We start from the raw sequence: 65,826 nt of genomic DNA, 5'->3' as shown, positions 1-65,826 counted from the left end.
GAGCTTGACAACATTCCTTCTTTAAATTTTTTGAAGAGTTTGAGGAGTACGTGTTAATTCTTTAAATGTTTGGAAGAATTTACTATTGAAGCTATCTGCCAGGGCTTTCCTTTGTTGAGACATTTCTGATTATTGATCCAATGTCCTTAATACTTACAGGTCTATTCCAGTTTCCTATTCTTCCTGATTCAGTCTTGGAAGGCTGTATATTTCTATGATTTCTTCCATTTTGTCTAGGTTATCCAATTTTTTGGTATACAATTTTTCATAGTACTTTCTTATAATCTTTTATTTCTGTAAGATTTTTTGTGATGTCCCGTCTTTCCTTTCTGATTTTAGTTACTTGAGTCTTCTTTATTTTTTAATTTAATCTAGGTAAATGTTTACTAATTTTATTGATCTTTTTGAGGAATGAACATTTTTTAAACTTTATTTTATATTGGAGTATAGTTGTTTAGCAATGTTGTGTTAGTTTCAGATGTACAGCATATTGATTCAGTTATACATATACATGTATCTATTCTTTTTCAAATTCTTTTCCCATTAGGTTTTTTTTTTTTAAAACGTCTTTATTGGAGTATAATTCCTTGACAATGGTGTGTTAGTTTCTGCTTTATAACAAAGTGAATCAGCTATATGGAATCTAAAAAAAAAAATGGTTATGAAGAACCTAGGGGCAGGACAGGAATAAAGTCACAGACGTAGAGAATGGACTTGAGGACATGGGGAGGGGGAAGGGTAAGCTGGGATGAAGTGAGAGAGTGCATGGACTTATATATACTCCCATTAGGTTTTTACATAATATTGAGCAGAGTTCCCTGTGCTATACAGTAGGTCCTTGTTGGTTATCTATTTTAAATATAGCAGTGTGTACATGTCAATCCCAAACTCCCAGTCTATCCCTCCCCCACACCCTTTCCCCCAGTAACCAAAAATTCATTCTCTAAGTCTGAGTCTGCTTCTGTTTTGTAAATAAGTCCATTTGTATCATTTTCTTAAGATTCTGCATATAAGTGATATCTATGGTATTTCTCTTTCTCTGTTTGACTTACTTCACTCAATATGACAATCTCTAGGTCCATCCATGTTGCTGCAAATGGCATTATTTCATTTTTAATGGCTGAGTAATATTCCATTGTATACATGTACCACATCTTCTCTATCCATTCCTCTGTTGATGGACATTTAGGAATAAACATTATGTTTCACTGATTTTCTCTATTATTTTCTATTCCCTATTTACCTCTGCTCTTATCTCTTTATTTCCTTCCTTTTGCTAGATTTGGGTTTAGGTTTTTGTTTCTTTATAGTTCCTTTAGGTGTAATTTTAGGCTGTTGATTTGAGATCTTTTTTAATGTAAACATTTAAAACTATAAAATTTTCTCCTAGCACTGCCTTCACTGCATTCCATAGGTATTGATATGTTGTGTTTTCATTTTCCATTTTCTCAAGATATTTTCTTATTCCCCATGTGATTTCTTCTTTGAACGATTGGTTAAGAGTTGTTTTATTTCCATACATTTGCATACTTTTAAATTTTATTTCTGATATTGATTTCTAATTTTATTCAATTGTGACTGGAAAAGATACTTTGTATGATTTCAATTTCTATAATTTATTAACACTTGGTTTGTGGCCTAACTATGGTCTATCCTGGAGGTTATTCTATGCCCACTTGAGAAAAATGAGTATTCTGCTAATGTTTGCTGAGGTGTACAATATATATATCTGTTATGTCCAATCAGTCTATAGTTTTGTTCAAGTCTTCTATTTCCATATTGATATTTGGTCTGGTTGTTTTATCCATTATTGAAACTGGGATATTGAAGGGTCTCCTGGTGGTATTGTAGATCTATTTCTTTTTTCAGTTCTGTGAATGTTTGCTTCATACATTTAGTAGTTCTGATGTTCAGTGCATATGTGTTTATAATTGTTATAACTTCATGGTGAATTGACCCTTTTTCATTATAAAAAGTCCTACTTGATAAGAAATAGGAATAATTTATCTGGAGAAAGTCACAAATTGTAATTGAATTATAATGAAGCACTTGAAATATCTTCTTTGATAAGAAAAATATTGAAAATATCTCAATTCTTCCTATGTATTTGATAGAAATGAAACTGCTTCTGATTGGTACAATTGTGCAAATGGCCATTGCTCTGAATTTAATTAATCTGAATTTAAGATGGTGTTTGTGATCCTCCTAGAACCACTGCAGGTAGAAGCCTGGTGGAGGGACTTCCCCGGTGGTGCAGTGAATAAGGATCCACCTGCCAATACAGGGGACACGGGTTTGATCCCTGGTCCAGGAAGATCCCACATGTCGCGGAGCAACTAAGCCCGTGCGCCACAACTACTGAGCCTGCGCTCTGGAGCCTGCATGCCACAACTACTAAGCCCGCATGCAGCAACTACTGAAGCCCCTGTGCCTAGAGCCCATGCTCTGCAACAAGAGAAGCCACCACAAGGAGAAACCCGCGCACCATGACGAAGAGTAGCCCCCACTTGCCACAACTAGAGAAAGCCTGCACGCAGCAATGAAAACCCAACACAGCCAAAAATAAATGAAATTAAATCTTTAAAAAAAAAAAAAAAAGAAGGCTGGTGGAAAAAGGATGCTGAAAAAAGTGTCCAAGACAGGAGAATGGACAAAAAGAATGAACATCTATTATCTGTCTGTTCTGAGCAACAGAACTCATCTAGTCCTTCTTTCATTCATTCATTTGTGCAGCCAATATTTACCAAGCGACTGCTTTGACACCAGGCACCAGGAAAGGTTGTCTTGGTGAATAAGACAATGGCACAAGATGGGGTACCTCCCATACAGAGGAGACAGAGTCCTATGCAAATGTGTGCAGTCTGGGCCACACCTTCTGGGCAAACTTTTCAGCAAATCACCCCAGTGGAGAGGAAAAAGCAGGATCTGGAATCAGACAAGAGGGGTTTAAACTGCAGCTCCATTATTTAAAGACAGGAACCTCACCTGAGCAAATTACATTGTCTTTCAGGGCCTCAGCTTTCCTCATCTGCAAAATAGGCTGCTAATAACTCCTCAGAGAACTGTTATAAAAACTGACAGTAAATGTAAAGCATCTAAATCAGTGTCATGTAAATATTAGGCACACAATAAAAACTGTATCCCTTAAGTGTATGGCAAGTACTCTCTGATTTCGTATCTTTCTTTAAGCATTGACATTTTAAACATGCCTAAGAAACACACATACAGTGCCACAGAGGGTCCTGGACACTACCCAGTGTCACTGGAAACAGTGAGAACTCTCTTTGTGAAAACGGAGCTGCCCTGCTCCATCCAGATGCCCTGACAGCAGGTCCTCAAGCTGTAGTCCTCCATGTAAGGTAACTGATCAGAAAGGTGATGGTAACAATGTGGCTTCCTCTTTCTTCTCTATTCCTGTGGGCGCACTTCGTCCTTTCCCTGCTAAATCACTGTAAAGGGTCTGCTATTTGACAACTGTCCCTCTCCTCTACATATTGAACCCAGGACACCGGACCCATGCATTTAGCGTGTTTGGTGCCACCAGCTGAGGACAATAGTCAGACAGCCACCAACCCTGCTCTAACCAGGCTCCTTCCTATAGATTTTCCCTTTTAATAGAGAAGCGTTTCATAACAAGGGTTCTTTTCTCTTTCTTTTTATTTTGTGTCATCAAGTCTGAAATGTACTGTAACAAACTTTCCATAGAGCTTTTTAACGAAGTATTCGTACCTGCATTGTATTATCAAATGTTCACACCTCCTATAGGATAGAGAGCCTAGGACCACCAAATCACACAGTGTCAGAGCCAGCCTTTTCCTCCCAGTGCCAACTGACAAATTATTTTCACTGGAGCCGCCAGTGTCCCACTTCCTCCTTGGCATGAAGAAGAGAGGAGGGACGTGGGCTTGAGAACAGCACAATGGAGTCCTTGGCAACAGCCTACAGATATCAGAGGCCAAACCCAGACATTCCAGGATGAGATGAAGAGCAGAAGAAGATGACGGGAACTTGAGGAGTGGGATGAAGGTTTGGTAACTACTTGGTCCTGACAAACTAGAGAGATGGGACAGTCTAGAGTGACCTGGACATATGTCTCTGAGCCTGATGACCCAAAGTACAGCGTTGCCCAATGTGGATGGTGTCCCTGGATTGTGAAATCAGGGCCCTGTTATCCTCAAAGGACACTCAGAGAGTCATGAAGATAAGATAGGCCAGGCACAGAGCTGGAGGTATAGGGACAGCTGAAAGGGCCTGACCCACGTGGGGAACCCCCCTCTTGGCACATTTGATTTAATGTGCCAATTAGTCTCCAGCAGTTCTGTTTCCCAAGGGCTTTATAGAATCTACAGGGAAGGAAAATCCTGAAGAAAGGCTGAAATGGGTTCCTCCAGCTTGCCTGACTGCAGGAGCAGTAGGGCTGAGACAAGATAACATGAAGCCCTGAGTGTGAAAGTCAGATGACGAAGCTGAAATTACCAGAACATGCAAGGTGGTGATGGGGGAGGTCGGAAGCCTAATGGTTACCTGAATTCAGACCCAGCGATCAATGCCTCTGTGACCTTCATTCTGTCTACTCACCTATTCATTGAGTGTCTGCTCCAGCCAGACACCTGGCTGCAGAGAAGCTAAGATCAAGCCCCTGACCAAGAAGCTTCGCACTGGGACAGAGCTGCAAAGTGACCCTAGGTACAGTGAAACATATCAACTCAGTCAATGAGACTCTTGGGTGGGGGGTGGGGAGGGAGTAGCCGTGTGAGGAGAATGCCAAAGTCAGGGCAGGTTAGTTCAGAGTTTATAAACATGAGGGGCTTTGGCTCTGGAAAGGGGACAGGATCAGGACAGGTCCTGGATTTGGACTCAACCTCACTACCCTGGTCACAGCTGAGGGCACAGCTTATGGGAGTGGTCAGCTCCCACTTCGTCCCCCCAAACTCCTCACCACCACCTTCTGTGCCTGTCCTGGGAAGGACAGGATCCAGAAACAAACCACGTGCCCAGGGTAGCCAGAGGGTTAGTTCTATGTCCAGCCCCCCACCTTCCGGAGGTGTACCTAGAAGACGACGGCCTTCCATTCAGAGCCTCTGTGTCAACACATCACGTGTTTCAACAACGCTGTGCCTATTTGCTTGCTGGCTCCCGTTCTTTGCCCCGCCCAGGTGACTCAACGCCGCCAAGAGTACAGAAGTCAGGACGGTCCACCCTCCCAAGAGTAAAGAGAGAGACAAGAGTGAGCCCCCGCACACCCCACGGGCGGCACGGACGATCCAGCGCCCCACGAAAGACACTGTTGCTTCCTGATGGCTCTGCCGTCTGTCACCCCGCGGCGGCTGGGACAGCGAGCGCCCCGCGACAGCACGGGGCAGCGGGGACAGAGCCCACCGGCCGCCTCGGGCTCCCGAGCAGGGCGCGCCCCCGGTCCCAGGCCTCGGCTCCGGGGGCCCTTGGCTCTCATCTTTGTCGTCCTGGGTGTCCTGCTCTCGGTGAGTCTCCGCCGCGGGTCCTGGCTCGGGGGAAGGATCGCCTGGTGGCCGGGAGGGGGCGGCAGAAGCGGAGGGGGGCGGGGCGGGGGGCAGGCGGACATGGCTGGGTGCCTGGCCGGGTCACCTGCGGCCGCGGGTGTCCTAGCAGGATCAAAAGTGGGCAGAAGCGGGGGAAGGAGCAGAGTCATGGCCCGGCAGGACCGACCCGGGCCCAGAGGGAGAAGAGCTCGCGCTCCCCTTCCCGGTCCGCGGCCCGGCTGGCCTCCTGAGCGGTCCCAGCAGTGTATTCCAGGCACTGGAGGGGGCAGTGTCACGCTGGAAACTCCCTGGCAAGCTGCCTGGAGCGACAGAGAGATGGGCTGTCTTTTCTTTCTTTCTTTTTACTATTTTACACTTACGCCTAAATTCTAAAACATACTCATGGCAAATTGGTTAAACAGCAGCCCACGAAGAAGGCTGCCTTCCACACGTTTTGTTCTGACCCTTGAGTTTCAGCAGGAAGCAGGTTCCCAGTTTCTTCTAGTCACATTGCCTGCGAGGCTGCGCTTAGATGACCATCGGGCAGCCAGGAACTGGAGCCGCCCCCTCCTTCCTTAGAGGTGGGAGAGGCAAACAGGAAAACCCATGGTGATGCACATCCTAAAGACACTCCAAGTGGAAAGGCTCCGCCCCTGCATGTTCCAGTTTCCTTATATGTTAAAAAAAAAAAAAAAAAATTAAATGTGAAACCAACATTACAGGAGTCATGAAGTTTTAAATATTTTCATTTAACAAATTAATTCAGAGACGCAATAACATATTTATAATCACAAAATGATTACAGAATTAATTTTTTTAAAAATTAGTCTATACTAGATGAGACCCATGTTTAAGGCTGCTGCATGAATGACTCACTTTAGTACGGCGGGTGTGTTTCCAGGTGAATGTGAGAATACCTGTGTAGACAAGGTCAAAACATGATCTTGATGGTTTGGGGAATGTGAGACCTAGGCCTCTGACATCCCAAACTCCGGTTCTCATCCCTCCTCATGGCTTTTTTAAAAATGCATTTACAGTCATGATCACTTTTCTTATATTCTGAGTTAATAACCAATTCCATTAGATGTCTTAGGTCAGTACATGCAGATTTATCCTATTCTTTTCAACAGCATAATATTTTATTGTATAGGTAAAGCAGATGTGGGTGAACCAGTTTATTTCGTTCTTGTCTTTCACGAATATCTTTTTAGATTATATCCTTGTCTGGTTTTTTTGTTTTGTGTTTTTTGCTAATTCCAACTGTACTGTAGTATATACCTTTGTATGTGTCATACATGCATGTGTACCATCTACTGGGTAACTCCTTGGAAGTGAAATTGTTGTGTCACTGGGTTAGGTAATTTTATACTTTCATTATATATAATGGCAAACTGTCCTCAAAAAAAAGGCCGGACCATTTTTACTCACACCAGGAGTCCACAAGTATGCCTGTTTCCCTGCATCCTTGCCACACTGAACTTTAATTCTTTGCTAGTCTAAGAAGTAAATATGGGGCACCACAGTGCTGTGGTTTTGATTCCTCGGTGCCAGTAGAGATTTTCAAGGATCCATGAGGTTTCTGAGACGGGGAGTGGATGACCAGGAGACCCCAGATTAGGCAGCAGGGGAGGGGGCAGGGGGACAGCAGTCCCAGCTCTGCACTTGAATGGTGTCACCCAGGGCCAGTTACTGCCCCCAGCCCTGCCTTCATGAGCTGAGGCCCATGTCTTAGGGCTCTTGGAAGGATGACATGAGATGAGCTGCAGAGCTAAGCTTGGTCCTCACCCAGGTCCCCGTTCTGCACATGTGATGGGGCCCCATTTCTGTTGTAGGTCTTCTACCCCCGGTTTCTCTCTCTTTCAAAGTGGCAACTGTGAGGTTCAGAGGCTCGGAAGCTCAGTCAGGCCGTAGGAGTCTCGGGACTGCAGCTGGAGACTGCAGGCCTGCTCTGCTCCTCCCAGCTCTGGGACCCTGCGTACCCCTGCTTCCTGCTGTAAAACGGCAGGAAGTGAACGTCTGCAGGGCCCTCTGGAAGCTGCTGAGAGCCGTGTGGGCGCTATGTGAGGCTGCGTGGGAGGACGAATCCCATCCTCAGGGCTGGTGTCGGTCACGCTGGTGCTGGGAGGGCCACGGGGCACGTGGTCTCCCACCCCCCGGCCCCGCATGTATCGGCACCGTGGTGTGGGCTCCCTGGGGTGGGGCAGGAGCTTCTGAAGCACAGGGTGGAGTGCTGTGCTGGGGGGGGGGTCATGGAGGAACTCAGAGGAGCCCAGCGTCAGGTGGCGTCAGGGATGGCAGTGCAGGGCCTCAGGCCTGGTGAGCCCAAATGCTCTCAACTTGGCATCTGTTTTTTTCCATTATTTCTCTCTCATTTTGAATAGTTTCTATTGCTTTCTCTCCAAATTCATTGATTTTCTACACATCCTAATCTGCTGTTAATCCCATCCAGCATATTTTTTTCCTTTGTGTGTGTGTGTGTGTGTGTGTATTATCATGCTGTTTGTTTTGTTTGTTTGTTTTGTTTTTAAGACTTTATTCTTTTAGAGCAGTTTTAGATTCAAAATAAAATCGAGAGGAAGGTACATAGATTTCCCGTATACCCCCTGTCCCCACACATACATGGTCTCCTCCATTATCAACATACCCACCAGAGTGGTACATGTGTTATAATTGGTGAACCTACACTGACACATTCTAATCACCCAAAGTTCATAGTTTACATTACGGTTCACTCTTGGCGTTGTAAGTTCCATGAGCTTGGACGGATGTATACCACTGTTACGGTATCATACAGAGTATTTTCACTGCCCTAAAAATCCTCTGTGCTTTGCCTATTCATTCCTCCCTGGCCCCCAACCGCTGGAAACCACTGATCTTTTTACTGCCTCCATAGTTTTGCCTTTTCCAGAATGTCATGTCATTGGAATCATACAGTATGTAGCTTTTTCAGGTTGGCTTCTTTCACTTAGTGATATGCATTTGAGTTTCCTCCATGTCTTTTCATGGCTTGATAGCTTATTTCTTTTCTGGCCTGAATAACATTCCATTGTCTGGATGTACCACAGTTTATTTATCAATTCACCTACTGAAGGAAATCTTGGTTGTTTCCAAGTTTGGGCAATTGTGAAAAAAGCTGCTATAAACATCTGTGCTCATGTTTTTGTGTGGACATACATTTTCAAGTCATTTGGGTAAATACAAAGGAGCACAATTGCTGGATTATATGGTAAGAGTATGTTTAGTTTTGCAAGAAACCACACAACTATCTTCAAAGTGGCTCTGTCATTTGCATTTCTACCAGCAGTGATTGAGAGTTCCTGTTGCTCCACCTCTTCATCAGCATTTGGTGTTGTCAGTGTCCAGGTTTTGGCCATTCTTATAGGTGTGTACAGCATCTCATTAGTGTTTTACTTTGTATTTCCGTGATGACATATGATGTGGATCAACTATCTGTATGCTTACTGGCCATCTGTATGTTTTTTTTGGTGAGGTATCTGTTAAGGTCTTTTGTCCATTTTTTAACAGAGTTGTTTGTTTTCTTATTGTTGAGTTTTTTTTAAGTTCTTTGTATATTTTGGAAAACAGTCCTTTTTAGATGTATCTTTTGCAAATACTTTCTCCCAGTCTGTTCCTTGACTTCTCATTCTTTTGATATTGTCTTCCTCAAAGCAGAATTTAATTTTAATGAAATCCAGCTTATCGGTTATTTCTTTCATGGATCATGCCTTTTGTAGTTGTATCTAGAAAGTCATCACCAGGGACTTCCCTGGTGGTCCAGTGGTTAAAAATCCGCCTTCCAATGTAGGGGACACATGTTCAATCCCTGGTCTGGGAACTAAGATCCCACTTGCCACAGGGCAACTAAGCCCATGCGCTCTAGAGCCCACGCACCACAACTACTGAGTATGCGTGCTCTAGAGCCCGTGCGCCAAAATTAGAGGGAAGCCCGCATGCTGCAACAAAGAGCCTGTGCACCACAACAAAACATCCCACGTGCCGCAACTAAGACCCAATGCAGCCAAATAAATAAATAAATATTTTTTTTAAAAAAAGTCATCACCAGAGCTAAGTTCATTTAGGTTTTTTCCTAGGTTGTCTTCTAGGAGTTTTATAGTTTTGTGTTTTACATTTAGTTTTGCTAAGTTTGAGTTAGTTGTGTAAAGGGTGTAAGTTCTGTCGACTTAAAAAATATTCACAATCTGAAAGTTGAGAGTTATGTTTTATTCAGTGGGAATTTTTATTTATTTTATTTATTTATTTATTTTTGGCCGTGCCGCATGGCATGCAGGATCTTAGTTCCCTGACCAGGTATCAAACCCGCGCCCCCTGCAGTGAAAGCATGGAGTCTTAACCACTGGACCGCCAGGGAAGTCCCTCGGTGGGAATTTTTAGGACTTCAAGCCCGGGAGGCAGCATCTCAAGTAACCCTGAGAGAACTGCTCCGAGGAGCGAAGGAGGAGCTAGGATATATAGGAGTTTGCAACAAAGGGCAGGTAGTCGGGAACATCAAAAGATTATTGTTGGCGCAGTGGTTGAGAATCTGCCTGCTAATGCAGGGGACACGGGTTCGAGCCCTGGTCTGGGAAGATCCCACGTGCCGCGGAGCAACTAGGCCCGTGAGCCACAACTACTGAGCCTGCGTGTCTGGAGCCTGTGCTCCGCAACAAGAGAGGCCACGATAGTGAGAGGCCCGCGCACCGCGATGAAGAGTGGCCCCCGCTTGCCACAACTAGAGAAAGCCCTTGCACAGAAACGAAGACCCAACACAGCCAAAAATAAATAAATTAATTAATTTATAAAAAAAAAAGAAAAAAGAATTGTTCTCCCTTTAAAAAAAAAAATTATTGTTAATGAAAGGAAACCAGATATCCCAAGTTAAGGAATTTAACACCTTTCTACATATGGGAAGATGCAAGAGTCAGGTCTCACAGAAATCATTCCTTTAGTATGCACCTAACCTATCTGGGGCCAGAATCCTGTGTTTTCAAATCCTGAGTTTCCTCAGGGTTTTCACATCCTGAGCTTCCTCAGGCCGCAGTTGGCCACAGGTGAAGGCTGCTAGATGGCAGGTATTCTCTCCTTCCTGAGGTCTGTATCTAGCTTTGTTTTTTGCATGTGGACATCTAGTTGTTCCAGTCCCAATCACTATATCTGTTATTACAGATTTGGTATTTCTAAAATTTCTAGAGGTTCCATTTGGTTTTTTGGGGTTTTTTTTTTTTTGTATATATATATCATCCATCTCTCTCCTGATTGTGTTCATTTTCTTCTTTTATGTCCCTGAGTATATTTATAAGATTCAGATAGCTGTTTTATAGTCTTTGCGTATTAATTCAATGGTCTCTGTCACTTTCTACAATTTCTATTGATTGAATTTTTCCTACTTATGGTGATGTTTTCCTGCTTCATGCCTTGTCATTTTTTATTAAGTGATACAGATTGTGAATTTTGTTTTCTTATGTATTCATTTTTGTTGTGTTCTTTTAAAGAGGGCTGGGTATTGTTCCAGTCATAGTAAAGAAAATTGAATATCAGTTTGATCTTCCAATATTTGCTTTTAAGTTCGATGCCTGGGCTACACTTGCCTTATTGGGGCATTAAATTCATTAACTACAAAGGACTTAGTAGTTAACCTCTGATATCTTGGCAGCACCCCTATTATGCAGTCTGCCCACTCTGGTTAATGGGAGCATGAACAATGCCAGCCCCGGGCGAGCCTCGATGCTTGTCAGCCTGCTGATTTCCAGTGGTCTCTTCTCAGCCGGGGGTGGGTCCCTCCCGCACGTGCACAGATCAGCGCTCACCCACACACTGGATGGGCCCCTCTGCACGTCTCCACAGCTCTCTCTGGGCAGCTTTTCTTCTCCAGTTCTCGCCCTGCATTCAGCCTCCTGGAACTCCTCTCTGTCCCCTCAACAGAGGCCACGGGGCCCCTGTCGGATCCCTTCCTGAACTTCAGCCTGGAAACTGTCCTTAGGCAGGATGCTGAGGCCAACCCTAGGCTCACCTCCTTTGTGTCCTGGGGACGGTGCTGTATTTTTATTCTGACATATTTTCTTAATTTAACCCTTTATTTTAAAACACTCAAAATTACAGAAAATTTGCATATATTGTACAAAACCCTTTATCCTGACCATCTGAAAACTAGATGCTAACGTGATGAACGTCATTCCTGAACACTTCGGTGTGTACTCCCTACAAACAGGAACATTCTCCCCCACAGCCACAATACAACCTTCAAATCAGAACATTAACATCGACACATTATTACTGTCTAATTCGCGGACCTCATTCAAATTTCTCCAATTGCTCTTATGTCATTTATAGCTCAGAGATTGTGACACAAATTGTCACTTTTCTGTGACTCACTGGTATTTAGTAGATCATTGACAGGTTCCACTAGGGACAGCTTGTCAGGCACCTTAAAATTTTTTTAAAAATTGTGGTAAAATATACATCACATAAAATTCACCATCTTAACCATTTTTCAGTGTATAGTTCACTAGCATTAACTATATTCTCATTGTGCAACCAATCTCTAGAGCTATTTTCATTTTGCAAAACTGAAACTCTCTACTCGTTAAACAACAACGTCCAAATTCTCCCCTCTACCCAGACCCCGGCAATGGCTATTCTACTTTCTCTGTGAATTTGACTACTCTAGGGACCTCACGTAAGTGGAATCATACGGTATTTTTGTGATTGGCTTATTTCAGTTAGCATAGTGTCCTCAGGTTCATCCGTGTTGTAGCATGTGCCAGAATTTCCTTATTTTTTAAGGTGAATACTATTCCATTTTATGTATATACCACATTGTTTATCCATTCATCCACTGATGGACATTTGGATTACTTCCATCTTTTGGCTATTGTGAATAATGGTGCTATGAACATGGATGTACAAATATCCCTTTGAGACCTTGCTTTCAATTCTTTTGGGTATATACCCAGAGATGAAATTGCTAGATCATATAGTAATTTTATTTTTAATTTTTTGAGAAACCCCCAAATTTTATGGAAACTGTTTTCCATAGGGGCTGCATCATTTTACATTCCCACCAACAGTGCACAAGACTTCCAATTTCTCCACATCTTTGCCAACACTTGTAGTTTATGGGTTTCTTTTTTTCTTTCTTTCTTTTTTTTTTTAAGAGTGGCCATCCTAATGGATGTGCAGTGGTACCTCATTGTGGTTTTGATTTGCATTTCCCTAATGATTCGTGATGTTGAGCATCTTTTCATGTGCTTATTGGCCACTTGTATATCTTCTTTGGAAAAACGTCTATTCAAATCTTTTACTTATATTTTAAAATGGTTGTTTATTATTATTATTGTTGTTGTTGTGTTGTAGGAGTTCTTTATATATTCTGGATATTAACCCCTTATCAGATATATGATTTTCAAACATTTCTCCCATTCTGTGGTTTGCCCTTTCACTCTGTTAATTGTGTTTTTTTGATGCACAGAAGTTTTAATTTTGATGTTAGCACAATTTATCTATTTTTTTCATGTTGCCTATGCTTTTGGTGTCATATCCAAGAAGTCATTTCCAAATCCCAGTTCATGAAGAACTGCCCCTATATTTTCTCCTAAGTGTTTTATAGCTTTAACTCTTATGTTTCTATCTTTGATCCATTTTGAGTTAATTTTTGTATATGGTGTAAAGTAAGGGTCCAAGTTCATATTTTTGCATATGGATATCCAGTTTTCCCAAGATTGTCCTTTCTCCGTTAAATGATTTTGGTACTCCTTGTCAAGTCATTTGACCATATATGCAACAGTCTATTTCTGGGCTATCTGTTCTATTCTATTGGTCTAGATGTCTGAGGCACCTTTTTAACCCAGAAATTCATTATTTAATCAACATTTGGTGAACAAAAAATTATTTAATGTTTGATTCTGTATCCTGATTTTTTTAAGTTTGCATATTATATAACCCTCATTCATAAATGTGTGTGTGTACATAAGAGAAAGAGAATATTCACACATATGGTGAAATAGTGGAACTAAATGAGACAAAACATTAATGGATGCTATTTCTAAGATGAGGGGATCATATATAGTTTTTGCATTCTTATAAAAATTTTACCTGCTAATATTTTCTAGAATAAACTATAAGAGAAAAGGATAAAGAAGAGTTTTTCAAGTGTATGTTACTTGGCTAGCCCCAAATCATGAAAGTTCAAACATAAATACTGAAGAATATTTAAGAGTTTGGAGCTGGGAGAAAGGTGTAAGTTCTGCTTAGTTTTGGAGGTGAGGTGAAAGGAATGTGGAATGGATTCTGGGAGGGGTGAGAGTCTGGAAGCCACTCATGCCTGTCCCTGTTTTGTCCCTATAGGTCACAGCTGCCTCAACCATGCCCACAGGGAAGGACGGAGTTCACCAGCAATTAACTGCCCCACAGGGATGGAGGCGCAGCTTCTGGGAGTTGTGTCCACCAGGTACATTCTAAGACTGATCTCCAACCCTTACCCGACCCTTGTCTCCCTTATCTTCATGTCCTTCTGGTCTTCTGATTCTTGCAGTTCCTGGTTCTTATTCTGCAGGCATTTACTGGAAGTCTTCCATGTGCCAGGCGCTGTGCCAGTGGAGGGCACGAGGCCCCCGCCCTCCTGGAACCCTCCTCCTAGGATGGTACCCAGACAGATGGACAAACATGACAGTCAGAGAGATGAGCTAGGAACTGTGAGGATAATTGAATGATGGGTGGGACAGAGTCGGGGTTGGTGAGGCCTCCTGGGGTTGGTGACTTTGGTGCAGAGAGCCAGGTAGAGTGCTCCTGAGGGGGCCCCCGGGAACTGTCACCCCAGAGGGCAGGGCTGGGCTTGTTTGAGCAAAGCTAGGGGGCAGCTGGGGTGAGTGGAGGGTGGAGAGGTCAACAGGACAGGTGGGAGGAGATCACACGGGGTCCTGGACACCGTGGAGGGAGCATGGGTTTTATTTTGTTAGTAAGGGACATCTCCAAAAAGTTTTAAGCAAAAGACTGAAGGAATCAGGTTTGTTTTAGGCAGAGGACCAATGGGATAAGAGCACACTCTTGGATTGAAAGGGGGCAAGACCAGAAACAGGTGGAGAGCCTTCCAGGGCATGTCTGTGAAGTGCACCCCTGGTTCTTCTACCTGGTGTGATATCTGTGTTCCATGTGGTTCTATGAGCCACAGGAAAACAGCAGGAACCATGCCTGGCAGGGTGGTTGACTGGGGTTTTTGTTTTGCACGTGTTTCCTTTACCCCAAGAAGGAAAGTGAGTTAGAAATTGATTTTCTGCACAAGGGCTTCCAGAGTTGGCAAGAGTAGCACTGAGGGGTGCTTAAAAACCCTTTAAGACTGTGCATTTCCATGAGCATCATAAGAAAGACTCTTGTGCCTTTCCATTCGATGTTCAGTGTGGGCTTGTCAAAGTGTCAGGATGTGGAGAGGGAAGAGCTTAGCCCCAACCAAACACACAAACGAAACTAAATGCACAAGGGCTTCCAGCACCTGTTGCTGTGGTCCGGGGTCAAGATGGGTGGGCTTGAATATGGTGGTGAACAGAGCCATGGGCAGATTAGGAAGGATGAGGGCTATACTGAGATAATTCTTTCTCTTTATAAAATTGTAAGAGAAATTTCTCATATATATTTGCAGTAGTTTTGTGATTTTCTATTTTATAATTAAGTCATTGATTCACCCAGATTTTATTTTCTTATAAGAAGAGAGTAAGAAAGACATTTCATTGTTTTCCAGTAGTCTTCTTAGTTGCCCCAGCACCATTATTAAATAATCACATTTTTATCATTGATATAAATTGTCATCATGACAATACATTATTAAGTTTTCTGTAAGGTAGGGTTTTTAGAGTATATTCAATATTGATAAAAATAAATCAGGGGACTCACGGACAACATGTAGGAGAATTATGGTTTTGGTTTTCCTGTCCCCATTCTGACCATCTCTACCTTTTAATTGGAGAGTTTAAATTATTTACATTTAACACTATTACTGATAAGGTAAAACTTACTTCTGCTCTTAGGTATAGAATTCTTTATGTCTTATGTATTTTGTTCCTCAATTTCTCCATGACTGCCTTTTTAAAAATTTGGTTGATTTTTTTAGTACTATTTCAATTCCCTTCTTCTTTCCTTTTCTGTGTATTTTTTAGTTATTTTCTTAGTGGTTACCATGGAGATTAGAATTACCATCTTAAACTGATAAAAATCTAGTTTTTATAATGCTGATAACATTTCAATGGAATCCAAACACTGTGCTCCTATACATCTCCATCTCTGCTCTTATATATTGTCTTCAGAGATCACATCTTTGTACATTGTGCGCCCATTAACAGGGATCTTCTGGAGATGTGTATGGGTGTCAAGTTGACAAGGGGTGGGCTTGTGATGGTTAATTTGATGTGTCAACTTATTTAGGTCACGGTACCCAGATAATTGGTCAAATGCTTTCTAATGTTTCTGTGAAGGTAGTTTTTTAGATAAGATAACATTTAAATCAGTAGACTTTGAGTGAAGCATATTACCCTCCTTAATGTGGATGAGCTTCATCCAATCCGTTGAAAGTCTTAATAGAAAAAGATTCACCTTTCTGGAGGAAGAGGGAATTCTGACAGTAGAGTGCCTTCAGAATCAAACTGCAACGCTTCCCTGTCTGCCTACCCTGTGTGAACCAGTTCCTTAAAATATCTTTTCCTTTCTATACACACATGAACACACACACACACACACACACACATACACACACACACACACTCCGTTTCTCTCTATTGGTTCTATTTCTCTGGAAAACAAATAGAAAAATTTTAAAGATTTAAAATCTTTTTGACCATACTCAATCTTCAAATAAAGACAACAACAAGGTCATAGTTCTAACATGATCCAACACTGCTGCATACATCTGAAAACACACCTATATTTTCTTTAGAAGAGGATGCAATGTCCTTGGGTGACTTTTACTCTTCTCCGTGATATCTCATAACTTAAATACTATGATGTAAGTTAACAATACTTAAATACTATGATATAAAGTCAATATATCTTATGTTATATGATAAGGGGATAAGAGAGGAAAGAAAGCAAAGATATTTGCTTAACATATATAAATACAAGAGCACAAGCATAACATAATAAAGAAGACATTTGTAACAATTACAGCCCTTGTTTCCATAACTGGTCATGCAGTCATAGCTGGTATTTAAACCATCTTCTACTACCCATTCCATTTTCCCTGCCCTCAGCAAGCATCTGAGCTGATCATGGCTCTGTGCATGTTAGAGTGAGCCAAGCCTTCATTCCTGAGGGATCTAAGGCATTAGTCCTGCCTGAATCGAATTGTTATAGATTTCCATTGACTTTAATCACAACGCACGGTAATTCTAAGAAACACCCTAAGGGATCTTTTGGATTCTAGACATGATCTTCCTTACCTTCATTGTGTAGTAGTAGTTCAATTTCCCCTTGGCAGTCAGGGTCAGCACAATAACTTCTTTGCCTGCTAATTCAGAGACATGAAAAGCCCTACGTGGCTGGGTGGCATTCTTAACTGCCAGTTCAATTGAATCATCATTGTGTCTTCTGGTGGAAACATTCCTCCCTTTAGAACTAAACCTCTAGGCCAGCAGAGCATAAATTCATGGGAACAAGAAGCAAAATTTTGGCGAGTGTATAGTTAGAGGTAATAGTGAGTAGTAACACTCCCATTTCCACTCCTTGGTTCCTGGATCCATAAATGCTGGCCATGGAAGAAAATATTATACATTGGATGCTGATTCAGAACGTATATGGCCTTATGGAAAACCTTCTCCCAATCTTACAAGATATTGCCATCTAGCTGGCATTGTAACTGAGTCTTCGAAAGGTCATTCCACCATTCTATCAAGCCAGATGATTCAAGATGGTGGAGAGCATGATAAGACCATGGAATTCCTTGAGAATGGAAGGAATTCCATTCCATTCCATGGTAATTACCATTCCATTACCATTCCATGGTAATTCCATTCCATTGCTGCACTTCACTTACTGTCAAGTGAGTTCCTTGGTCAGATCAATGGTGCGAGGCATACCACAGCGGTGGATAGGTATTCTGTAAGTCCATGGATGGTAGTTTTGGCAGAAGCATTGCATGTAGGAAAGGTAAATTCATCTTCAGAGTGTCTATTCCAGTAGGAACAAAATGTTGCCCCTTTTCATGATGGAAGTAGTCCAGTGTAATCAACCTGCACAGCATTCTCTTGTTCTGGGCACCGCTCAAAATTAGCAGCTTTTTGGGTCACTCAGTAATAGGCTGGAATAACACAACAAAATGAGGAATATGTCACCTCTGAAACCGAAAGAGGCCCATTAAATGTTGTACCTCTTTCTCGGTTGTAGGGGGAGCCAGAGGGAACAGCTTATCCTTTACCTTAGAAAGGATATCTCAACATGCCCCACACCACAGGACCCCTAGACATTTCAGTGAGGCAGGAGGCCCCTGAATCTTTGTTGGATTTATTTCCCACTCTTTAATATACAAATATCTTAACAGAGTACTTACTACTCCTTGCTCACTAGGTCCAATCAGCATAACATTATCGATGTAATGAACCAGTGTGATGTTGTGTATAAGGGAAAGGACGTCAAGACCTTGTGAACTATATTATGACACAGGACTGGAGGGCTGATGTACCTCTGAGGCAGGACAGTGTAGGTATATTGCTGGACTTGCTGGTTGGTGGTCTTTACTAACAAATATGAAGAAAAAAGCATTTGTCAGATCAATGGCTGCATACCAGGTACCAGAGGATGTGTTAATTTGCTTTCACAATGAAACCACATCTGGTGCTGCAGTTGCGATGGTTGAGCTTACAATAATCCACTGTCATTCTCCAAGATCCATCTGTCTTCTGCACAGGCCAGATAGACAAAATGGATGGGGATGCATCCTTCAAGTCCTGGATGGTGGCACTGATTTCTGCAGTCTCTCCAGAAATGCAGTATTGCTTTTGGTTTACTATTTTTCTAGGTAGAGGCAGTTCTAGTGGCTTCCACTTGGTCTTTCCCACCTAATAGCCCTCATTCTACATCTCAGGAAACTAATATAAGGATTCTGCCAGTTGCTGAGTATGTCTCTTCCAATTATGCATTTCAGAACTGGAGAAATCATGGCATGATGTATTTGGGGGCCCACTGGACCCACTGTGAGATGGACCTGAGCTAAAACTCCATTGTTCACCAGACCTTCATAAGCCCCTATTCTGACTTGTGGACCATGGTGATGGTTTGGGTCTTCTGGAATTGTTGTCAGTTCAAAGCCTGTGTCCAGTGATCTCTGAAAGGTCTGATTATTTCCTTTTCCCCAAAGCACAGTCAGTCTGGTAAAAGACTGTAGGTCCCTTTGGGGAAAGCTCAGAGAAAGATTAACAATATAAACTTTTGGCAGTATACCAGGGTTTTTCCTCAAGGGTACCCAGATTCTCCTTCATTTGAAGAGTTCTAGGTCTGTAAAGAGGATGGGAATTGATTGAGGGGACATGACTCTGTTTTCATGATTCAAGTTAGACTTTTGATCACTTGACCTAGAATTTTTCTACTTATACATATCATGTACAAATTTAGTAGACTTTTCTATATATTTCAGTTTTAGGAACGCCATAATCAACTTGCCAATGTCATAGGTTTCTGTGAGTAAGACTATTCTGAGCAGTACTTTGACTCTGCTGTCCATTAAATAACCACACCCACCTTACGTTTGGCCATTGAGTGCCACCACTTGGCCCCTGCCACCTTGGCATCCAATTACCCTCATTATATTTAGATTTCCCAGTTCAGTAGCCGCAGTTCCCACAGTACTTTCTGGTCTACAGAGAAGAGCAATCACAGAGCTCTTCAAGGATGCTAGGGATCCTTCACAAATTTATTTCCCAGAGTACTAGTGAAAGACGTGTCCTCTGGACCATCCCAGAGTGTGTGAGCAGGTCTTAAATGTCAAACCCACTCTAACATTCCAATCTCTTTGAGTCTTTCCCTTCCTCTGTAGTATAGGAAGGCAGGTCTGGCATTTCAACTTCATTTACTGTGAGCTACTTTTTAGTCAATGTTTCAGCCAGCCAACAAACTGACCAAACAAACAAACAATTAGAGCCCTTTGTAACTCCCAAATTGCAACATTAGTTGACCCATATCAATAAATGTGGCCTAATCCAACTTTATGTTCTTTCTACCATTATTCCACAACCTTAATATCCATCCCACACATATTCCCGAGATTCTGTTTAAATTGGAAAAATCAAGCAGCTCTTTTGGCGTGTACTGAACAATTTGTACTGTGATTCAGCCACTAGATACTGGGTTTGGTTTTCAGCACACTCACCTCTGCAGTTACAGGAAACAAGTGTCTCTTTCAGGGCAGACATAGAAGCTGTCATGTCATTTATGCAGTGCTTAAGCTGGGAATTAAAATCCTTGAGCTCATTGTTTTCTACCCCCATTGTGTCCAGCAAAATTAAAAGCAGGCAGCCAATCTCATTTTGTTCATTAGTTTTATAACAATGTTCAAAGGAATCAGCAACAAAAACAAAAAAAAAGACAAATGGAACTACATAAAACTCTAAAACTGTGCATCATAAGAAACAATCAACAGAGTGAAAAGACAGCCTACTGAATGGGAGAAAATATTTGCAAGTTGTATATCTGATAAGGGGTTAATATCCAGGGTATATAAGGAACTTTTACCACTCAACAACAACAACAAAGATAACCTAATTTAAAAATGGGCAAAGTTCTTGGATAGACAATTCTCCAAAGAAGACAAAAAAAATGGTTAATGAACATATGAAAAGATGCTCAACTTCACTAATCATAAGAGAAATGCAAATCAAAACCACAATGAGATATCACTTTACATCCATTAGGATAGCCACTATCAAAAGAACAGAAAATGACAAGTGTTGGTGAGGACGTGGAAGGACTGGAGCCCTTGTGCACTATTGGTAGGAATGTAAAATGATGCAGTCATTATGGAAAACAGTATGAAGACTCCTAAAGAAAGATTAAAATAGAATCACCATATGATCCACCATTTCCACTTCTGGGAATACGCCCAAAGGAATTGAAAGCAAGATCTCAAACAGATATTTGCATACTCCTTCATATATGAGCTGCATTATTCACAATAGCCAAGAGGTGAGAGCAACCCAAATGTTCACCAACAGTTGAATGGATAAAGAAAATGTGTTATATACACACAATGGAATATTATGCAGCCTTGAAAAGGAGGGAAATCCTGTCACATGCTACAACAAATAGCCAGTCACAAAAGGACAAATACTGTACGGTTCCACTCATAGAAAGTATTTAAAGTACTCAAAATCATAGAAACAGAAAGTAGGAAGATGATTGCCAAGGGCTGGGGAGAGTGGGGGGGGGGGAATTACCGTTTTTTAGTTATAAAGGTAGTACACATAAGAGAAGGTCATAAAAGGGTATTCATCAAAAACTCTTTATAGTGTTAACCTCTAAGACTTTGTAAAGGGGAGAAATTGCAATTTTACTTCTGAATTTTAATTTTTGTTTTACAGTAGGTTCTTGTTGGTTGTCTATTTTAAATATAGCAGTGTGTACATGTCAATCCCAAATTCCCAGTCTATCCCTCCCCCCCTGCACCCTTCCCCCCAGTAACCATAAGTTCATTTTCTAAGTCTGTGAGTCTATTTCTGTTTTGTAAATAAGTTCATTTGTATCACTTTTTTTTTTAAGATTCTGCATATAAGCAATATCATATGATATTTGTCTTTCTCTGTCTGACTTACTTCACTTAGTATGATAATCTCCAGGTCCATCCACATTGCTGCAGATGTCACTATTTTGTTCCTTTTCATGGCTGGGTAATACTCCATTGTATATATTTACCACATCTTCTTTACCCATTCAGGTGTTTTTGGACATTTAGGTTGCTTCCGTGTCTTGGCTATTGTAAACAGTGCTGCAATGAACATTGGAGTGAATGTATCCTTTCAAACCATGTTTTTCTCCAGATATATGCCCAGGAGTGGGATCGCTGGATCATACAGTAGCTCTATTTTTAGTTTTTTTAAGGAACCTCCATACTGTTCTCCATAGTGTCTGTACCAATTTACATTCCCACCAACAGTACAGGATTCCTTTTTCTCCACACCCTCTCCAGCATTTATTGTTTGTAGATTTTTTAATGATGGCCATTCTTACTGGTGTGAGGTGATATCTCATTGTTTTTATTTGCATGTCTCTAATAATTAGCTATGTTGAGCATCTTTTCATGTGCCTTTAAGAGACCTTGTCTCTTATTTGATTAGAAGATCCAGGGGTGATATTTTGCATATCTCTATTGTGACATCAATCCATGGACTATCCGTGCACTCCTTTTTCTTAATTTAAATTTTATTGAAGTATAGTTGAATTATAATGTGTTAATTACAGCTGTATGGCAAGTGACTCAGTTATACATATATATACATTCTTTTTCATATTGTTTTCCATTATATTTTATCACCGGATATTGAATATACTTCCCTGTGCCATACAATAGGACATTATTGTTTATCCATTCTATATATACCAGTTTGTATCTGCTATTCCCAAACTCCCAATCCAACCCTCTCCCACTCCCCTCCCCCTTGGCCATGCACTCTTTATTATAGGAAATAAAGGCATCAGTGTGTTTAAGTCTAAGCAGATTAGAGAACCAATTCTAACCCATCATCCTTAAGATTCTGTTCTGCTAGAATCGCTCTCAGTACCAAAAATTTGTTTTAGTAAGAATTATCCAGAGAAAAAGAACCAATAGAGATTGTATGTATAGATAGAGAACTATTTTCAAGAATTGCTCATGCAGTTGTGGAAGCTGGCAAGTCCAAAATCCAGAAATCGGCTAGCAGTCTGCTGAATATAGAACTTCATGGTTGACAAGTTTTTTTTTTGTTTTTGTTTTTTTTTCCTTCAGCACTTTATATTTGTCCCTCCACTGCCTTCTGGCCTCCATTATTTCTAATGAGAAATCAGCTAATAACCTTATTGAGAATCCCTTGTCCTTGTATGTGATGAATCATGTCTTAAGTGCTGGGTTTGTGTTTTTTTTACTTTTTTCGATACTACTTCCCCAGGTTGGGAGTGGGGAATTTGCATGCCTGCTGCTTTCCTTGGCTCCCTCTCTGGATTCAAACCCTGATCCCCCATCACCCATGGTCACCACTGTCCAGGCAGCTACTACCATCCAAAGTTGATAGGGCAGACATTTGAATGGGTCATGGCCCCCATGGGGCCTGCAATGGGCTGATGTTACCTAGAATCACCGAAGCCGGCAGCACCGCCCTCACTGGGGCTAGTGGGGAGGCTGACCAGGTTGCTTTTGAGCTGATAAACGCATGCACCACCCCCAAGGGGGTCAGCACTCATTGGTATGTATTAGCTTTAGAATTACCACAGTTATCCAAGTAGGAGAGGAACGAGGGACCAAAGGAAAAATATATACATTTATATATATTATATCAAAAAATATATCCTAGTTTGATATAGTCCCATTTGTTTATGCTTTTGTTTCCCTTGCCTGAGGAGATGTATCCAAAAAAATATTGCTAAGACTGATGTCAAAGAGTGAACTCCTGATGCTTTCTTCTGAAGGTTTTGTGGTTTCAGGTGTTACATTAAAGTCTTTAAACCATTTTGAATTTAAATTTTTATATGGTGTGAGAAGGTAGTCCAGTTTATATGTAGCCTTACAGTTTTCCCAACACCATTTATTGAAGAGGCGTGTTTGTTCCTATTGTATATTCTTGCCTCTTTTGTCATAGATTAATTGTCTATATAAGTGTGGGTTTATTTTTGGACTCTCTGTTTTATTCCATTGATCTATGTGTCTGTTTTTGTGCCAGTACCATACTGTTTTGATGGCTGTAGCTTTGTAGTGTAGTTTGAAATCAGGGAGTGTGATACCTCCAGCTTTGTTCTTTCTCAAAATTGTTTTGGCTATTTAGGGACTTTTGTGTTTCATTAAAAATTTTAGAATTATTTTTTCTATTTCTGTGAAAAATGTCACTGGTGTTTTGATAGGAATTGCATTGAATCTGTAGATTTCCTCAGGTAGTGTTGTCATTTTAACAATATTAATTCTTCCAACATATGACCATGGTATACCTTTCCATCTCTTTGTGTTGACTTCAGTTTCTTTCATCAGTGTCTTAGTTTTCCAAGTACATTTCATTTACCTCCTTACTTAGATTTATTCCTAGTTATTTTATTCTTTTTGATGCAATAGTAAATGGGATTGTTTTTGTAATTTCTATTTCTGATAGTTCATTGATAGTGTATAGAAACAACAGATTTCTCTATATTAATTGTGTATCCTGCAACTTTACAGAATTCATTGATGAGCTCTAGTAGTTTTTTGGTGATGTCTTCAGAATTTTCTATGTATAATATCATGTCATCGGCAAACAGTGACAGTTTTGCTTCTTCTCTTCCAATTTGGATGCCTTTTATTTCTTTTTCTTGTCTGATTGCTATGGCTAGAACTTCCAGTAGTACGTTGAATAAAAGGGGCAAGAGTGGGCATCTTTTTCTTGTTCCTGATCTTAGAGGAAATGCTTTCAGCTTTTCACCATTGAGTATGATGGTAGTTGTGGGCTTGTCGTATATGGCCTTTATAATATTGAGGTGTGTACCCTCTATATCCACTTTGTTGAGAGTTTTTATCATATATGGATGTTGAATTGTGTCAAAAGCTTTTTCTGCCTCGATTGAGATGGTTTTTATTCTTCAGTTTGCCAATGTGGTGTATTACGTCATGTATTGAACCATCTTTGCATCCTTGGGATAAATCTCAATTGATCATGGTGTATGATCCTTTGAATGTATTGTTGGATTTGGTTTGCTTATATTTTACCGAGGATTTTTGCATCTATGTTCATCAGTGATATTGGACTGTAATTTTTCCCATACATTTGTCTGGTTTTTGTATCAGGGTGATGCTGGCCTCACAGTACGAGTTCAGAAGTATTTCTTCCTCTGCAATTTTTTGGAATAGTTTGAGAAGGATGAGTGTTAACTCTTCTCTAAATGTTTGGTAGAATTCCCCTGTGAAGCTATCTGGTCCTGGAATTTTGTTTGTTGGAATTTTAAAATTATTGATTTAATTTCATTACTGGTAATTGGTCTCTTCAAAATTTCTATTTCTGTCTGATTCAGTCTTGAGAGATTGGACATTTCTAGGATTTTTTCTATTTTTTTAAAGGTTTTTCTATTTTATTGCTGTATAATTGTTTGTTGTAATCTCTTACGATCTTTTGTATTTCTGTGGTGTCAGTTGTACCTTTTCCTTTTTCATTCCTGATTTTATAGATTTGGGCCCTTTCTCTTTTTTTCTTAATGCGTTTGGCTAAAGGTTTATCAATTTTGTTTATCTTTTCAAAGAAACAGCTCTTAGTTTCATTGATTTTTTTCTATTGTTTTTAAAATCTCTATTACATTTATTTCTGATCTGATCTTCATGATTTCTTTCCTTCTACTAACTTTGGGTTTTGTTTGTTCTTTTTCTACCTCCTTTAGGTGTAAGGTTAGATTATTTGAGATTTTTCTTGTTTCCTGAGGTGAGATTGAAATGCTGTAAACTTCCCTCTTAGAACTGCTTTTGCTGCATCCCATACATTTTGGGTCATTGTGTTTTCATTTTCATTTGTCTCCAGGTATTTTTTAATTTCCTCTTTGATTTCTTCAGTGATCTGTTGCTTGCTTAGTATTGTATTATTTATCCTCCCTTTGTGTTTTTTGCAGTTTTTTTTCTTGTAGCTGATTTCTGGTCTCATAGCATTGTGATAGGAAAGGGTGATTGAAAAATGTCAATTTTCGTAAATTTACCAAGACTTGTTTTGTGGCCTAGCATGTGATCTATCCTGGAGAATGTTCCATGTGCACTTGAAAAGAATGTGTATTCTGTTGCTTTTGGATGGAATGTTCTATATATATATATATATATTAGATGGGATCTAATGTATCATTTAAGGTCAGTGTTTCCTTATTGATTTTGTGTCTGGATGATCTGTCCATTGATGTAAGTGGGGTGTTAAAATCCCCTACTAAATTTGTTACTGCCATTTTCTCCTTTTGTGTCTGTTAATATTTGCCTTATATATTTAGATGCTCCTATGTTGAGTGCATATATATTTATAATTGTTATATCATCCTCTTGGATTGATCCTTTGATCATTATATAATGTCCTTCTTTGTCTCTTATAACAGTCTTTGTTTTAAAGCCTATTTTGTCTGATATTAATATTGCTACCCTGGCTTTCTTTTCTTTTCCATTTGCATGGAATACCTTTTCTCAGCCCCTCACTTTCAGTGTGAATGTCTTTAGTGCTGAAGTGAGTCTCTTGTAAGCAGCAGATTGGAGCATTTAGTCCATTTACATTTAAAGTACTTACCAATAGATATGTATGCATTGACATTTTGTTAATTGTTTTGGGGTTGTTTTGTAGTTTTTTGTTCCTTTTTTCTTCTTTTCCTCTCTTCCCTGTGATTTGATGACTACCTTCAGTGTTTTGTTTGGATTACTTTCCCTTTGTGTGTGTATCTAACACAAATTTTTGAAATATGGTTACCATGAGGCTTATATATAGCAATCTGTGTGTGTGTGTGTGTGTGTGTGTGTGTGTGTGTGTGTGTATGATTAAGTTGCTGCTCTCTTAAATTTGAACACAGTTTAACAACAGTGCAACTGTATTTTTACTCCCCAACCCCCAATCTTTACTTTTTTTGACATCATATTTTACATCTTTTTGTTTTGTGTATCTCTTAACTACTTATGGTGGATATAGATGATTTTACTTCTTTTGTCTTTTAGCCTTCCTACTGGTTTTATAAGTAGATTTACAACCTTTACTGTATATTTGCCTTTACCAAATAGCTTTTTACTTTCATAACTTTCCTGTTTCTAGTTGTGGTCTTTTCTATTATGCTGAGAGAAGTCCCATTAACATTTCTTGTAAAACTGGTTTGGAGGTGCTGAAGTCATTTAGCTTTTGCTTGTCTGTAAAACTTTTGATATCTCCTTCAAATCTGAATGATAGCCTTGACAAGTAGAGTTTTCTTCATTGTAGTTTTTTCCCTTTTATCACTTTAAATGTATTGTGCCACTCCTTTCTGCCCTACAGAGTTTCTGCTGAAGAATCAGTTGATGGTCTTATGGGAGTTCCCTTGTGTGTAACTTGTTGCTTTTCCCTTGCTGCTTTTAATATTCTCTATCTTTAATTTTTGCCATTTTAATTTCAGTGTGTCTTGATGTGGTTCACTTTGCATTTATCCTGTTTGGGACCCTCTGTGCTTCCTGAACCAGGATGTCTGTTTCCTTTCCCAGGTTAGGGAAATTTTCAGCTTTTATGGCTTCAAATATGTTCTCTGTACCTTTTCCTCTTTCTATTCTCCTTCTGAGACCCCTATAATGTGAATTTAGTATACTTGATGTTGTCCAAGGTTTCTTAAAATGTCCTGTATTTTTAAATTCTTTTTTATTTTTTGTGCAACTTGAGTGATTTCTACTACTCTGTCTTCCAGTTCACTGATCCATTCCTCTGTATCATCTAATCTATTGTTGATTCCTTCTAATATATTTTTTATTTCAGTTATTATATTCTTCAGCTCTGTTTGGTTCTTCTTTATATTTTCTAACTCTTTGTTAAATCTACTGTGTCCATTCATTCTTCTCCCGAGTTCTTTTATCATCTTTGTGATCATTACCTTGAACTCTTTATTGGGTAGGTTGCTTATCTCTATTTTCACTTAATTATTCTGGGGTTTTATCTTGGTCCTTCACTTGGAACATATTCCTCAGTCACCTCATTTTACTAATTTGCTGTTTTTATTTCTATATATTTGTATGTTGGTTACATTTTCCAATCTTGGAGAAGATTTTGTAGGAGATGTCCTATGTCCCAGCAGCACACTCCCCTTTCATCACTGGAGCTACGTGCTCTAGGGGTGCCCCCATGTGTGCTGTGTGGGCCCTTCTGTTGTGGCAGGCTGCCTACTATGGTTGGGCTGCTAGTCCCTGCCTAATGTGGTGTCTACTTGCCACTGGTGGGCAGGGCTGGGACACAAGGTGGCTGGCTGTGGAGCCCCAGGAAGTCCAGGGCTAGTTCTGGCCCACTGGTGGTTGGAGCAAGGTCCCAGGGTGGCTGGTTGTGGGACCAGGGGTCCCAGAGTTAGTGTCACCTGCTGAGAAGTGGGACCAGTTCCTGACATGGCTAGCTACAGGGTCTGGGGTGTCCCAAAGCTGGTGTCAGCCCACTGGTGAGTGGGGCTGGATCCCAGAGAGTGTGGCTGAGGGGCTTAAGATGTCTCAGAGCTGATGTCAGCCTGCTGGTGGGCAGGGCTGGGGCCCAGGTGTTCACAGGGCTAGTGCCAGCCCACTGATGGGCAGAGGTCATTCCTGGGGCCTTTGGCTGCAGGTTCTCATTCCTTGCTAGACTCAATTCTAGCTACCCTCTTGAAAAACTGATCCAGTGATGTCTGGGTAGTAGCTCTTTTTTTTCTCATCAGAGATGACACAGTAGTGCTGGATTGCACTCTGAATGGCTGCTGCAGCCTTTGTGTACCAATCTACGTTCAGATCCTGTGCCTCAAAAACTAACAGTGAATCCTCAAATAAAGAAAATCCCCTTGCCATTTCCTGCATCATGAAACTCTTTGGTTCTTCAGTTACTTTTTCTTCCTCTTGTTGCTCCACTCTCTCAATTATTTTCACTTTTCTTTCCATCATTATCGCTTGGCACTTCTTATTACCAGATACATCACTGCTGCTTTTACGCTTGCTTCCGGACATCCTGGGCTTGAAATAAAGATACTGTACTACTGTATTCTATACAGCACTGTACAATAAAGTACACAAAAGCACAACCACTTGTAGAGGATGCACGCACATGACAATGTATGCCAAACACGTGAACTTACTATGTGATTGGACATGCAAAAGCATGTTCATATCTTTGAAATTTCGCAACTTGAATGTTCGTATGTAGGGGACTTTCTGTACATCAAAATTTAAAACTGTGCATCAAAGGAAACAATCAATAGAATGTGAGAAGATATTTGTGAATCAAATAAATGATAACGGTTTAATACCTACAATATATAAATCAATCCTACAACTCAAGAACAAAAAGACAAACATCCCAATTTAAAGATGGGCAAAGGACTTAACTAGACATTTCTCCACAGATGATATACAAATGGCCAACAAGCATATGGGAAGATGCTCAACATCATTAATCATAAGAGAAATGCAAATTAAAACCACAGTGAGTTATCACCTCACACCAATTTGATGGTTACTATCACAAAACAGAAAATAATGTGTTGGTGAGGATGTGGACAATTGCAATCCTTGTATACTGTTGGTGAGATTGTGAAAATGGTGCATCTGTTGTGGAAAACAGTATGGTGGCTCCTCAAAATATTAAAAAATAGAAATACCATATGATCCAGCAATCCTGCTCCTGGGTATATATCTAAAAAAATAAAAAACGAGGTCTCAAAGAGATATTAGTACACCCAAGTTCATAGCAATATTCATCATAGCCAAGAAGTGGAAGAAGCCCAAGTGTCCATTCATGGATGAATAGGTAAACTAAATGTTTTATATACATGCAATGGAATATTATTCAGCCTGAAAAAAGGATGAAATTCTGGCACATGTTACAACATGGATGAACCTCAGAAACGTTGTGCTATGTGAAATAAGCCAAAAACAATTTTTGTATGATTCGGGACATACGTTCCCTGGCAGCAACAGCTCCTGCAAGGTCTCATCTCAGTGCCTGGAGAATGCCTCTGTATTCCAAGGCACAAAGACACACTTTCTTTGGATCTTTCTTTGACTCTTTACATACAGGACCCATTTTTCCTTCCATTTTGTTGGAGGATGGCATGAACTTTAACTGAAGGCTTGTCTGTGATTGTCATATTACTTCTGATCTTGTTTGTGTCTTCCACTGACCTGGAACTCATTGAGGACAGGGATTAAGACTTTCTTCTGTGACTCTCTAGGGACCTGATGGTGCTGTCCAATTTAGTAGTCACTAGGTCCATGTGACTATTGAGCACTTGAAATATGGCTACTCCAAATAGTGAGTGATGTAAGGGAGAAATAATCCCTGGATTCTAAGACATACTTTGAAAAACTAATGTAAAATATTTGAATGTTTTATGTTTATTACATCTTTAAGTGATATTATTTTGAATATATTGATTAAAATGCATTATTAAAATTAATTTGAGCTGTTTCCTTCTGCTCTTTTAACGTGGCTCCTGTAATATTTGAATTTTATATTGACTTGTAATAAATTTATGTTGCAATGTTAGTCAAGGGTATATAGTAGATGCAGAATTGATGAACTGGCTGATGCCAGGTAAAATGAATTTCCCCATTTGGATTCTGGCGATGGCCAAAAGAGGAGTCCCCCAGTCACCACTGCCAGCCCCTGGGAATCCTGTCGGGATTCATTCACCAGATTTTCTCTCCCTTCCTAGGATACCATGTATCAGAAGGTGGAAAAAACTGTGTATCCTGTACAAATGGAGTGGACTTTACTAATCACTGGAATATGCTCCCTTCCTGCTTACCATGTACAATCTGTAAATCAGGTACAGAACATGCGGGCCCATAACAAGTGCAGGCATGATGAGGTGGGAATTGTATCCAACATGGTATCAGGACACCTGGATTCCAATTCCAGTCCTTCTTGGTCTTCATCATACCCTGTTTTATGACTATGTCTTAGGTCAATACAAAAAATAGAAATTATTTTTATAATGCATGCCACATAGTATGTAAATCTTTTAAATCATCAGATGAAAGTGGTGGGAAAGTAATCTGTCCTTTCATGGGGGAGAGGGATGGGATCTGTATAGTTACAGCATAAGAAAAGGCCTGGCCAAGTGGAAAAGTGCTAGGTTTGAGCTTTGACGTGGGTCTAGTCCTGGGCCAGGCCCCTCTTAGCCTGTGCTCTGTGCTCCTGGCAGAGACTTGGCCTCTTTCAGCCTTTACAACTTAGGGCCCCTCCATCTCTCCAGCAGGGCTAGGTTTTGGGAAGTCACCCAAGGGTTCCTCTCCATCCAGGGTCTCTCAGATTATACCCGGCCCTTCCTACTGACCCTGTGAGCTAAAAGATTTCCCTCCTTGTCCTAATGCATTAAATAATGAATCATGGTCCTTTTCTCATACCTCTGAGTATCGGTGACAGGTGAACAGGGGCTGTCCTTTATGTGCCCCACATGTGTTGCTGCAGAATTTGACCCCCAAAGCTACAATGAACTGAGGAGAGCTGAGTGGGTGGGTTTTTGGTTGGTGAAGAAGGGTTGAAGGTCATGCGAGGGAAACATATCCCCAAACCTTATCCTTTGTCTTCAGGTGAAGAAGAGAGGACCCCTTGCACGGTGACTAAGGACACACAGTGTCAGTGCAAACCTGGAACATTCCATGAAGAAGACTCACCTGAGTTCTGCCAGAAGTGCAGCACTGGGTGAGACGTGGGAGCCTAGGTGGTTCCCAACAGCTCATCCATGATGCAGTCAATAGAAGTTTTCATTTCTTTTAAAAAGATATCAGAGGGGAAAAAATGAGTAGAATGCAGCCGGGCTTATATTCATCTTTATAACAATTCAGTCATAAAATGGAATTTTTAATATTTTTTTATGCAGGAAAGGGCCCATGAACACAAAAGTGCCCACAGCCACGTCATAATAAGATTGAGCATTTAGCTCCTTCAAGGTTCCCATGAAACCCGAGCCAACTCAGCTGGCCTCACATCCAGCCCTTGTTCCCCAATAAGATCTGAATCTTTCCTATTTGGGGATTTAGGGGCCAATAGTAATTAGCTCTTCTCTGATGCTCCAGTGCTGGCTGCGATTGGTCGGAAGAGTCAACAGGTGGAGGACAAGAGGGTCCTTGTATTAAAGCTTGACTGGAGGATGAGGCTTGGCTTGTGCCCAAACCCTTCTGACCCTTGACTTGGATGAGATGCCCCTTCACTCAGGCTTCCCCTGCAGCCCAGGGAGGCCAGTGTAGGCCTTGCAGAGAAGGCCCAGCTCCTTAAGGGGCAGCTCTGAACACTCAGCAGGAGCCCTGGGGGCTGGAGTGCACAAGCCCAGATCCTTCTCCCACCCGACAAGGGGTAGTGAGGGGACCCAGCCCTGCAGACAGGACAAGCCTGTCCCTCCTGCACCGTCTTGTCAGGGTACCCCAGGTGGGAGTTTTCTCCCTCTTTCTCCTCATCCGGCCAGCTTTCCCTGACGGATCCCCTCCATGTCCTCCCTGTGTCTGTACCCAGGTGCCCTGATGGGATGGTCGTGGCCACGCCCTGTAGCCCCTTCAGTGACCTCAAATGTGTGGACCGAAAATCAGGTACCCAGGCCAGTGGGGAGGCCCTGGTTCCTGGAAAGACAGTGACCATGAGCCGGAGACTGCCCACCACTCCCTCTCCCTCCTCAGGCGCTTCACAGCTGGTGATCGGAAGTGTAGCTGCCGGTGTCCTCCTGCTGCTGGTGCCGATCACATATGTTTTCTGGCGGGTCTTCATTCGAAGTGAGGTTCTGGGAGGGAAGGGGGAGGCGCTGGCCCCCCTCCGTCTCCCCACTCCTCCGGTTCCTCCTGGCCCGGCTCTGATCTTGTTCCCCGGGATCCCCCTCCACCTCCCACCTCACCTGCTCCTACGAAGCCGGGATCACATCAGTCTCCCATCTCAGCTGACGGTCCTCTCTTCCCCCTGGCCAAGTCTGGTGTAGCGGGGGGCAGGGTCAGTTCTTAATGTCTTCAGGACCCCCAGCCGGGGCAGAGAGGTGGTCAGCACCTTGACTGGGTGACAAGAGTCAGGAGGAGAGGGTCGTTCAGCAGAACCCCACAGAGATTTTACATGGGTTTCATTTTATTTCATTTTCCCCCTTCTCTTCTCCCTCCCCGAGGGTTCTCCAGACTTGGAATGGCCCGCTCCCTGTCACCAGGCCCGGGGCTCCTTGTTCAGTGTCTGAGCCCCGAGCCCACACCCTGTCCCTGGCACTGTCCCTGGGGAGGGAGGTGCTGCAAGAGGGCCCTCCACACTGCTCAGGTGGATGCCTCTTCTCTTCTAGGTCGTGGTGTGGACCCTAAGTGCATGGACAAAGTGAGTTGGTTTCTCCAGGACCTGGTGGCATCAGGCCCTCAGTAACTGCTTGGCCCTGGGTGGACACGGTCCCCAGTTTGTCCTATACTGTTGTCCCTGGCTCTCTCAAGTGGCCTAGGAGCTCTGGGCTGACTGTAGGAGAGCAACTGGCCTGTTGAGAGCAGCGCTAAGGCTGGTTGGCAGTGCTAACCTTGTCCCTCTTACTGCTTGTGAGGCGCCCTCACCCCATAACGCTGATGCACCCTGGGGCATGGAGGGTGTCAGGAAGGGGTGCTGAACCCCCCTTAGCACAGCACTAGGGTCCTGGTGCCATCAGCAGAGCCATGGATGTGCTGAGTCTGTGCCTACCTTGTGGGGGGACAAATGGGAGTAGGTGGGGAGGCAGAACCCACCGTGTTCCCCCAGACGCTGCAGGGATCTGTGGGTATGGACTCCTGAGTCAGCTCCTTGCCTTCCCAAGGTCTTTTTCTGGTGCTCATGTCCCCCAAGAGGTCCTGGGGCTCTGGACAATGCCCACAACAACATGCTGATCAACAGAGATTCGCTGTCCATTCTGGTGGCCAAGAAGGACCTAGAAGACCAGGAGCAGGACAAGCTGACAGGTGTCATGGTACAGTCTACGGAGGAAGCAAAACATTTACTGGTGAGTCTGTGGTGGTCTTTCTTCTTGCCCAGGACTGCAGTAGAAACAGGGAAAGACCAATGTTGGTCAGGTCTCCTGTCCCATGGGGAAGTGGTGATAGAGGGAAATCAGGGTCCTGAAGGGGAAAGGAACCTGCTACCCTGATATGGTAGACTGTCAGCTCTATGCAATGTTACGCTATTTATTATCTGTCCAGTTCTCACTGTTTCCTCAGTCTAGAACAAGGAGGCATAGAGTGGGCACTCCCATATTTGTTGAATGATTGAATGAGGGCTGCATAATATTCCACTGCATAGTTGTAAAATAATATAGTAAGCCATTCCTCGTAATAATAGGAATATCAAATTCATTACAAAATTATTATTACACTGAACATACATGAAAATAAATCTTCGTCCAGATAGCTGATCATATTTGTATAGTGGCTTCTTAGAAGAAGTAGAATTTTGGGGTCAACTTGTAGAAGTGCTTTTCTACTGTCTACACACACATGCACATCTGGTTTGGGTTCATATCTGTTCATCAGTTTTGACATTGAGTAGTCAACCTGTGCAAACATTTCTCATTCTTTGTAAGGTTGGAAAGTCATTCCCCACAACATAAGATGAAATTCTTTAATTTCTTAGGGTTTTAAATTTTAATGATGATTTTTAGCATATAACAATTTTACCTAACTGGAATTTATTTTGTGACATGATATGATGTGAGGAGCTCCCTGAATTCTGAGTCACTGTCTCCTTCCTATAACCCTATTTAGCAACTGCTTCTCCCATTTCCCTCTGCTTTTGGCCTCTCCTTTATCACATGCGAAATATTTACATGGACAATGATCTCTTTCCATCTAGAGTGTTCTTTTTGGGGTTTTTTCCTGCATTGACAGTTGACCCTTGAACAAAGCTGGGGATAGGGACACAGACCCTCCAAAATCCACATGTCCGTGGCTCTGCATCCTCAGATTCAACCAACTATGTATCATATAGTACTGTAGTGCATATATAGTGAAAAAAATCCACATGTAAATGGACTTGTGCAGTTCAAACCCATGTTGTTCAAGGGTCAACTATATACTGCATTCTTTTTAAAGAGAAAGTATAAAAGGAAGCAAACAAACAAAAAAGACAAATAATCCCCCATCCTGATTAATCACTTTACACATTTTTTTCACAGTAGTTAACATATCTCCACAGTGAGAAAATTTAAACAGTATAGAAAGTTTCTCAGTGACTCATGAAAGCCTCATCCTGTAATCTTTCTCCAGCCACTTAGTTCTTTTTAATTCAGGTAACTGTGAGGGATAATTTTCTGTGATTCTTTGCTGAAATCGTTATGCATATGTCATCTGTATATTATACCAATGAAACTGTTTAATATGTTTTAATATCTGAGAGAGCAATACCTCTTACTTTTTCAAAATGTATTGTTTACCCAGATAAAATTTAGAATTATTTTATAAGATATCTTCCACGCCTAAAAAAATTATTGATATATTTTGTATTACCTTAAATTCATAAATTAATCTAGGAAGAATTAAGATCTGGTTAATATTCAATATTGTTCTTATCAAAGAAGATAACATTGAGAGATTAAACATAATGGTGGAGTAGAAAGACCCTGAGCTCACCTCCTCTCACAGGCACACCAAAATTATAACTATTTACAGAGGAACTCTTGGTAAGAAATACCAGAATCTACAAGAAAATATCTTCTACAACTAATGATATAAAGAAGGAACCACAAGATGGCTGAGACATAGTACAGTAAAAACCCATATCGCTGGGTGATCAACCCACAATTGGGAGGCTAATTACATTTGCAGAGGTTCTCCCCAAGGAGCAAGGAATCTGAGCCCCACATCAGGCTCCCCAGACCAGGAGTTCTGCACCAGGAAGACAAGCCCCTAGAACATTTGGCTTTAAGGCCAGTGGGGCTTACTTTCAGGAGACCCAGAGGGCTGTGGGATATAGAAACTGCATCTTAAAGGGTGCACATAAAATCTCACAACCACTGGGACCCAGGGAAGAGCAGAAAGAAGTCTGGGTCAGACCTACCTGCTGATTTTGGAGAGTCCCGGGGAGGCAAGAGGCACCTGGATCTCATCCTGGGGACACTGACACTGCTGGTAGCAATTTGGGGGAGTTCATTCTACCACGTGGACACTGGTGCTGGCAAGCACCATTTTGGAATTCTCCCTCTAGCTTATTAGCCTTGGGATCCAGCCCTACCTCCACCCACCAGCCTATAGGCACCAGCACTTGGATGCCTCAGGCCAAGCACCTAGGCAAGCAGGGACACAGCCCCACCCACCAGCAGGCAGCCTGACTTAAGACCACCTGAGCCCACAGCTGCCCCTGGACATCCTTGTCCACCAGTGGGCCCAGGACCCAGCCCCGCACACCAGTGTGCAGGCACTAGTCCCAGGAAATCATACGGCCCTGCAGCCAGAGACCCAGCTCCACCCACCAGTGGGCAGACACAAGCCCCAGGATCTACTGGGCACCAGCCCCAGGAACACTGCAGCCCCTCAGCTGCCTTGTCAGGACCCAGCCAATACATCAGCCGGCTGGCATCAGCTCTGGGACCCCACTGGGCTCCAGCCATGCACAACAGCAGGTCAACTATAGGCCAAGGGGACACCTTGAGCCCCTCAGTCAGTGGCCCCAGGATCCAATCCCATCCACTAGTGGGCTGACACCAGCTTCGGGACACCCATAGCCCTGCATCCAGAGATCTCAGGATCTGGTTCTGCATACCAGTGACTGGCAGTAGCCCTGATAACCCCTGAGGGGGACCACATCAACATACATTGTAATTAAAATAGCAAAAATTAAAGATAAAGAGAGAATATTAAAAGCAACAAGGGAAAAACAACAAGAAACATACAAGGGAACTCCCATAAAGCCATGAGCTGACTTTTCAGCAGAAACTGCAGGCCAGAGGGAGTGGCACAATATATTTAAACTGTTGACAGGGAAAAACCTACAACCAAGAATACTCTAACCGGCAAGTCTCTCATTCATACTTTTTTTTTAACATCTTTATTGGAGTATAATTGCTTTACGATGGTGTGTTAGTTCCTGCTTTATAACAAAGCTAATCAGTTATACATATACATATGTTCCCATATCTCTTCCCTCTTGCATCTCCCTCCCTACCACCCTCCCTATCCCACCCCTCTAGGTGGTCACAAAGCACCGAGCTGATCTCCCTGTGCTATGCGGCTGCTTCCCACTAGCTATCTATTTTACATTTGGTAGTGTATATATGTCCATGCCACTCTCTCACTTTGTCACAGCTTACCCTTCCCCCTCCCCGTATCCTCAAGTCCATTCTCTAGTAGGTCTGTGTCTTTATTCCCGTCTTACCACTAGGTTCTTCATGACCTTTTTTTTTTTTCCCCTTAGATTCCATATATATGTGTTAGCATACTGTATTTGTTTTTCTCTTTCTGACTTCACTCTGTATGACAGACTCTAATCTCATTCATATTTGAAGAACATATCAGAAGTTTTACAGACCTAATGAAGCTAAAAGGGTTCAGCACCACCAAACCAGCTTTACAAGAAATGTTAATGGGACCTCTCTCAGTGGAAAAGAAAAACCCACAACTAGAAACATGAAACTTACAAAAATAAAAAGCTAATTGGTAAAGGAAAATACACAGTAAAGGTAGTAAATCAATCACATACAAAGGTAGTAGGAAGGTAAAAAACAGAAGTAGTAAAATTATCTATATACACAATAAGTAGTAATGAAATATAGAAAACAAAATGATATAAAATATGATGTCAAAAACAGAAATTGAGGCACAAGAGGAATAAAAAAACAGGGTTTATAAAATTCTTTTGAAATTAAGAGATCAGCAAATAAATCACACAAATACATGTAGATAGTTTGATTATATAAACTTCACAGTAACCAGAAATCAAAAATCTATATTACATACACACACAGAAGAGAAAGGAATACAAACATAACAATAAAGATAGTCGTCAGTCACAGGGAAGAGAACAAAAGAAGAAAAAAGGAAAACTAAAAAGAATTACCCAAAAAAATCTGAAAACAATTAACAAAATGAGAATAAGTACATACTTATCAATAACTACTTTAAATGAATAAAGACTAAATGCTCCAATCAAAAGACATAGAGTGGTTGAATGGACACAAAACAAGACCCATATATATGCTACTTCCAAGAGACCCACTAGCTCTAAAGACACACACAGACTAAAAGTGAGGGGATGGAAAAAGGTATTCCATGCAAATAGAAATTAAAAAAAATCCAGGGTAGCAATACTTACATCAGGCAAAACAGACTTTAAAACGAAGACTGTAACAAGAGAGAAAGAAAGACATGACCTAATGATCGAGGGATCAATCCAAGAAGAAGATATAACAATTGTAAATATATATACACTCAATATAGTAGCACCTAAATACATAAAGCAAATATGAACAGACATAAAGGGAGAAATTTACAGTAACACAATAATAGTAGGGGATTTTAACACTCCACTTACATCAATGGACAAATCATCCAGACAGAAAATCAATAAGGAAACACTGGCCCTAAAAGACACTTTAGACCAGATTTACTTAATTGACATATATAGAACATTCCATCCAAAAGCAGCAGAATATACATTGTGCTGTACAGAAGTGCTCATGGAACATTTCTCTAAGATAGATCATATACTAGGCTACAAAACAAACCCAATAAATTTAAGAAATTTGAAATCATATCAAGCATCTTTTCTGACCACAACACTATGAGACTAGAAATCAACTACTAGAAAAAAAAAAACTGCAAAAAAAAAACACAAACATGTGGAGTCTAAACAGTATACTACTAAGCAACCAATGGAGCACTGAAAAAATCATAGGAGAATTTAAAAAATACCTGGAGACAAATGAAAATGAAAACACCACGATCCAAAAATCTATAGGACACAGCAAAAGCAGTTCTAAAAGGGAAGTTTATAGTGATATAAGCTTACCTTAGGAAACAAAAAAAAAAAATCTAAAATAAACATCCTAACCTTACACCTAAAGGAACAAAAAAAAAGAAGAATAAACAAAACCCAAAATAAGTAGAAGGAAAAAAATCCTAAAGATCAGAGAATAAATAACTGAAATAGAGACTAAACAACAAAATAGAAAAGATCAATGAAATTAAGAGCTGGTTCTTGGAAAAGAAAAAGAAAATTGAGGAACCTTTCACCAGACTAATCAAGAAAAAAAGTGAGAGGACCCAAGCCAATAAAAATCATAAGTAAAAAAAGGAGAAACCAACACCGCAGAAATATAAAGGATCATAAGAGATTAATACAAAGAACTATATGCCAATAAATTGGAAAACATATAAGAAATGGACAAATTCCTACAAATGTACAAGCTCCAAAGACTGAACTAGGAAGAAATAGGAAATAGGAACAGACCAACTACCCATAATGAAATCAAATCAGTAATCAAAAAACTCCCCAAAAACAAAAGTCCAGGACCTGATGGCTTCAAAGGGGAATTCTACCAAACGTTTAGAGAAGAGTTAACACCTATCCTTCTCAAACCATTCCAACTAATTGCAGAGAAAGGAATGCTTCCAAACTCATTCTATGAGGCCAACATCACCCTAATACTAAAAGCTGACAAAGATATCACAAAAAAGAAAACTACAGTCCAATGTCACTGATGAACATAGATGGAAAAATCCTCAACAAAATTCTAGCAAAGAGAATCCAGCAACACACTGAAAGGATCATACACCATGACAATTGGGATTTATCCCAGGAATGCAAGGATTCTTCAATATATGCAAATCAATAAATGTTATACACCATATTAACAAATTGAGGAATAAAAACCATATGATCATCTCAATAGATGCAGAAAAAGCTTTTGACAAAATTCAACACCCATTTATGATAAAAACTCTCCAGAAAATGGGCATAGAGGGAACCTGCCTCAACATAATAAAGGCCATATATGACAAACCCACAGCAAACATCATACTCAATGGTGAAAAACTGAAAGCATTTCCACTAAGATCAGGAACAAGACAAGAATGTCCACTCTCACCATTGTTTTTTTTTTTTCACACACACACAGTGTATTTTATTTTTACAAGAGATAAATAGACTGACACGAAGCATTGTACATGGATGACCACAACAAAAGCAACAATGATTGCAATTACCAAACCTGAAACACACTCATACTATGTCATAATATTGACATTCAGTCCAGTAATCCTCCACTGTAACAGCTCCTTTACTTTGCAGTGAAAATTGATTTGTATATTCTTTGCCTCTGAGTCCTTGTGGGATTTTTTTTTTTTTAATTCAGACAGAAAGTCACAAAAATTATACTCATCCTCATCAGTTCACTCAGTCCCATGTAATTAAATTTTTTTTTTCATCTTGATCTTTTGTTAGCACTTTTTTGAGTTCATCAGTTTTTCATTAGAGTTCTGAAAATGCTTATTCATTCAGTTCAGCAGTACAGTCAGTTACCAGAAACCTGTACTTGTCAGAGTCTTTTCCATGAATTTCTTGAAGATGAAACCCTTTAATAGGAACATATTTGCAAAAGCATCAGAGTACACCCAGAACTGTCTGTAAATGAGAAAAGACTTAAAAATGACCACAGTTAAAGATTTGATGAAAGTTCATAATAATGCAGTTGACAAGAAAATTAGTTATTTCTGAGATATACATTTTAAAGTAATAACTAGGATTATTACTTATAACATTATACCAGAACAGATAAGATTTTTAGAAATTTCATGTAATGTCTGAAACATTTATATTAACATATTTCCATACATATTTCCATACAAATACAAATATAAGATTTTTAGAAATTTCATGTAATGTCTGAAACATTTATATTAACATATTTCCATACAAATAACCCAATGAAAGTTTAGTATTAGTTGTTTTGTTTGTTTGTTTTTTTATACTGCAGGTTCTTATTAGGCATCAATTTTATACACATCAGTGTATACATGTCAATCCCAATCGCCCAATTCAGCACACCACCATCCCCACCCCACCGCAGTTTTCCCCCCTTGGTGTCCATATGTCCATCCTCTACATCTGTGTCTCAACTTCTGCCCTGCCACTCTCACCATTCTTATTCAACATAATTTTGGAAGTCGCAGCCATGGCAATCAGAGAAGAAAAAGAAATAAAAGGAAGCCAAATTGGAAAAGAAGAAGTAAAACTGTCACTGTTTGCAGATGACATGATACTATATATAGAAAATCCTAAATATGCCACCAGAAAACTACTAGAACTAATCAATGAATTTGGTAATGTTGCAGGATACAAAATTAATGCACAGAAATCTCTGGCATTCCTATACACTAACAATGAAAAATCAGTAAGAGAAATTAAGGAAACAATCCCATTTACCATCATAACAAAAAAAATAAAATACCTAGGAATAAACCTACCTAAGGAGGTGAAAGACTTGTACTCAGAAAACTATAAAACACTGATGAAAGAAATCAAAGATGACATAAACAGATGGAGAAATATACCACGTTCTTGGATTGGAAGAATCAATATTGTGAAAATGACTATACTACCCAAAGCAATCTACAGATTCAATGCAATCCCTGTCAAATTACCAATGGCATTTTTCACATAATTGGAACAAATAATTTTACAATTCATATGGAAACACAAAAGACCCCAAATAGCCAAAGAAATCTCGAGAAAGAAAAATGGAGCTGGAGGAATCAGGCTCCCTGACTTCAAACTACACTACAAAGCTACAGTAATCAAGACAGTATGGTACTGGCACACACACAAAAAAGAGAAATATAGATCAATGGTACAGGATAGAAAGCCCAGAGATAAGCCCACACACATATAGTCACCTAATTTACAACAAAGGAGGCAAGAACATACAATGAAGAAAAGACAGCCTCTTCAATAAGTGGTTCTGGGAAAACTGGACAGCTACATGTAAAAGATTGAAATTAGAACACTACCTAGCACCATACACAAAAATAAACTCCAAATGAATTAAAGACCTCAATGTAAGACGAGACACTATAAAACTCTTAGAGGAAAACATAGGAAAAACACTCTTTGACATAAACCACAGCAAAATCTTTTTTGACCCACCCTCTAGAGTAATGAAAATAAAAACAAAAATAAACAAATGGGACCTAATTAAACTTAAACTCTTGCACAGCAAAGGAAACAATAAACAAGACGAAAAGACAACCCTCAGTTCTCACTATGGAGAACAGTATGGAGGTTCCTTAAAAAACTAAAAATAGAACTACTATATGACCCAGCAATCTCACCACTGGGTATATACCCTGAGAAAACCATAATTCAAAAAGAGTCATGTACCACAATGTTCATTACAGCACTATTTACAATAGCCAGGACATGGAGCAACCTAAATGTCCATCGACAGATGAATGGATAAAGAAAACGTGGTACATATATACAATGGAATATTACTCAGCCATAAAAAGAAACGAAATTGAGTTATTTGTAGTGAGGTGGATGGACCTAGAATCTGTCATACAGAGTGCAGTAAGTCAGAAAGAGAAAAACAAATACCATATGCTAACGCATATATATGGAATCTAAAAAAAAACCAATGGTACTGATGAACATAGTGACAGGGCAGGAATAAAGACGTAGACATAGAGGAGGGACTTGAGGATACTGCGGGGAGGGGGAAGCTGGGGTGAAGTGAGAGTAGCATCAACATATATACACTACCAAAAGTAAAGTAGATACCTAGTGGGAAGCAGCAGCATAGCACAGGGACATCAGCTTGGTGCTTTGTGACGACTTAGGGGGGTTGGATAGGGATGGTGGGAGGGAGGCTCAAGAGGGAGGGGATATGGGGATATATGTATGCACATGGCTGATTCACTTTATTGTACAACAGAACCTAACACAGTATTGTGAAGCAATTATATTCCAATAAAGATGTATTTTTTAAAAAAAAAGAAAATGTGGTATATACATACAATGGAATATTGTTCAGCCTTAAAAAATAAGGAAATCCCGCAATACGCTACAACACGGATGTGCCTTGAGGACATTATGCTAAGTGAAATAGGCCAGTCACAAAAGGACAAATACTGCATGATTTCACTTATATGAGATATCCAAAATAGTCATACTCACAGAAGCAAGAAATAGAATGATGCTTGCCAGGGGCTGGGGAGAGGGGCAAATGGGGAGTTGCTAATCGACTTGTATAAAATTTCAGTTGTGGAAGATGAATGAATTCTAGAGATCTGCATTACCACAATGTGCCTATAGATAACAATAAATGTATTGTACTCTTAAAAATCTGTTAAGAGGGTAGATCTCATGGTAAGTGTTCTTACCACAATAAATACAAAAAAGAAAGAAAAAAACCCAGATGAATGGATATGAAGATGTGAGATATATATATATATATATATACATATATATATATATACACATACACACACACACACATATATATATAATGGAATACTACTCAGCCATAAAAAAGAATGAAATTTTGCCATTTGCAGCAACATGGATGGACCTGGAGGGTATTATGCTTAATGAAATAAGTCAGACAGAGAAAAACAAATACTGTATGTTATCACCTAATGTGGCATTTAAGAAATAAAAAAACAAATGAATATAACAAGAAAGAAGCAGACTCACAGACATAGAGAACAAATTAGTGGTTACCAGGGGGAAAGGGAAGGTGGGAGGCCAAAATAGGGGTAGGGGATTACGAGGTACAAATTATTATATACAAAACAAATATCTACAAAAATAGATTGTACAGCACAGGGAATTAGCCAATATTTTATAATAACTTTAAATGGAGTATAATCTCTAAAAATTTTGAATCTACATTGTACATCTGATACTAATATAATATTGTAAATCAACTATAACTCAAAAAAATATATTTTAAAAAGGAGATAGCATTTCAAGTCAAGGGTTTTTATTATGACTCAATAAGATTTGAGTTTTTCAGATAAATTATGCCTATTTCTTGTCAAAGCTGTTTCTTTATTACTCTTAATGGTTGGTCCTCTTATAATCTCATTTTCTAATATGTTGTTTCTGCTATGTTTGTAACATTCATCAAGACATGCACTCATTTTTAAGTACTGTAGCTTAAACCTTAGGGTTTTTAAAATATACAGCCATATTAAAATAATAATAATTTTTTCTGCCCCCTTCCCCTAGCCTTGCCTCATTTTTGCTTCACATCTTGATTGCTGCATAGTCCAGAACTTATGTTCAAAGATGCTTAGAGAAGACAGATATTTTGGTCTTGATTTGATTTCATTGGGAATGCCTCCAATATTTCACCATTAGGAATGATGTTGACTCTTGTGTCCATATAGAAAATTTTATCATTGTGGATGCAGCCTCCTATTTTTAGGTATTTTTAAAAAGTCACAATTCATGTTTACTTCTACCAAATGCCTTTCCAGTCTCCATGGAGGCTATCAGATGCTTTCATTCCCTTATTTAGGCTATTGATATGGTACATTATTACTGATCAAAGCACCTTCATGTACATGGAATAGACACTTACTTTAGATTTTCCAAAATGCCCTTGTAAATACTCTTCATTTGAGTCCCAGGAAGGCTGGGATGGAGCGCTTGTCTCCTGATGAGGTGGGTGGGAAAAGACTAGAAGGGGCAGAAGGGACTGTGTGGGGATGGGAATGTTCCCTGTCTTGATTGGGTGATGGCTACTCCACTGCATACAGTTGTCAAAGTTGGAGCAGATACTTAAGAAGTGAGCATTACTGCAGGAAACATGTCCCTCCATGAGTACATGAGCCTGTGAACTGCTCAGGGTGGGAGGTTCCGCTCCATCTCCATAGAGACCCGGGAGGGAAGGTGACTGCCCATGTCACACAGCGGGCTGGTTGCCGGGCTCAGTTCTGGAACCCAGGACCCCTGATTAAGACCAAAGCTGTTCTCCACTGTGTTTTACAGGAACCAGCAGGAGCTGAAGGGTCTCAGACGAGGAGAAGGCTGCTGGTTCCAGCAAACGGTGCAGACCCCACTGAAAGTGAGTGTTTTCCCCGGGCAGTGGAGCACGAGTGGAGGGAGGAGGGACAGTGTCCTAACTGCTGTCCCCATAGCTGTTAGGGCAACTCAGAGCAGGCGATGGCTTGTCACTGGACCATCGGGACTCTAATTCCCTCTCAGCCCCCCTCTTCTTCTCCCCACCCTGCACCCCTCTGTCCCCTAACAGTGTCCACTAACACCTCCCGGTCCTTCCCTCCCCCCCCCCCATCCTCCCTCCTCCCTTGCTGCTCAGGGCCAGGTTGGCCCACCCTGAGGCATGTAAGGGGCTGTGCCGTCCAGCAGGGCACCCACTGGCCGCAGGAGGCTGTGGAGCACCCGACCTGTGGCCAGATCTGAAGAGCTGTAGTATCACTCGATACTGTACTGCAAAGACTTGGTAGGAAAAAGGACTGTAATATGTCTCATTAACAGTTTGTTGGATATTGATTACATGTTGAAATGAAAATTTTTAGAATATATTGAGTTAGTACCATATTTTATGAAAATTAGTTATTACTTGTTACTTTTTACGTTTTTCAGTGTAGCTGTTAGAAAATACAAGTTTGTGTTCGGTGCCCACCTTATGTACCTATGGACGGTGGTGTGCACTGCATTTCACACACATCTCCTTCAATCCCCAGTACAGTCCCGGAGGTGGGTGGTGTTTGCTCCATTTTATGGGTTAAATTCTTGCTCCGAGTCTGTCCCCATCCAGCTCTGCCACAGCGTCAGTCAGCAAGGCCGAGCTGGGCGTGAGGCCAGAGACCTTCCTCCCTCCAGGCCCTTGCTCTGTCCCCAGTGCAGAGGTGGCAGACGGGGGACCTCACTGTCGTGAGAACGGCAGGTGCCCTCCTCTGAAGTCTGTTGCACCACTGTGTCCCGCCCTCTCTCTCCTACCACAGACTGCCTTCTCCCTCCATGACGTCCATCTCCCCTCCCTGGTGGGCCCTCATCCCCCCCTTAGGGCAGGACTCTCTGGTGACCTGGACTCCCTGCAGTGCCTTGGGCACAGGTGAGGCCCATGCAGTGTGGCCTGATTCTCTGCTGATGGGAAGCATGTCAGGGACGCAGAGCAGCAGGTTCACCAGCAGGGGGAGCTCCTGAGGTCCCACCCTGGGGTCTAGGCCTGATTGAGGGTCCTCTGCCCTTTCTGAAGCCTGTCCCAACTCTGTCTCTGTGACTTTCCCCCAACCTAGGTCTGAGACTATTCTTCGATTACTTTGCAACCGCCGTGTCCCCTAACTCCTGGAACTCACTCATGAGGCAGTTGGGCCTCACACGAAATGAGATCCTTCTGGTCAGAGAAGGGGTCCGGGTCCCTCAGGATGCCTTGTATGAAATGCTAGAGACCTGGGTCAGCAACAAGGGACGGGAGGCCTCAGTCAACACCCTGCTGGACGCCTTGGAAACGCTGGGGGAAAGACTGGCAAAGGAGACGATTCGGAACCACCTGGTGGGCTCGGGAAAGTATGTCTATGAAGATGGTGAAGCAGGCTCTGCTGTGTCCTGAGTCTAAAAGAATCTCTTTAGGAAACTACAGCTTCCCTACTTTACCTTTTCTTCTGGAAAGGGACACATGATTGGACACCAGCCTGGATGAAACAGCCGGTACTTGACCAATACTTGAAGGAACACTCTCATCCGATATATGTTGTAGAGTTCTAGAACTTTTAAGTAAAACTGGAGTAATATTTATGAAATGTCATTGATAAATGATGGTGGAAGTATTTATAAATATTTATGCTTGTGTATGTACTGAGAGTTGATTTAGGATGTCATTTAGTTCAGAGCACTTTGTCATCCTACCAGAATTGCACGTTTTACGTGTATTTTTTAAATTGTGAGATCCACCCATGTTATGTGTGTACTTAATTATGTCTAATGATGACTTAATATTTTATGATAAGCATCTTTCCATTTTAATGTTTTTGTATAGATTTATATGAACGTGGGAAACCTTTTGGAAAGGTTACTTACTAGGTTGACTACGTGGTTTCCCTGGATGGGAGCAGGCAACCATAAAATCAGTAAAAATACAGAGCGGGGAGGAGTACGAGGCCCATTGCCGTGGGAGGCATTGGTGGGATCAATTCTCCCTCATATGGGAGTTTGACTTTGTCTAGGATTAGATGACCAGCAACTTTTAAAGTGTCCATCATTTCCAACTGACAATTTTATAGGTGTGGGATTATTTATATTATTTATTGGTAGATGTTTACAATTGAGGAGAGAGTGAGGAGAAGTGGCATCCACATGCAGCCCTGTGTCTGGTATCCGTGAATTGGGCTGTCATGCGTGGGCCTCCTCCTGTTCATCTATGGACCTGAGTGGGAAGGGTGGGACATGGGTGGGACACGTGAGTGTCAAATAGCTTCTATGTCATGTGCCACGTCTGGTTTTGTTAGTGAACCTTCAGTTCTATCTGGGCTCCAGGGAGAGAGGACAGGGATCTGCTCCTAGTGTCTGCCATGGTCTCTGGGAGGAAGAGTGGACGGTGCTCATGGATTGTGTTCAATGTTGGCTGACTCAGTACTAGATGAGCCCTCTCACTGACGGTGGTCTGTGAATCTGAGTCCCAGAACAGCCTTTTTAGGGTACAGATCCCAAATATGAGGAGCTTAGTGCCTCTGTAAGCATCCCACTTCTGCATGAAAGGGAACACATAAACACGAATTCTTTTTTTCTTTTTACCATTAGAATGTATACTTTTTTTTTCTTAATTTTCCATTTTAAAAAATTGAAGTATAGTTGGTTTACAATATTGTGTTACTTTCAGGTACCAATTCTTAAAACCTGTGAGAATTGGGCCTAAAATGGCTGGAACTTTAGAGTTTTGTTCTTGTATCACTTTCTCTTACTTTTTTATTTGTATAATATTATATAATTTGCAGGGATATAATATAGTGATTCACAATTTTTAAAGGTTATACTCCATCTATAATAACCATAAAGTATTGACTGTATTTCCTATGTTGTATCCTTGTCGCTTATTTTATACATAATATTTTGTACATCTTAATTCCCTACCCCTATATTGTCCCTTCCCTCTTCCCTCTCACCACTGGTAACCACTGGTTTGTTCGCTGTATCTGTGAGTCTGCTTCTTTCTTGTTATGTTCACTGGTTTGTTTTATTTTTTAGATTTCACATATACGTGATATCATACAATATTTGTCCTTCTCCATCTGACTTATTCCACTTAGCATAATACCTTCCAAGTCCATCCATGTTGCTGCAAAAGGCAAAATTCATTCTTTGTCTATGGCTGAGTAGTATTCCATTGTCTCAAGACAGTATGGTACTGGCACAAAAACAGAAATATATATCAACGGTACGGAACAGAAAGGCCAGAAATAAACCCATGCACCTATGGTCACCTAATCTATGAAAAAGGAGGCAATAATATACAATGGAGAAAAGACAGTCTCTTCAATAAGTGGTGCTGGGGGGGCTTCCCTGGTGGCACAGTGGTTAAGATTCAGCACTCCCAATGCAGGGGGACTGGGTTCAATCTCTGACCAGGGAACTAGATCCCACATGCATGCCGCAACTAAGAGTTCACACGCCACAGCTAAGGAGCTTGAATGCCTTAACTAAGGAGCTGGCAAGCCACAACTAAGGAGCCCTCAAGCCACAACTAAGACCTGGTGCAACCAAATAAATAAATAAAATTATTAAAAAATAAGTGGTGCTGGGAAAACTGGACAGCTACATGTAAAAGGATGAAATTAGACACTACCTAACTCCATACACAAAAATAAACTCAAAGTGGATTAAAGACCTAAATTCTAGACCAGACACTATAAAACTCTTAAGAGGAAAACAAGAAAAACACTCTTTGACATAAATCACAACAAGATCTTTTCTGACCCACAACCTAGAGTAATGGAAATAAAAACAAAGATAAACAAATGGGACCTAATGAAACTTAAAAGCTTTTGTGAAGCAAAGGAAACTACAAACAATATGAAAAGACCACCCTCAGAATGGGAGAAAATATTTGCAAATGAAGCAATTGACAAAGGATTAATCTCCAAAATACACAAACAGCTCATGGAGCGCAATATCAAAAAAACAAACAACCCAATCCAAAAATGGGCAGAAGACCTAAATAGACATTTCTCACAAGAAGACATACAGATGGCCAAGAGGCACATGAAAAGCTGCTCAACATCACTAGTTATTAGAGAAATGCAAATCAAAACTACAGTGAGGTATCACCTCACACCAGTCAGAATGGCCATCATCAAAAAAATCTACAAACGATAAATGCTGGAGAGGGTGTGGAGAAAAGGGAATACTCTTGCACTGTTGGTGGGAATGTAAATTGATACAGCCACTATGGAGAACATTATGGATGTTCATTAAAAAACTAAAAACAGAACTACCATATGACCCAGCAATCCCACTCCTCGGCATATACCCTAAGAAAACCATAATTCAAAAAGACATATGGGGGCTTCCCTGGTGGCGCAGTGGTTGAGAATCTGCCTGCCAATGCAGGGGACACGGGTTCGAGCCCTGGCCTGGGAAGATCCCACATGCCGCGGAGCGACTAGGCCCGTGAGCCACAACTACTGAGCCTGCGCGTCTGGAGCCTGTGCTCCGCAACAAGAGAGGCCACGACAGTGAGAGCCCCGCGCACCGCGATGAAGAGTGGCCCCCACTTGCCGCAACTAGAGAAAGCCCTCGCACAGAAACGAAGACCCAACACAGCCATAAATAAATTAAAAATAAATAATAAAATTAAAAAATAATTTAAAAAAAATTCTGGAAAAAAAAAAAAAAAAGACATATGTACCCCAATGTTCATTGCAGCACTATTTACAATAGCCCCGACGTGGAAGCAATCTAAATGTCCATTAACAGAGGAATGGATAAAGAAGATGTGGTATTGGTTCTGAAGAACATAGGGGCAGGACAGGAATAAAGACGCAGATGTAGAGAATGGACTTGAGGACACGGGGAGGGGGAAGCGTAGCTGGGACAAAGTGAGAGAGCGGCATGGACATATATACACTACCAAATGTAAAATAGATAGCTAGTGGGAAGCAGCTGCATAGCACAGGGAGATCAGCTTGGTGCTTTGTGACCACCTAGAGGGGTGGGATAGGGAAGGTGGGAGGGAGGGAGACGCAAGAGGGAAGAGATATGGGGATATATGTATATGTATATGTATAGCTGATTCACTTTGTTATAAAGCAGGAACTAACACACCATTTTAAAGCAACTATACTCCAATAAAAAGAAAAAGAAAGAAAAGAAGGGCAAATAAAAAAAGAATTTATCTATGAAGGGTTGCAAACCTTTTCTTTGCTTCCAACTTTATGGGGTACTGTCTCTCGTTAGGATAAGCAACTTCTGGCTTAAGGCTAATTTTTATAGGTTGGGCATTTATAGCCTTCCCAGGGGTTTCTTTGTCCCAGTCTGCAAGGTTTACTGCATGTAGAATACGGCTGGGAATAGGACCTTGTTCTTCCGGCTGGTCTGTCTTACTCGTAATACGGCTCCGAGTGAACCCAGAATCTCTCTTCCCAGTAGTGGGGTAGGACACTCAGGCACAACTAAAAAGCCATGTGAGATCAAACGCTGTTCAAATTGACAAGTGAGAGGCTCAGTGAAGTAATAACGGGTGTGAGGCTTTCTGTCGACACCAGTCACTGTACAGCTTTTGGAGGAAAGATACCCAGTGTGAGAGATCAGGACAGAAAATGTGGTTCTGTATCAATTAAAAAACTGATTTTCTTACCTGCCACATCAAGGACCACCCTGAGCTCCTCAGTGGAGATAGACATCACACTGGGGGGAGCCACCAGAATCCCTGGGCCACCTCAGTCATCCAGCATGGCCATCTCGGGAACGGGAGCCCCCCTTCCCCTTTGGAAGTGAGGACAGTTCCACTTCCATGACCTGTTTGTTTGCAGACTGGGCATGGAGCAGGGGGTTCTTTTTGGCACTTTTGGGCCCAGTGGTCAGTTGACTTACATTTGAAGTATTCCCCCTTGCTGGTTTTACCTCCAGGTGGATGGTTAAACTTCCTTGGCCACCTTGCGTTGTTCTGAGGTTGCAAGGCATGGCTGATAGCTATGGCTATCAGTTTAGCTTGAGCCCTGGCCTGCCTGTTTTCACATTGGGTTCTCTCCTCTGCCTCAGCTTGATCTCGATTATTAAATACCCCAAAGGCCACCTCTAAGAGTTGGGACACCAGGGTTTGTGAGCCTAATTGTAACTTTTGGGGTTTCTGCCTAATATCAGGGGCATACTGGCTGACAAAATGTTGTCCCAGCAGGGACTGACCCTTGGGAGTGGATGGATCGATGTTAGTAAGTTTTCTAAAAGCCTTCACAAGCCATCCATGAAAGAGGGCTGAATTTTCTTTTTCTTCTTGGGTCACTCCTTTAACCTTTTCAGTTAACTGGCTTTTTTCATACACTTTCTCATCCCTTCTAATACACATTGGATCATGAGCTTCCTGTCTTCTGTTCCCTCCCAGGAATTATAATTCCAGCAGGGCTCCTGGTTTGGGACTGCATCTCCACCCATAACAAAATGTTCATGTTGGTCCCTGGCAAGATGGTCAGTGTGGCCCTGGGCTGCTCCCCAAATTCTCTGTTTTTCCTCAGGGGTACAGCAAGTAGACAGGACTATTTGGACATCCTTCCAAGTTAAATCAAAGGCCAGATTTAGGGCTGAAACCCTTCAGCAAACTTACTAGGGTCTTCAGAAAAATGGCCCAGTCTCTGTCTGCATTGGGCTAAATCAGTTAAAGAGAAGGGCCCATGTACTCTGATTGTCTCTCCACCATTTGCCACTTCCATAAGAGGGCACACTTTTCCCGAACCTGGGTGATAGGAAGTTCCATTACAAGTTACCCTGGAGAGACTAGTCTCTCCTTCCTGGGGTAACAGTTGGTATAAAGAACACAGGGAAATGGAGTATGGGACCGGTCAGAGGAATCTGGAGAAGTAGGTGCTTCTGGGGAAGTAGGTGGCTCTGGAGAAGCAGGGGAAACTTGATTTCCTCCCTGAGAATCGGGGAAGGTTAGAAGGAGATCATCTAAAATGTCGGGAGTGCTTTCTGATTCCCCAGGCCTTTGATTACAGGAGCCACTTAGAGCTGGGTTTTGGTAAAGGACCATGAAGGCTTGAACATAGGGAACCTCAATCCATTTTCCCATCTTGTGACAGTAAAGATCCAATTGCAAGATGGTATTGTAATTTAGAGACCCATTTTTCAGACCATTTTTCTCCATCCCCCCAACTCATATAAAGGCCAGGTAGTGTTGCAGTAGTTTTTTTTTTTTTTTTAACAATTTAATTTTAATTTTATTTGTGTATTTATTTAGGCCTTGCAGCATGGCACGCGGAACTTCCCCGACCAGGGATTGAACCCATGCCCCCTGCATTGCAAGTGCGGAGTCTTAACCACTGGACCAACAGGGAAGTCCCTACAGTAGAGTTTAAGTTTTTCCCTTTTCAGCCCATCTATTTTAAAAATTTTCCAATTTTTAAGGATACATTCCAGAGGTGTTTCTTCTGGCTTAGAAGAGGCCCCTCCCATGCTGAGTAACCTGCGACAGAGAGCGCTCCTAGAAGTGAAGTCCGGCATCACGACGACATTTTACCAGGAGGCTTTTGTCGGAAGGGGGTCAGAGTGTCTCCCGAATTCCCTTCTTACCTAATGGGGTTTTGAGCATCCTCTACTCTCCCATTGATTCCTAACCAGACATTTCTGGTCTCCAGTCCCTCGCGTGAGGGGTCCCTGATAAGGGAAGTTTGAACCGGTGCCAGTATGTTGCCAGGGCTCTCCTTGAGGAGGGTCTGTTTTCTATGAAGCTTATGTCCTATAACAGGTTTCCCTATGTTAGGGTGTATTCCTTGAGATTGAGCATCTATAAGGCCTAGGATGTGGGCAGCTTGGAAGTGGCCAGCCCAACAGGTAGTCTGTAACAGTGCAGGGGCTGCCAAGGCCCTGGAGTGAAGGGGGTCCTAGAGGTACAAGAAGGAACTCCTGGGGGAATTGGAGTCAGGTGCAATGGAAAATGCCACGGGAGTCAGGACCTGAGGGCCTAGAGGTGGGAGTATTCCCAAAGGGGATTTTTTTTTTTTTTTGGACATAGAGTAAAGTGAGAGACTAGACAGCAGAAGAACCCAAAACCCATTCCCCTCTCTGTCTGGCGGCTGCAGTAAAACTGGGGAGAGCCTGATGATTCCATCTGACACAGGCAACTGCGAGTTTGGACAATGTTCCCCATGTAATTTAACATACCAAGTGTTGGGAAAATTAAGAGTCTTGTTCAGACTTCAGAGGCAACAATAGGCCTTTGACTAAACAAAGACCGAAAGAGCTACATACCAAACTGCTGGACTACATGCAGGTCAGCAGAAACGTGCTAGCAAGTCTTGGGAGCCAACAGATAAGGAAGGGAGTAAGTCATGAAGCTTCCTGGGCCTTGGGAATCTGGCCAGTTCCTGGGAATCAGCAAACATTCTGAGACTTACGACTAAAGTATCAAAGCATTTATGATAATAGCCAGAGCTGCATATTTTCACGTAAGCTAATGACTATCAGCTTGGGGCTTGGCATTAAATGCAGGACTCCTTTGAGCGGCACTCTGAAGTCTCACCATAGGGTGGACGCACCGCCCAGGACCTTCCCAACTGGGGCTCCAGATTGCTGTTACAGGGACTTCCCAGCATTGCTTAGATCTGGATGTAGGTGTTTCCCCAACTGGTAACGTATGTGCTTTTATCTCTCTCTATATATTGCTCGTTCTCCCAGCTTGGTGGTGCAAACTCTCCCAGGTTGGTGATGTTGCTTGTTTTTCCCAATTAGGTAATGTATGTACATTTATTTCTCTCTCTCTCTCTCTCTATATATATATATTACTTGTCCTTACACTGTAACTTACTACTCATATAATAAGTAGTAAGAGGTACCCTGCATATAATAAATTTCCTTATCTCTTGCTTATTAAAGTGTGGGGTGGTTATTTTGCCAGTGAATCCTCTGAACCTCAAGCTGAAAGCAGGTCTTTCAGCAAAACACCAAGTGAGCCCAATTTTTATTTCATTGATTGTATTCTTCAACTCTCTTTGGTTGTTCTTTATATTTTCTAACTCTTTGTGAAAAACTTCTAACTTCTCACTCTGTGCATTCATTCTTCTCCCAAGTCCTTTGATCATCTTTACCCTGAACTCTTTTTTCAGGTAGATTGCCTATCTCCACTTTACTTATTTCTTCTTCTGGTGGTTTATTTTTTCCTTTATCTGGAACATGTTACTCTGCCACCTCCTTCTGTCTAAGTTGCTATTTGTATTTTTATGTATTTGGTAGGCTTGCTGTTTCCGAACCTTGGCAAAGTGGCCTTTTGTAGGACACATCCTCTGCAATGCCCTCCCAGCAGTGCACTCCCTTCTCATCACCCAATCTATAGGCTCTAGGGGTTCCCCCATGAGAGCTGCATGGGTCCTTCTGTTGTGGCAGGCTATCTAGGCAGTGTGGTAGGCTTGGTTGCCAGGGCCTACCTTGTGCAGAGGCTGCCAGTTGCTCATTAGTGGTGCCTGGTCACGAGGAAGCTGGTTACAGAACCCCATGGGGCCGCAGGGCTAGTGCTGACTCACTGGTGGGCGTGGTCAGGGTCCAGAAGACTCCGGGGTTGTTGCCCACGCACTGGTGACTGAAGCCAGGTCCTGGGGTTAGTGCCAGACTACTGGCATGCAGAGCTGTGTCCTGGGGTCTGGCTGCAGGGCCCAGGAATTCCAGAGCTGGTGTCATATCACTGGTGCAGGGGATCTAGTTCCTGACACAGTTGGGTATGGGGTCTGGGGTGTCCTGAAGCTTGTGTTGGCCAGCTAGTGGGCAGGACTGGGTCCCAGCTGGTCCCAGAACAGGGTCTTGCCTGCTGTGTACAGTCTGCAGGATTGTGGTTTTCTTGCATTCGGTGTCTGTCCCCTGGTGGGTGAGGCTGTCCAGAGGCTAGTGAAGGCTTGCTGGAGGGCAGGGCCCATGCCTGCCCACTGGTGGGTGGAGTTGGGTCTTGGCCCTCTGGTGGGCAGTGCCATGTCTGGAGGCATGCCTACAGGTGTCTGTGGGCTCAGGAAGTCTTTAGGCAGCTTGTCTGCTGACGGCTGGGGCTGTGTCCCAGCCCAGTTAGCTGTTTGGCCTGAAGCATCCCAGCACTGGTGCCTACAGGCTATTGGGTGGGGCTGGCCACCCCCACGCAACTCATTAGCTCCTGGGGCTCATGAGCTAGAGGGAGGATCCCACAATGATGTCTACCAGCACCAGTGTCCAGCAGTAGAAGGAGCTTCTAAGTATGGCTGCCACCAGTGTCCATGTCCCCAGGGTGAGCTGCACCCATGCCCTGCCTCTCTGGTACGTGCTCTAAGACCAGCAAGTAGGTCTGGCCCAGGCTCCTATCAAATTACTACTTTTGCCCTAGGTCCCAGTGCATGTGAGATTTTATGTGTGCCCTTTAAGAGTGAAGCCTCTATTTCCCCCAGTCCTTTGGGACACCCAAAATTAGGGCCCTGCATGCCTTCAAAGCCAAATGCTCTGGGGGCTCATCTTGCTGGTGCAGGACCCCTGGGCTGCAGAGCCCGATGTGGGGCTCAGAACACTCCTGTGGAAGAACCTCTGCAATATAATTCTCCAGTTTGTGGGTTGCCCACCCAGGAGTACGGGACTTGATTACACTGTGAGTCTGCCCCCTCCAACCCATCTCATTGTGGTTCCTTCTTTATGTCTTTAGTTGCAGAAGATCTATTCTGGTAGGTTCCGGCCTTTTTCATCAATGGTTGTTTTGCAAATAGTTGTAATTTTGGGTGCCTGTGAGAGAACACGAGCTCAGGGTCTTTCTACTCTGCCATCTTGGCCAATCTCTGTATTGCAATCTGGTTTTGAGAATAAAGGCTTGCAAGCTGGCTTCTCTTTGTGATTCTTCCCCTCCTCCATTTGCCCCTCCCAAGCGCTTGGTGGGAGGTTTCCTCACTTGGCTACTCTGCCTAAATAAGGAAGATGCATGGCAGCACCCTCCGCTGAGGGATGGCAGACCACTTTCTCTTACTTTTAAAAATACTTTGTAACCACTTCAGCCCTCCTTCCACCCCACCTATCTCTGTAGTATTCCAGTCACGGCAAGATAATGTCATGGAAGTAGTAATTCTCAGGGTTTTGGTCTTTTCCATCTCAAAACTCTGTGTGTCCAAGAGTGGCATGGCTGGGCCCAAAGTAGAATTGGCTGAGTATGTTCAGGGCATGGTGTTCTAGTGGAGTTTGGTAGGGGTCCTACCTCGGTGGCCTTGGTGCTGCAGCCCTTTCCCTGTTCCTTCCAGAGGTCACACCTTGCTGCCCCTCCCTTCCCTGGAAGTCAGGCGTTTCCTGCCTTTGCTGTTCCGTCTGTGTAGGACACTCTGCATTCATCTTCAGAGGGAGAAATAAATGAATTATTGCCAATCATGTTTCACCTCACTTGTCCCTTTCTTGGAGGACTTCCTTAAGTGCCCATCTAAAGTATTAGCCTTGTCAGTGTTTGTCATGTTTATTTAAGGTAAGCTGAATGAGAGCATGAAGTTGTCTTTTTTGTTTGTTTTATATCCAGTCCAAATAGCACCTGACCCACGATAGGCACTTAATAAGTGTTTCATTAGTGGTTGGGTATCTTTTCATGCTTCACTCCACTGGAAGTTCCCACCTTAGAAGAGTTTGTTGGAAATTATCAAACAATACAAGAAAGGCCATTAGGTACAAAATATTCATGTTTATGAATTCATGACCAAATTAAATATGCAATTTTATATAAAAAGAGGCGTGTGTGTGTGTGTTTTCTCCCCCATTGTACTGTTCTCTGGAGCAGTGCTGAGTGACCCGGGTGCAGGGGTGTGTGTTCTTGCTGTGTGACCCGCTCCATCCTTCTCCCTTTTATGCCTCGGGCTCAAGCTCGCCCTGCATGGGTGTGTCTCCTGCTCTGACTCTGGATTTCCGGGCACCAGGTTCCTGGGGGACTGGAATCCAGCCCCTCCTCCCTCCCTCTCCTCCCTGCCCTTCCCCTGGGAGAGGGACCCCAGCCTGGCCCGGCTTCCCCACAGCCTCCCCAGGTGATGTCTCTGGGCCACACCTGGGCCTGCTGGGCTCCCTTGAGGTGCAGACCGGCTCTGACAGAGCTGCTGGGAAGCGGGGGTGGGGCCCTGCTTGCTGGGGTCATTCTGTGACCCCTCACCTGGGGGCCTCCTGCAGCTCCTGGGCCACCTTCCCTTTCTGTCCCCACTGGCCTGTCTGCATCCTCATCAGTGGGCCCAGTGGCTCAGGCCTGCAACCTCACGGAGCAATTCCCTTGCCATTGGACTTCAGGCCCTGGCTCTCCCACCCACCTAGAGTTCCCGGGAGGCCCCCCGGCCCCTCCTCTGTCACCTCCCCAGAGCAAAGGTGCTAGGGGCAGAGCTGCACCCCCACCTTGGAGGCTCCCTTTCTGCCCCGCCCATTGCCCCTCAGGCTCACCCTGAGCTCAGCGGCAGGGAGCTCACCAGCCAGTAGAGGGCAGCACACGTCTGGTTTCCCAGCCTGCCACCTGGAGAAGGACTTGGAGGGGAGGCAGCCACGGCCTCGCAGTCTGGGGCTCAGACAACACGGGTCACAGCCACTCTAGACTCGCGTGACCTGCCACCTCCTGCTCCTTCTCTTGACGAGGACTTAATTTCAAATCCCTAGGTCTTGGCACCAAAAAATTGATGCAGTTTCCATTGTTTCCGGGTTTGCTCTATCCCAGACCTAAAGCCAGCCTCTTGGTGGTGAAGCCCACCTAGGGCCCTGGGACCGAAAACCAGTTCCTCTTCCTAAAGCATCTTTCTTAGACGAGGTGACTCCGGAGCTCTGAGGCCAGGAGCTCAGTCTCTCTGGCTCCACCTTCATCAGAGGGACTCTGTCCTCTAAATCTACAAAGGGTGTGGGGAGTAAGATACGGATCAGGGTTAGAAAACGCGGAGAGGGTCAGTTGCGACCCAGCTTTTCCCCAGTGGGGCTGCAAGCTACTGTCTCAATCCTCCACAGTCCTCCAGTCTCCTCCCTCCTCTTCTCTGGACTGACCTTGGCTTTGCTCCTGTTCAATTCCCCCACTTTCTCTCCTTCCCTTTTATCACCAGCCAGCACTGAGTAAGATCATGTGCTATGATCCTTCATTACAGGGTCTCCTATTCTCCATGTCAGTGCCGTTCTCCTGACCTTTGACCCCCTACCACACCCCACCCCTCCAACACATTCACATGTTATGGAGTTACCCGCTGAAGGTGAGGATAGCCTGATTCTCATGATGGGGGAACACGTGGCTCCAACGCCACAGCGATCCCTGAGCCCACCCTCCCCACCCCCGAAACCTCATCCCCAGCATGCTGAAGGCACGCAACGTGCTGCCCAGGGTCAACCAGCAGGGCCGGGGCGTCCTCGGTCACAGCCGGTGACACTGCTTTCCTGAAAAGCACTGGAGTCAATTCCACCGCCTCAACCATTGCCTCATCCACATGGGGAACCCTGTTTGGCTTTATAGAAATGTAAGCCATACAGGGTCTTTTTCTGCCTTTCTTCCTTTGAGGGGATAGAGGCGACAATGTTTTTGTTGGTGGTGATTCTGTTCATTGTTGTTTGGGGTTTTTTGCTAAATTTACCCTACCCCGTGAGAAGCCGTGCTAACCAGAGGCAGGGGGAGGAGCCCAAAGGAGCATGGGATTGCTGCACCCAGGCCCCCATCACTCCCTTCCTTCTCCCCCCTGTTCCAGCTGTCTCCTTTGGTTTCCATCTCCAAATCTGAGCGGTGAAGGAGGGGGGGAGAAAGAAGTTTCTCACTGCACCAAGAGGCGCTGCTTCTAGGCCTGCAGCTCTCAGCAACCTCTGCCGCCCTTCTCAGGCCTGGATGCCCACAGCCCTGGGAGGGATGCTGGCAGAGGGCCAGCCTTCCACTTGCGGCCTCTGGCAGCTGCACCCCAGGGGTGAAGACCTTGAGTTGGGTTCTGAAGGCTTAATTTCTACCCTGACTTCTCCAGTGAGGATTTGAGTAGGTTCCACGTGCAAATGCCCACAAAACATCTGCAACCCTCCAAGTCCGCTGATGCCAACACACGATCAACAGAGGTAGGACCCTGCCTGCTCACTGCCGCTCACGGGGAGGGGGCTGCCTCCGCAGACCAAGACACACGGCCTCACGGCTGGGGGAGTTTCCATTTGATTCTAGGGCTCTCCGACCCAGAGACCAGACGCCACAGCCCTCAGCTCTTTCCCCGCTCCCCAGCTCCCAGGGGTTGCCTCCTGCCCTGCCGTGGAATCGGGACCTCTGCCCGGGCCCCTGCTCTGACCCGCGAGGCCTGGCTCCTTCCTCTCCCTGCTGAGCTCTGCTGGCTGGTGAGAGCGGCTTCTCCCCGCAGGGCCCCGGTTATGTGAGCCCTCTGTCCCTGGAAGGTGGAGGGGGCGATGCAGAAGGGCGGAGGGGCAAGAACACGTGGGGACAATGGCAGCAGGCCAGAAGAGCGTGGCAGCGTCTCAGACCACAGCCGAGGAGGAAGATGGAGAAGACGAGGAGGTGGCTGAAGAGGACGGTGAGGAAGGGCTGTTCCAGAACAGCCAGCGCCGCTTGGGCTGCCGCTTCAGGTGGAGACAGTCCTCCTTCTCGCGCTCCTTCCGGGCCCGCTGGTAGTGGTCCTCCTCCTTCAGGTACCAGACAGGCGGCCACCGGTGCTTCTCAAAATACTCCTGGTTTTCTGCAGCAGAACGCAGTAGGGATTGATGAGGAGGACGTCAGGAGAAGGGGCAAGAGGGACTCCCACCCCTGCCCTGCTGCCATGGGACCTGCAGACGGCCTTCAGTCCTGCCAGGACCACATCCCTTCACAGAGCCCCCTAAAGAGAGCCAGGTGCCCAGGGAGTGGGGCCGACGGTACGTGCCGGGGAAAGGCATTCCCACTTGTGCTATTCTTCAAAGACAGAGGGAAGATCTACACAGGGCTTTAGTGTGTGCTGAGAATAAAGTAGGCTGAGGCAAAGGATGAGGGAGAAAGGGCAAGCAAAGCTGTTGGCAAGAAGATGCTCGGCTTGCTTGGGGCGACAGCAGAGGTGGCTGGCAGAGCTGAGGTTTCGAAGGGAAGTGGGGATGGGGGCGTTGCAGGAGGTCAGACGGGAGGGGAGGCTGGACTGAGGGGTTTGGACCTATTCTGGAAGGCCGGGGGGGCACCACGGGAGTTTGGAACCGGGAGAGTGATGCGATTGGAGCTGTGCTTTAGAAAGAAAATGCTAGAAGGGTGAAGAGGAGAGAATGGGGGTGGGAGAACTGGCAGGGTACAGCGAGAAGCTGCTAGCGGGCAGGGGGTCACAGCAGAGTGGAGGGCGCCCAGTGAAGACCTCAAGACGGAGCGGCAGGAACTCGCGGAGGCCAGAGACACCTCTCCCTGGAGCCCATGCGCTTCCTGTGGGCCCCAGGACCTGAGACATCAATTAAGCAGAGGCCAAGCTGCAGGGACCCCAGAGGATACCCAGACCTGTGTTGCCCAGGCTGTGACTTGTGCCCACTCCTAGGTTATGAAATTAATGTCATGGGTCATGAGCAGCATTCAAAACAATTGATATATTTTTCTACATGTGTACTGGGTCACAAGATAAAATGTATTGCTTGTCGTGGAGTCTGATCCAAAAAGGTCTGAAAAATACCAAGTCTAGTCTGACTGTACTTATGAGAAACAGAAGCCCAGAGGGGCAAAGTGAGTTGCCCAAGGTCCCCGAGGGAGCCCTGCCCTCCACGCCAGCACTTTTCCCGGGCCCCCCTCTGCTTGGCTAGATGCACCTCTGCAGGCTGCTCCCCACCCACAAGGTCAAGTTAGGCCCAAGGGTCTTCGGCAGTCTCCGGGTGCCCTGGGGTCAGGTCAGAGATTTGGACCCAAGCAGAGGGAGGAGCACAGGTGCAGCCGGGGGTGCTCACCTGGGGACATGGCCTTCATGTCTCGAGGGAACTTGCGACACACGTTGTTGTAGTTGGTGCAGATGTGGTGGAGACACCAGTCAGCCAACTGATACGCGCAGTGGAACTGGGAACAGACGGGAGCGCGTCTGTGCTGGGACCCCAGGGGCGGGGTCTGCACACAGACATCTACAGTTGCCTTCAGAGCCAAAGCTTTGGTGCGGGTGGGCAAAGGCCCTGAGTCAGAAAGACTCGAGAGGCACCTCGAGAGGCAAGGACACGCAAGACCATAAGGGAATGACGCTGGATTTGCTCCTTGGCACTGTCACGACCACCACCTCACCTCTGACCTGTCCCCGGCAGCCCCAGAAATCCACATTCCTATGGGGCGCATCCTGCTGTGTCTGCCCTCCTCAGATATGACCCCTCGTCCTCCCCGCCGTCAGGGACCAAAGCAGCCTGCACTAAGGTGCTGACAATCAGGCTCAGAGAACTGACTTCCCACGTGTGTCTGCCATGCTTTCACTTCGTAAACGAATCTTTACTGGTAGAATTTCTGGCACCCTGAGGGCCAGTGCGGGAGATTTCGCTTTGCCTGTTTGGGAAGATGGAGGTGGGAAGTTCATTTTAGATGGAGGGTCCTCAGTGTGCCTTAAATGACTTCAGCAGGCAGCAACCACATCTATACACGATTCTGGGCTTCCCTCCCCTGTCCTACGGTTTCCTGAAGTCTCTGTCCCTTCCCCCCGTGGCCAGCCTCTCCTCTTGGCGGGGTAGGGTGTATCCTCTGGCCTGGAGGATGAGATGGGCTCTGCCCACTCAGGGAACCAAGTCTGACAATGGGTTCCCTTCCTACCCACCACCTCCCAGCCCCTCCCCATTCGCTGCCAAACGGGCAGACAGAGCCCAAAGCTGAGAATGTTGGAGAGATTCCTTCCCCTGCCATCCTACCTGAGCCAGTTCCAGGAACACAAGGACGTCCCCATCGATGTCTACCATCATCTGAGTTGCTTCCATCAGCCCGGTCACTGTGTATTGCTCTGTGACACACACACAGCCAGGAATGGGCTGAAGAACCACAGGAGTGGACAGGCACTTGCTTATTCCCCCTGGCAGGGGCCCATTGCAGGGCAAAGAAAGATCAGGGCCAGGGGTAAGTCCCAACAGGCCAGGAAAGGCCACAGGAGATATAAGTCTGCTCCTACCAGCGAGGAAACTGGGATTAGAGCAAGACTTTCCCGGTGGAGTGGAGGTGGGAAGTGAAGGAGGAGATCAGAATCACCTAAAAGGATTTTTCAAGCTACATATGTTGCACCAAGTAGTTATATAGGTGGGGTGAAAGCCCTCACCCCCCAGAGCAGCCATTGAAACTGATGGGAGAGGGTATTAAACCTCAGGTTTGCTGAGAACTATGAATTAGAACTAAGGATTAAACCAAGTTGTTCGTATTGATTTAAATTTTGTTAACAAATTGTGTACTAACCTTGCATTTCATGTTAAAACGTTTCTATGGAAGAAGTAAACACTCTTAGTCCTGAATTTTAACTGTATCACTATGAACTCATAAAGTATTTTATCTTTAAAAATATATTTCCCAGCTCAGTCCATGGAAAAGACCTAGAAACAAGAGCCATCCCAATAGCAAAAGCATCTCTAATGCACAGATCGCAGCCTTGAAATCCCATTTCCAACTACAAGAAACCAGGACTTCTTAGAGAAATGGCTGATTCCAGGTCTGGGGCAGGAAATGTACAAGAGGAACCTGGAACATCTTGTCATTCCAGATAATCGGAAAGCTCAGAGACTCTGCAGTCAACTGGAAGAGACTCCTACAGGCTAAGGGAGCAGTAGGGTATTTGAGCTTCCATAAAGCTAATTGCAATTATTTGAAACCAACTGAGTATGTTCAAATCTGAGAGTTCATAAGCATACTTAATAATAAGAAACTAATTGGTCACTCTCAAAGGATAGGAAAACAAATGTATCTTGAAAACTGGTAAATAAAAGAATCAAGCATTCACCTGCCTGTTCTACATGAACTATACCACTGGGTAAATGAACACTAGGTGAGGGCAAGTTTCTCTCTCTTTAGAAGTATTCCAACAGGTAAAGAAAAAAATGACTGAATTGGAATATTACCATTTCACAACACCTAATAAATTAATGGATCCAGGCAATGACACTCAATGGTTGCTAACGTCCCAAAAAGAGAGAAAAGCAGACAATCTATGCTTCTTGATGAAAAACAGAAACAATGTATGAAGTAGTCTTACCAAAAGGAAACTGAATGTGAATCTGATCTAGCCTCTAGATCCAATGGCCAGTTTACAGGAAATATGGTGTACTATAGAAACGCAATCAGTAAAAAAAAAATCTAGATTTCCTAGATCAGTGGGGTTTTTCCAACAAATTACAAGGGAAAGTTTTTTTTCATGGACAAGGTACTTATAGATTAAAAAAGAAAAAACGTAAAGCATATATAAAAAATAAAATCATGCTATAGTGTTTAAGGATGCACATTTGGATGATAAAACTATGAGGAAGTGTAAGGAAGTGAGGCCATAAAAAATATCCTAAAAAAGAGTAATAGGCAGAGTCATTCCTCCTGGGGACGGGGGAAGGGCCCGTGGTTGGGAGGGACAGGTGGAGGGCTTCTGGTATGGCCGGCAAGGGTCCCTTTGCTTTGTAATAATTCATTAAGCTGACCATATATTATGTGTATTTGTGTTATATTTAACATTAAAAAAAATTTAAGCTTGGGACTTCCCTGGTGGTGCAGTGGTTAAGACTCCACGCTCCCAATGCGGGGGGCCCAGGTTCGATCCCTGGTCAGAGAACTAGATTCCACATGCATGCTGCAGCTAAGAGTTCACATGCCACTGCTAAGCCGCAACTAAGGAGCCGGCAAGCCACAACTAAGGTGCCCACGTGCCATAACTAAGGAGCCCACCTGTCACAACTAAGACCCAGCGCAACCAAATAAATAAATGTTAAAAAAAAATTTTAAGCTTGAATTAATAACTTCATAGGAAGCATATATCACTAAACACAAAGCACCACTTATTACACCATACTTGGCATTTTCCACTGATCCTTGACAAGGTACATGCACAACACATTTTTTAAATATGTTTTTTGGCACGTATGGAGCATTTCACTGGAAAACTCATTCAATGTTATTTTCTATAAGCCTTTCCACGGAGCAGTGATTAACATTTTTAATCGCTACCTTGTGAAAATTACCCATGTGTGCTTAACCAGTGGCGCCTATTTGACTCGTTTCTGATCGCCTGCCATGATGAAACAAACTTAAACACCTTTATATGTTTTTTTCATGTGGGTCACTTCTTTGTAGATAGCCTCTCAAACGTTGAATTACTCGGTCTAAGAGTTTGGACAGTTTTCTGTGCTCTGGGAAGGCCACAGCGCTTTTTCATGGATGGCCACGGATGACATATTGTTGCAGCTCTGATCTTTATTATTTATTTATGTATTTATTTATTTATAGGCCACACTGTGCGGCATGCGGGATCTTAGTTCCCCGACCAGGGATCGAACCCGTGCCCCGTGCAGTGGAAGTGCGGAGTCCTAACCGACCACTGGTCTGTCAGGGAATTCCGCAGTTGTAAGCTTCAGAAGCCTCTCTCTCGCTCCCTGCCCTGAAGCCCTCGGTGTCCCCTGGACTCCCTCTGCAGAGGGAGTTAAGGCCCTTAATGTTAAGGTTCAGCTCCTAACATTTGGTTCTGATCAATGATTTCTCCCTTCCTCCTGGGACCAAGTCCCACCTTTCAACTCATTTCTCATCATGGGATCACTGCTTCCCTCATAGCTCAGTCCCAACCTTGATCATCTGCCCAGGGCCCCAGCAGCTCTGACACCGGGTCCTTCCCTGAACCTCAACTCAGTATCTGAGGCCCTGCTCTCTGCCCCCTGACCCGCCCAAGAATACTAACCTCGACATCAACACCAGTACAGGTAGCAACGCCAACACCAATGCAATGCAAATGTTGACTCCAACCTCAGCAGGCCCCAGACACCCCTCCTCGGGATGGCACCATCTCTCCTGCAGCCCTTGGACCCCGAACTCCTGCTCCTTGGTCTCCCTCCTGCCTCAGTCCCTGCTCCAACCCATCTCTGGGGTTGGTCCCTCCTGAAAGCTGAGCTCGAGCTCTCAGGATCTACAGGGAATCAAGGAATTAGGAGTGGCAGGTCAGTGTCTGCTGTCTATTTCTAGAAGAAGAAAGGGAAAGTGAAGGTGGAAGAGAAGAAGGAGGAAGAGGGAAAGGAGAAGAAGGAGAAGGAAAAGGAAAGGAAGGAGGAAGGGGAGGAGCAAGGGGAGAAATGAGGAACGGTGTTCTTTTCTTTCTGACTTCTTAAGCTTGCATGAGTGCGGCCAAGCTAATAAGAACACCAGGCCCTGGCGTCTGCTGGAGCCCACTTTGCTGGGCCAAGATAACCTCTGGAGAGAGCCTACAAGGTGCTCCCACCGAGGATCCCTCTCACACATTTCCTTACATCCATGTCCCCACCCAAACCCCAATACGCACCGACGTATTTCACTTTATGTAAACGTATTCCCTGGGTGCTCGTGGCCTGTCCCCTAGGAGGAGACAGGTGAGAGGAGAAATCATGACTCCTGGGGGTCCCCGACTCCTCCTCCCGGGAGGCCCCGGAGCTTAGTTACCTGTGAGGGCGACCAAGTGTGGCAGGCAGAGGCGGTTGGCCAGGATGATGAGCTGCATGTCGTCCAGGTCGGGGCTGGAGGTGAACATGCCGGTGTACAGGTATTCCAGCACGGCCCTCATGCAGCTCTTGCTCGTGTAAGGAAACACCACCTGCGGGTGGGAAGGAACAGAGCAGGCTGCGGTGAGGTCCAGCTGTAGGGAAAGAGGAACTCGGTTCCGAGGGACTCAGAAGGCTCTGGCCCACCTAGCTGGGCTACTCCAAACAGGCAGCCACCCCTTCGCGGCCCCTGGACCTGCTCAGAACCCCCCTTCCCCAAAGGCTGGTCTCCCACAGCAACAGCCTGTGCTGAGCCCAGCTGCTGAGCACCTATGAGCAGGGCTCCAACAGCTTTTAAGAGGACCTGGACTCTTGCTAGCATCCTTCCGGCTTGGAGGATGTGTGCAGGAGTCCTTCTGGTCACCTGCACCCAGCCCCTCCCAGCCCTTCAGGGAGCAGTGCAAGTGGGATGCGAACGAGCAAAGCAGACACCAGCTGGTGTCTCTGGGCTACTTGAAGCTGCTGCTCTGGGCCTCTGGGATCTCTTCAGAGCAGCACCGACACAAAAACCGCTTTCTCATCAGACGCCGGTCTCTCCAGGCTGCACTGGGAATCAGCTGGAGCTTTACAGCTGCTTCTGTGGTAGTGGTGGGCCCCGCGGCTTTGGAGAGTCCCCAGCCTCACACTTTTGCACATCCCAAACCAACTCACGCTTCAAGGAGCAGAGACGACTCAAATCTGAACCCCTCCACTTCGCCTACCGGAAGGACGTCCTTCCCAGAAATTTTAGGAAATCCCTACTCTGTATCATAGGACGCTCTGCTGCA

At 43.5% G+C, this 65,826-nt stretch overlaps 2 protein-coding genes across 3 annotated transcripts in view; one reads left to right on the top strand and one right to left on the bottom strand.

Moving 5' to 3' along the window:
* Positions 1–5,161: 5,161 nt before the first annotated feature.
* On the top strand, positions 5,162–47,486 carry LOC137770293 (tumor necrosis factor receptor superfamily member 10A-like). 2 transcript variants are annotated; one of them, XM_068552897.1, is made up of 10 exons: positions 5,162–5,480; positions 13,839–13,941; positions 30,021–30,134; positions 30,901–31,012; positions 31,820–31,893; positions 31,981–32,073; positions 32,616–32,647; positions 33,108–33,290; positions 44,270–44,345; positions 45,541–47,486. In XM_068552897.1, exons 1-10 carry the CDS (start codon positions 5,298–5,300, stop codon positions 45,852–45,854), a joined length of 1,284 nt encoding a protein of 427 aa, XP_068408998.1. In that variant the 5' UTR covers positions 5,162–5,297; the 3' UTR covers positions 45,855–47,486. The 2 variants fall into 2 exon arrangements, with proteins under 2 accessions (XP_068408998.1, XP_068408996.1); XM_068552895.1 differs by having other exon boundaries at positions 31,820–32,073.
* A 10,231-nt stretch (positions 47,487–57,717) lies between these two features.
* RHOBTB2 (Rho related BTB domain containing 2) overlaps positions 57,718–65,826 on the bottom strand; it is an 18,348-nt gene continuing 10,239 nt past the window's right edge. Inside the window, exons 7-10 of the mRNA XM_068553049.1 lie at positions 64,962–65,112; positions 61,229–61,317; positions 60,299–60,404; positions 57,718–59,088 (exon numbers count right to left, since the gene is read on the bottom strand). Coding sequence (XP_068409150.1) covers positions 58,871–59,088; positions 60,299–60,404; positions 61,229–61,317; positions 64,962–65,112 — 564 coding nt within the window. The 3' untranslated portion in view covers positions 57,718–58,870. The remainder of the gene's footprint in view (positions 59,089–60,298; positions 60,405–61,228; positions 61,318–64,961; positions 65,113–65,826) is intronic.

Source organism: Eschrichtius robustus, chromosome 10 (assembly GCF_028021215.1).
Source record: "Eschrichtius robustus isolate mEscRob2 chromosome 10, mEscRob2.pri, whole genome shotgun sequence".
NCBI classification, from domain to species: Eukaryota; Metazoa; Chordata; class Mammalia; order Artiodactyla; family Eschrichtiidae; genus Eschrichtius; species Eschrichtius robustus.
The sequence above is the reverse complement of the archived record's forward strand: the minus strand, read 5'-3'. Positions and strand labels throughout refer to the sequence as shown.

Coding starts and splice junctions, on each gene's coding strand:
- LOC137770293 (XM_068552895.1), top strand. CDS start 5,298: ATGGCTCTGCCGTCTGTCACCCCGCGGCGGCTGGGACAGCGAGCGCCC. Junction 31,013..31,819: donor TGCCAGAAGTGCAGCACTGG/GTGAGACGTGGG, acceptor GTCTGTACCCAG/GTGCCCTGATGGGATGGTCG. Junction 33,291..44,269: donor AGGAAGCAAAACATTTACTG/GTGAGTCTGTGG, acceptor TGTGTTTTACAG/GAACCAGCAGGAGCTGAAGG.